Genomic DNA, 72089 nt, shown 5'->3' with positions numbered 1-72089 from the left:
TTTTTGCACCAGTTGATAGCCCAAACACCGATGGTATAGATATCTCAGAATCATCCAACATTGTCATTCAGAATTCTATGATTGAAACTGGTAAATTATATGACTCAGTATTATTATTTTCTGGATCGAGTTTTCATTGGTCTTTATTTGTAGGCCTTCCTATTCAAGAGGGGATTGTCCCTTCTAAATATCCATTTTGTTCTTTTAAATTATATGTATTGATCAATTAATTTTTATCTTTACAAGATGATACTTATTTTATTTATTTATTTTTATACAAAAATAACTTTGAAAGATGAAGTAAAAGAAGACTAAAGTAAGTTATTTAAAAAAAATTAAGATTAAAAATTTAAACTCAACTTTAATTTTTAATAAATATTTTTAATACAGCTCAATTATTTCTTTTCATTCTCTTCTTTAATCATTCAAATAATTGGAAGAATTTTTTTTATCATTTCCTTAAAATGGATTAAAAACATGTTGCATTGTTACTGCTTACGCACAAATCGTAATGTTACTATTCCCTTTATCCTATCCCATTATTTTTATCAGATTATCACATAGCTGACCATAAAATTAAAGGTGGAATTGGTTAATGTGATTTACTTTTTTAATTATTTTCTATTAGGTGATGATTGCATTGCCATTAATCACGGGTCCACCTTCATCAGCATAATTGGCATCTTTTGTGGACCTGGCCACGGCATCAGGTCAGTTTCAAGTAAATTTCTCTAGCTGTTTACACACAGAGTTATTTGTTAAATGTATTGAAACTCTTGGATATGTGATGGCAAATCTAGTGTTGGAAGCTTGGGAAAAAATGGAGCTTGTGAAACAGTTGAAGAGATATATGTACGAAATTGCACCTTTAGTGGAACAACAAATGGAGCCAGAATCAAGACATGGATGGTAAGGATTGCTGGAGGTTGTTTTGATTTTCTATAATCCTCTACAATAAAACAAGTTAACATTTACTAATAAACAAAAATCATCAAATATTAAAATAACTTTTATCAGTATAATTTTTTTTAACAAAAGTTAAACTGTTAATATTGAATTATTGATATCATAAGTTTTTATTAAGAGAAGTGCTAAATAGTTCAAAAAAGTTTTGCACGAATTCAAGGAATGCATCGTGTCTCAATATAACTGGTTTAAATAATAAAATAAAAGAAAATTTGATAAAAATCGAAGAGGTGGTGTATTTTATTGTTTCGTCCCTTTTCATGTTTTGTTTTCCGTGTAGCAGTTTTCCTTTATCAATGGTGTGATATATTATACTAACAAATAAAGACTATTAATATATTTGTATTATGTATTATCTGTTAATAAAGAAATTTGTGTTACTCAAAGATTATATTAACAAAGGTTATTCCAACACTTATAATTGTAATTTTTGTTTCTTAATAAATAATGTGTATTTTTTATATTGATCATTGAAGCAAGGGAAACACATTCATGTTTTGTGTTTTTTTAAATCAGGGAGGTGAAGGGTATGCAAGGAAGATCACTTTTGAGGATATTGTACTTGTAGAAGCTAAGAACCCTGTGATTATTGACCAGGAATATGACCCTAGTGATAGCGTACATGCAGTTAGAGTGAGTGATGTTACTTACCACAATGTGAGGGGAACCTCCAATTCTGCACATGCAGTCAAACTGCATTGTGACAAAACCATAGGATGCACCAACATTGTATTGAAGAGGATTAACATAACTTCTGCTTCTGGAGAGGAAACTTATGCTTCATGCAAAAATGCAAACGGGGTATGCTCTTCGTGTATTCCACATGTCCCATGTCTTTCTCGAGAGTGACCAAGTTGTGGTAGTTTGTGACTTTTATATCTCCATATGTGCTTTTTCTTTCTGTATTCAATTGTTGATTGAACTAATGATAACACCAAATGCTGCATATCTTATAATTGTTAGGATCTAGTACCTAAGTGGTCATTGTTTATCAGTTATCTTAGATATATACTTCCCAATATAGGGAGTTATCATTTAGAGTTGGTTTTAGTCCCTAATTTTTCTAAATTCAATATTTTTTATCCCAATGATGATGATGTGGGTAATTAAAAAGTTATTACTTGTCAAATTTTGTTGTTGTGTCACTCCTATGAAAGAGACTAAAAGTGTTGAATTTAGAAAAATATATTGGAGACTAAAACTAAAAAACAGATTTTGAGAAACTAAATCAAAATTTTAACAAAGTTATATAAACTAAAAGAACATTGCTATATATCTGGTATAAATAAAAAGAGTATGAATTTTAACCAAATAATAACTAAAAACCAATGACGAATGCGTGGTTAAATTTATTAGGAGAGAAATTTTGTAGACCAATCATCTTCTCTTGTAAAGTTTTCCTAAAATAATTTGTACTTAAAAAACATTTTTGAAACTAAAAGCATATTTAAGCCTTATATATAACTACATGAATTTTAGTTGAATCATTTTAGGCAATATATAATGGCCCTCCAAAAATTTTACTCAAGATCCGCCCCTGTGTGCGCATGTTGTTGTTTTATAAATAATTAATTATAGAAAGAAGTTTCCCCACGATAATTTTGTTTTAATTCTACAACTCTAGTCTTGTGCATAAACAAGTATTAGAGTAGTATGGGAAAGAGTTAATTTTAGTAGCCAGCAATTTTAAAATTGTTGGGCATTATGATCGCAATGCTCATGAAGAACTTCTTCTGTCAAACTATATATTGGTGTTTGGTGGATAATGGGATGCCAATGGCATAAGACGGAGTTGTTCTAACATAATTAGCACAGGGAAAGAACATTGAAGAGTATAAGCTGAAGGACTTGCAAGCAAAAGAAATATTTATTTCAAGCCTTTGATTGTTCGATTCTTAGAGACAATTCTCAACAAGGACATGACAAAGGACATATGAGACTCTTTGAAACATAAATATCAGGTACAATATATGTCAATGCTAATCTTCAATCTCTCCGAAAATAGTGTGAAAGAAAGTATCATTTTGGAGGTTAATCTAGAGGAAGAGGCCAAGGCTGTGGAGTGCTAATGTCGTCAAAAGCTCAGTAATTTTCAATTGGAATTTCCAAAGTAAGGAGAAAGAGGCCAACTATGCCATAACACTAGAAAAAGAAAATTGTTAATGGCTTATGTTTAAATGAACAAGGTTGATAAAGAAGATAAACAGTTTCTCGATTTGGGTAGTAGCTATCCCAGTTCCGGAAAAAAGGGAATATTTTTAAAGACTAATGAAAACCTCAGAGATTAAATAATGTTGGGCAATAACGCATCATGATTGTAATAGGGAACAGTATAAGGTTTCAAGTAAATGGAATGGTATAAACATCTTTGGAGTATTTTATATACCAAAGATGATGAATAACTTGTTGAATATTGAGCAATTGAAAGAAAAGGGGCTTAGAATTCTATCTTAATTTCGCAAGTGCATACACTCTAATATTTATACTCTTTCCCCTCTTGTTTTTCTAGAACAAATTAAAGTACATTATTTAATTATTTTACTTATTTAAAAACATAAGTTTTTGGATATAAAAACTGGAGAATATATAATAAATGTGTCATTTAAATTCTGTGGTAGCATCATTTATACACTGTTATTAGAAGAAAATTAAGTTAAATAATCACCTATCTGATAAACTCCTTAAGAAATATTTACTTGTGCCATTGTTTTCTATAACAAATATCATGACAGACTTTAAGTGAATTGAGTGACCATCATTTGATATATTTATACATATTATTTTTTCTACACAGATTATTTCTATTGTGGTTTTACATATTAGAATAACGTTTGTGATCCACTGGGACCCAATTATGTTCACCCTTTGAGGAGAGAAAAGTTTCTTTATAATCATGTTCATTAGCTCCCATTCAGCTAAACTTTAGCAAAGGCAAGACTTCTGTGCAATAAGCAATGACTAATGTATCATTATTATATAAATGCTCCCCAATAGTAGTGTCCGAGTCTTCCTTCTACTTGGGACAAAGTACATCATTTACTCGTTTTGCTTATTTAAAAAGAAAAAAGATCAAATCCTTGCTGCAGAATTTCAACATTACTTTACATTGGGCTCAAGGTTCCTTTCCTCTCTTTGACCAAGGAATGGTCCATTATGAAAAATGGCCACAATTCAAAATGAGCAGAGCACAAATTTGTTTAAAACTTAGTGGGGAATCCAATTTATCTTAGGTGACTCTGGTCCCTCATGATAGTCCCTTTGATTGAGTAGCTAGTTGATGATTTGGTTGGAGGATTCTCTTTTTCTTCACTCAGTTTCTATTATATGATTGGTTGTATTAGCTAATAAAGTTCTTTTATTCACTCCTTACAAGAAGCTTGTATTGCAACGGTTTGTGAGAATGCATTCCAATGTGGTATCAGTAAACATCCTTCTTTGTCCCGTGTCATGAAGGTTGAAATGAAAATAATTTCCATTACATGACAACGAAGAGGAAAGAAACACTGAAACCAAATTTTCTTTTCATTGATTTAAGGAGAAAACGAATCCTCGACATGATTAGCCTTTATATGAAGAAGTCACGGTAGATCATCAAGTGATCAAGCATGTTGTAGTAAAAATGCAGATGAGTAGAGATTCATTGTAAGGCATTAAACATTCTCCACTAGATGTTACCAATCCGGCTAGATTTTGAAATAAAGTCATCATCAGAACTTAGAATTCTTTGACACCGAAATTTGGATCCTTCAGTAGAATGCACAACTTGAAGCAAAGTTGGGAACTTATTGTACAAATTACTATGGCATACAGTTAGCAGCAGTTATCAAACTTCAGCAATTCACTTGTTTGCAAACTGAGACACAGTAAAACGATTTTCATGAAAAGCTAAAATGCAACAATGCTTCACTCTACAAGAATGCTGAGATCTTACTACAATTTATCTACTATGTCCCGTATAAATTATTGTATGGCACGAGAATATTACATGTTTATGATCTTGGTTAATCAAAAAATAACATCTGATCATATATACTATCACGTATTTATGATGTCAATTAATCAAACAATGACGCCTAACTAATATTTTAAATTAAGAAAAAGAGTTCATAAATTTTATACAATAATTTTTCATGCACTACAATTTTTTCATAGTAAAAAAAAAGTACTTTCTTTTCTGTGACACATGGCTGTTGCAATGACAATAATGTCATTTCTGCATTTCATTCAACAAAAAATAAGAAGAAAAACAATCCATATTTCATATGTATATGTGCCTTCAAAATTCTGTCTCATTACTCTACAACTTGCCACACCTTGTACCTCATTTCGATGCCATTTTAGAAAAAAAAAAGAACCAAAAATCTACATAATTCGATCTGACATTGACGGTAACCTCCTGAAGAAGTTCAACGCCGGCGACGGCAACCGGTCCCGGAAAATAGGGTGGCGGAGATAGTAGAACCCCGAAGCCATAGCCACCATTTTCGAAGGCACCAGATACAATATCAAAGCCACCACCAAACACAAAAACACAAATATTCCCGTGGCACGTGGATCCCGCCACGTCACCAACGCCTGCACGCGCTCCCCTTGCGTAGCAAAATCACCTAGAACCGTCTGCACGCGCGCCCCGAGCGTGCGCAACTTATCATACCTCGCACGCACCACCTCACTCGCTCTCGCACTCGGCACTGCATCAAACTCTTCATCCAACTCCTCCCTGTCCACCACTTCAGCAAGCGAAATCTTCGGATCGAAATGCGGAAGCGGGTCACGCGCACGGAACCTATAGTTCCACGCGCCAATAACAAAAACATAAAAAAGAAAAGTGGGAATAATCAAATCAGGAAACCACACAAGCATAACCAACAGCGCGTGCACAAGAATCGTGGCCGTTGGATTCTTCCATCCACGTGTATCCTCTATCCACCGTAGGATGTCGATCACTCCCGCGACCACGTTGATGATCCTGTACCAGTTAGCACGCACTTTTCTTATACTAAAGTTGTGAGAATCAGCGTCCAGCATGTAAAACACCACCTCCTTCCTTAGCGGCGGTTCCGATCTCGACAAGTGTGCCGCCACCGTTCTCACAGCCGTGTTCCTCAGCACTTCTTGCTGCACAACGCCTAACGGTTTTATGTGGTGCATCAACGGTAGCATTGGCTGCGAGTACACGTGGAGGAAATCTAACCGTTGAGTGGTGCGAAGGAACCTTATTGCTATCTCTATTTCCCCCATTTTTTTTAATCCCGCGTGAGTTAGCACAAGCAGAGGATACGTATTTCTGTACACTTTACCCGTTTGGAGCGTAGAAATACGGACGCGTACTTTTCCTATACGGAAATCAGGTCTTGTGGATTCGTTAGGGTTATTTTCTCTGTCTAACTCGAACATTGCCCAACTATCAAACACTCCAATGCTTAATACGGTGCAAGGATCATACACCTTCCACGTGTACTGTTCGTTCCACTTGGGCTCCAAGTTATCCGATACGGTTCGCGTACGAACCCATTTGTTACCGTATTTGGCTACGCAGTACGCGTCGGTAGAGCTTTTACCGTTTACCGTCTTCATCGGGATTAAATTCTTGCAACCAATGATGCCGAGCTCGACCGTGCCAACCGGTGTCTTCCAAAGTTGCCTTGCCGTGGGCCGGTAATCGCTGCACACGTGCGCTGCCTCGTCCATCACGTGATACCCACCGTCAAAGCACAAGCGAAGGTGCACTCTGCCTTTGTAGTTGTTCTCCTCATTGGGGTTGTCGAGGGTGAACCAACGCGACGCGACGTTCCGGTCATCCACCCTTCTCTCAATTGCGACCAGAGGTATTCTGAGCATACCCATTGTCATCGGGGCTTTGTGTTGCCGGTTTTCCAGGGTGAACACGAGGTGGTCGCTGACAGGCTCTGCTACCACGAAGAGAAAATCTTCGTTCCACGAAACGGTGCCGTTTCGAGTGACGGCCGTTTTAGACTTCAGCACCTGGAATCCAACTTGGGCTTTAACTTGAAAACAAGCTTCCTTGGACGACAACGGAATAACGTCTTGAGCTTCGAGAACAGTGGCCCGGAGGTACCACAGTTTCGGTGACTGGTAAACTTTGGCTTTTGAGTTCACATGACCGTACGTGTCACTTTTCCACGCGTCAGCAAACGATTCGTCAGCTTGCGTTCCGATCCACGTGGCAATCATGAGGTCACCGTGGAGGGCCCCACCACCTTCCAATCTGTACCACTGTGGGGCCAGAGGACTATCCGGTGGGTCCCTCACGGGAATCTCGTTCACGTCAAAACACACTCCACCAAGCAAATTACGACCGTCTACGTCAGCCACGTGGTCCCGCGGGTCCCACACGGAAACCTCAAGAATGGAGGAGGAATCCGGTGCGTCGCGGGCGAAAGCGAAGGTCTGGTTCCACTCGAACAACGTGGTCTTGCGCGCCGGCCTCGACGTGACGTGGTGGCCCGAAACCGCTATCTTCGCAACAGGGTTACCGTTAGTTGGCAAGTACCGCGCTTTCACCACGTGAACGAAGAGGTAGTGCATCTTCTCCACCAGATCAAACGAGGACCGTTCGATCAACACGCTATCACTCGACGCCTCTGAAGTAAAACTGGCCGTCGATGCAGACCTTCTGATTGGTTGAGGACCGTTGATACCACTGAACCTTATCTCCGAATTTGACCTAGACACAGAAGCCGCCTTAACGTTTAAATTCACGTCAGGCTCAACCGGTGCACGCGGTAACTGTTCTACCTGATCCGCACTTTCTAACGGTTTAGCAGGTTCGGGCTCGGGCTCAGGCTCGGGTGGCTTATCAGCCTCGGTTAGTGCCGGAGGTTCCTCTATTTCTTTTTCCGGTGGCTCTTCTTTACCTTTATCACCTTCCGGTGGCTCTTCTTTAGGTTTGTCACCTTCCGGTGGTGGTTCAGACGGTGCCTCCACTGTTGGTTCTTCTACTTTTTCATTCTCGGCCGGAGGCGCCGGTTGTTGTTCCGGCGGTGGCGGTGCTTGTGGTTCCGGTGGAACTGGCGGCGGAACCTTTTCATCAACGTAGTAGATTTTCAAACCGATCTCACCTTGGATCATGCTGAGAATGTGCTTCTTCTCCAACACGTAATATATCAAAGCCTCTTCGCCTTTCTTCACGAAATGTGTGGAACTGAGTCGGATCCGTCCCAGCGAGTTGTTTCGCCGGGTCGACCCATGACTCTTGTCGTGGTAAACGTCAAGTTCGAGCATGTCGCCGAAAATGTCAGAGGAGGCGCCCACGTTAAACGACAGCGTCTCATTCCAGACAGGGTTCAGGTCGCGAACTGCGGTTCGAGTCTTCTTCCGTTGACCGTAGAAGTCAACGACGACGTAGGGGCTGGAGGTTCCGTGGCCGTCCTTGGGGACGAGGTTGTGAGCGTCGACGACCTCAACGATGAGTTTACGAACGGTGCCCATTCTTTCAACTAGCGATGAGGGTCTCGAAACGATGCGTTTTAGTTTTTGTATTATATTATCTCATGTCCTTTGTGATTCAAACGGTTTGTTACTCCTGGATTAGGCTTTGACAGGTTGAGGGAGAAAGAAGGATGCATTCATCTTAGGGAAGCCACTTATATAAGAATATAAGCCTAACGTACAAAAGGAGGTTCTTATTTGTTATCAAACTATTCATGCACTCACATTAAATTTTCCAAGCTATGTATTATTTTAATTCTTAATTTTACAAATAAAATCATTTTAAGTTTAAATTTTACAAAATGGTATTAATTTTAATTATTTTAAATATATAAATAACAACGTGTATATATATGATGCATTTGTCTATCAAGTTTACCGCGCTATTATTAACTGATAACCAAAACTATTTGGAAAAAAAAAATTATATATAATTGGAAAGCATAGTTCATCTTTAGTTTTTTTTTTAGTGTTGTTAAATTTCATTTTAATATAATGGGTGAAAATAAAATATAGTAAATGACATATTGGTTGTATTGTTGGAATATACACGAAAGGCTGGAGTGGAAGCCAGAGGATGGGTAGGGGTAAGAAACTGGCAATAAAGAGGGTGCTTATCTTGATCTGCAAGCACCTTTAGACGTTTGAAGCTTTTGGGGTCTTTTTGTCTGTCACTCAATTTTATTATTGTTTTCTTTGCATTTCAAGTTAGAGATATAATAATAGACATGGCTTTGCTTTCTCTTTTCTATGCGTTTTTTCTTAGTAGGGAAGATTCTTTGTCAAACATAGCCTTTGCTTTTTGGCCGTCCATTGAATTAAAGGGTTCTAATAAAATGACTATGGAATGTGGCCAACAATTTTCTTCACAGAGGAATGGCTTTTGTGTCACCGACCCTAATGTTCTCGTCACTGAATACAGCTTTTGTGTAATTATTGGTAATTTTGACGAGGACATGACACTTGCTCCACCCTTTCACACATTCCTAGGGAGTTCCGATCCTTAATTCTTGATCCCATTAGTAGCAGCATTTGTGGTTCTGTTGTGTTTTCTATTTGCCATGGGTTGTAAAGGACACGCTTTCTACGTTAAGTTATATATAATTTTCGTAGTTTATTAGCACAATTTTTCTCGTTCATCATTGCTTGCTCTCCAACAACCGTGTAATCAGTTTGCTGTCAATTTTATTTTTAGAAAATCAATCCCAAAGTTAGATGAAAAGTGAAAAGCTAAGAGAAACATATATAGGTTTTGTCAAACTTGAACTCAATTTAGCAATAGATTTATTTGATAGACTTGCTTGAAAAAGAATCACGGAGGAAGAAAAACAAGAACTGTTGTGGGTTGAATAGTTAAACATCTAACCTAATTAACACCAGAGGACTTCAATCATGCTAGTTACTGAGAAGATGTCTGGGTAAGGTACTAACTTCCCCTTTATATGCAAAAGGATCAAGTTAATAATTGAACAGATTATATAAAACGAAATATAAATTACTGAGAAGAGATTATATAACTTAGATCTCTAACATAAAAAATAATTTAAATATCTAAAATCATATATAGGCTCTTTGTTTAAGATGTGAAACAAAAAAAAAATATATATATATATAAAGAAAAAAATTATTTATAGAAAATTCTTATTCGTAATGAAGATAAAAATTAGTAATTTAGCTTACACTTTATTTTTAAAAGTTAAAAAGAAAGAAAAAAGTTTAAAAGGTAAAAGAAAAGAGAAAAAAAAAAGAATTAACAAAAATAAAAAAATTAATTTAAAAGAACTTGAAAATGTGAATTTATAATAGTTTTAAAGAATTTATAATACTACAAGAAAAGTGCTTAATACAGACGAATTTTACAGATGGATTGAAATCCATCTGTAATACAGATGAATTTACAGACGGATTTGTGGATTAAATTTTTTTTTTTTCTGAAAAATTCGTCTGTATTACAGATGGATTTTAATCCGTCTGTAAAATCTGTCTGTAATTTGTCCACCTTTTGGTGCGAAACATTATAGACAGGAATTATAGATGGATTTTTTCGTCTGTAATTTGACAATAGGAGGGAATGTTATAGCGGAAAATTACAGATGGATTTTTTCATCTATAAATATGGCCGTTTTAACCGACCTTTCAAGTGGCAAATTACAGACGGAAACAGACGGAATTTTTTTGTCTGTAAGTGGAACTGACGAATTTACAGACGGAAAAATCCATCTGTAAGGTACCACCTGAAACGCACTGCTTCATTAAACTCATTCCGTCTATAATGACTGAAACCCATAAAACCGCGTCTCCGCTTCTCCTTCCTCATTTCTCAGAATTCTTTCTCTCTCTCGCTCTCCCCTCTCTCTCTCTCTAGGAGCTCAGTGTTTTGACCTTTGCGAGTGATTGGAGCAACCATTTGAAAGTTTTTTTGCATCATTGTATTCCTAGTACGATACTCTAACTTTTAATCGGTTTAGTTTTTTAATTTTTTATGTTTTTTAGAGACTTAAAATTTCTAAGATATAGTTGTAGGATTGGAGATTGTATGACTGGGGGAAGGGCGTAGAGGTCCTTCTCCGAACCTGATTATTGTGTGTTGTGGGATTGTTTGTGTTTGTGAAGTTTGTAGAATATGCATGTTGTGGAGTTACAAGGGGATGTGCTCTAGAACGGTTTAGGATTGTGATGTGTTTGTATTTGATGTATCGATTAATATATTGTTATATAATTTATTAGTTGATTTTAGGTGAAATTTTGATTTTTGTAAAAAATGGTAAACAAATGTAAGGAAATTGACATGTATTAGGGGAGATTTTGCCAAAATTTATATTAAAAATTTCTGTAATGTATTTTAGAAGGTTGATACCACATTGTATATTTGTATTAGGTTTATATAGTTCTTGAGGAAGATGTTTCTCAGAAATCGTCAGTGGATGTATGATAGGTTGCACCCAAGTCGGGGGAAAATAAAACCTGAATTCTTTGAGGGTGTAGAGGAATTTATACGCGTCTGTTGTAATTCGCAGCAATTCATCACCAGGTCGTTAGGTGTCCATGTTCTAAGTGTAAGTGTAGAAAGTTTTTGGATATTGATTCAATTAGATATGATTTGTATAAGTTTGGATTTAAACATGATTATTGGATATGGACTGAGTATGGGGAAGTAGTTAATTTGAAAAATCAAGTAGGTAATTCAAATATATTGCAATCAGGTGAGGATGTAGGTAATGTAAGTTGGGAAGAAAGCAATAGTCGTTATCAAGAAATGGTTTATGATGTTGTTGGTCATGAATTTGGAATTTTTCATGATTTTGAAGCTGAACAAGAACCTAATAGAGAGGCTGCAAAGTTTTATAATATTTTAGAAGTAGCAAACAAGCCTTTATGGGATGGGTGTGTGCATTCAGAGTTATCTTTAGCAGTAAGAATGTTAAGCATTAGTTCATTTGATCAATGGGCTACATTAATTAGTGAGCTTAGTTCCCAACCTGACTCCATCCCAAAGGACTTTTAACAAGCAAAAAAATTAGTTTCCAAACTTGGATTAAAAGAAGTCAAAATTGATTGTTGTTTGAAAGGCTGCATGCTGTATTACAAAGATGATGTTGTTTTGACTAATTGCAAATTTTGTGTAGAGCCTAGGTTTAAACCAAGAAGAGGTGGTAGAAGTGGTAAACAAAAAGATGTACTGCAAACTAGAATGCATTATTTTTCTTTGATTCCTAGGCTAAAAAGGTTGTATGCGTCTATGAGTTCAGCTCCTTACATGACGTGGAATGCTGAAAATAAAAGGAGTGATGGGATAATGACTCATCCATCTCATAGTCAGGCTTGGCAACATTTTGATGAAGTGTATCCTGAGTTTGCATCTGATCCTAGAAATGTAAGGTTAGGGTTATGTGCTGATGGGTTTGCTCCAAACAATCAATTTAATAAACCATATTCTTGTTGGCCTATTGTGGTTACACCTTTTAATCTTCCTCCTGAAATGAGCATGAAAAATCCATATTTATTCTTGACTGAAATAATTCTGGGTCCAGAAAAGCCAAAGGCTAAAATTGATGTATACCTTCAACCTTTGATTGATGAGTTGAAAGAGTTATGGTGTGAGGGTGTAGTAACTTATGACGTATCAAGGAAGCAAAATTTTATCATGAATGTAGCACTGATGTGGACGATAAATGATTTTTCTGCTTATGGAATGTTGTCTGGATGGATGACTCAAGGGAAATTAGCATGCCCAATTTGTATGGAGGATACAAAGGCATTTACTTTAAAACATGGAGGAAAAAATTCATGGTTTGATTGCCATAGGAGATTTTTAGATATGGAACATCCTTATAGGCGTCAAGCCTACAAATTTAGGAAAGCAACTGTTGAGAATGAGGACCTTCCTGCCCGTTTAAATGGTCATCAAGTATGGGATAGAGTTACACACTTGCCAAAAATAACAGAAGTAGGAAAATTCATTAGGTTTCCTGGTTATGGGATGACACATAATTGAACCAAACAAAGTATATTCTGGGAGCTCCCATATTGGAAGGATAACTTAGTTTGTCATTGTTTAGATGTGATGCATGTGGAAAAAAATGTATTTGACAATATCATGAATATTGTAATGGACACTGATCAAACTAAAGATAATGTAAAGGTAAGGCAAGATTTAGAAGAATATTATAGGCATCCTGAATTGAGGTTAGAACAACTTGCAGATTGTCGATGGTCAAAGCCAAAGGCAAGTTACACTTTGACTTTACCACAAAGACAAGATGTGTGTAAGTGGGTGAAGGACTTAAAAATGCCTAACAGTTACGCTTCAAACCTCGGTCGTTGTGTAAATGTTGAACAAGAAAGATTTTTTGGGATGAAAAGTCATGATTTCCATATATTCATGGAGTGTCTTCTACCTGCTGCATTTAGGGAACTACCAGACCATGTTTGGAAGCCATTGACTGAGTTAAGTGAGTACTTTAGGGACCTGTGTTCACCTACGCTAAGGGTTGAAGATCTATTAGTTATGGAGAAAAATATTCCTGTGATTTTGTGCAAATTAGAGAGAATACTTCCCCCTGGTTTCTTTGACTCCATGGAGCACTTGCCTATACACTTACCGTATAAAGTACGTGTTTGTGGACCAGTACAATACAGGTGGATGTATCCGTTTGAACGAGAAATTGGAAGGTTCAAAAGGACTGTGAAAAATAGAGCTCAAGTGGAAGGATCCATATGCCAGGCATATATATCAAAGGAGACATCAAATTTTTGTACATACTATTTTGAACTTCATGTTCAATCTAGGAGAACTCGAGTTGGTCGAAATGATGATGGGGAAGAAAGTAGTAATGAGCCAACTCTATCTATATTCAACCAAGCAGGTCGTGTATCTGGGAAATGCGAAGAACGATGGATCTTAGGTGATGAATCAAAGGCCGCCCACTTGCACATCTTATTAAATTGCGATGAAGTTCAACCATTCAGAACGTAGGTGACTTATGATTGCTTTAATGATTTTTTCTGATCATGGTGATTCAAATCTAATTAATGATGTTGCAATGTTTACAGATATTTTGAACAATTATGTGGTCACGAATCCCTTAATCAATTTCTATCATGGTTCAAAAGTTATGTACGTCATGACATTTCCTTAACATTTTAGTTATTCGACTTTTTAATATTATTCTGTATTCAATCAATTGACAACGATTAATGGTATGTGTAGGTGCGTGATCATAGTAATGGTATCACAGATCCTGACCTATATAACTTGTCCAAAGGTCCAAAAATAAAGCATATTGTTGGCCAATTTACTTTATTAATAGGTATAAATTCCAAACTATTGAATTATGTCAAGGGAGAAAAACAGATAATAGTGGAGTTAGTGTGAGAGGAAATTCAAGTGATGGTGACAGTGATTGGTATGGAAAACTTCATGAAATAGTTGAGCTTGAATATGCTGGTGAAACCATAAAAAGAATTGTCTTATTCAAGTGTGAATGGTTTGATCCAACACGCCCAACAGGTACACATAAACATAACCATTACAATATAATTGAGATTAACCATACCAAAAGATATAGAGGCTTTGACCCCTTCATCATTGCACAAAATGCAAGACAAGTATATTTCTTATCTTACCCTGGAAAATGTAATAAAAGTTGGAGGATTATAATTAAAACTAAACCAAGGGGTCGAATTGAAAGTGATGAAGTAGATGATGAAGATGCATATCAAATTGATGACTTAATCCCTTCACGTGTAGTAATAGACACTGTTGTCCCTCCAATTTTATCTTCTCCTTTGAATGAAATTGAAATAATTGACCCTCCTACCCAAGTTATGAGAAATAATGAAATGGATGACATCATAGAAGACGAGGAGGAAAGATTTATGAATGAACTTTCATCGAATGATGATGAAGGTAGTCTTGAACTATCAGAGTAAATAAGGTAAACTAAGTATGTTTGTCAATTTACTATGTTTCCATGATTATTGATAATTTGAGTTATCACCAATATTAATCATATTTTATAGCGATTATAGTATTTGTCTCTAAACATATATAAAGTTTGATTCAGATATGGCAGGTAAAGGTAAGAAGGGTGTAACTCAGCGTCCTGATCGTGACAACACTTCTTCACCCACTACTCCGACTTTGACCTCCACACCAACAATAGTGCAGACTTCCAGGTTAAGGGACAGGAGCAATTTATCATGGTGCCCAATCCTGGGTATATTGCTCCTCCCCCTTCAGTACAGCGAGTTTCACACTCTGCACTGCCTACTACATAGGCCACACAGTCACCTGCTACACAGGACATAGGAGAGGGATCCACTGTTGTCCCAACTGTAAGCGGGCAGCAGTCATCACAGACCCAGGCATCATCGAGATCGTTAGAAACTTTGAGATGGGATGGGTCCACTTGGTAATTAATTCAATCAAATATGCCTAACATTGCGTATTTTGTGTGAATGTTAGTAGTTATGTTTTATTTTATTGTGTTATCAGTTGGATACCACCACAGAAAGGTCTCCATCAGGTCACAGATACAATTAAGAAGATGTTTGATGCGCCTTACAGAAGTTTTGCAAAGGTGCCAAAGGATACAAAGATGGAATGGTTCAAAGATTGGAAGGTAATAATAGTGTATTAATTTTAACTAAGTGTAATTACATATGACTGTTTGTACCTCTTCTAATGAAATTGTGTTTATGTAGAGCAACTTCTCCATTCCCCCCAGGACGAAAAGATGATTTTCAAGGCCTGGAAGAGTCGCACTGCAAAGTGACTAAGACAGATATACACTGAGGCTCGCCAGGACCCTTCTACTGCTGATTGGATAGCACCCAACTTTCTTCATGCCTTGCAGGAGTATTGGAGTACGGATGAGTTTAACAATCTCTCTGTAAAGAACAAGACAAACAGGGTATCTAATAAGTGGGGGTCACTGCATATTGGTGAATCTACAACTTTGGCTGGCACTAAGGCGAACTTGGTATGTGATTTTAAAATTCAGTTTACTCTATCTATAATTTCATATTTGATATTGTGATTTATTTCCAATTGCAGGAGAAGTGGTTGAAAAGGCCACCTACGACTGGGGAGTTGTTTAAGGAGACACACTCGCAGGCAGGACAAAAACCTGTGGGTTGATACACGACCTCAGGCCACATATGTAAGTCATTCTTATTGATAATATATGTTATTATTAGCGACTTATTAAATAGTTCTCCAAACTAATATCTAATTATCTGAACTGAACTGTAGGATGACTGTGTTCAAAGGCTTGAGGAAGCATCTTCTCAGGATCCAAAGTCAATAGATAACGATGCTATGTGGTCACAGACAGTGGGTGGCCTTTATAAAGGTCGCATTTATGGCATGGGGGGCCGTTTTGCAGACTCCATGTCCCTTGCATTTGTCACTGGAGATGCCCCTTCTCTTGCACCTGAAGAAGTGGAGGACATGGTCTGCACTCAGGTCCATGCCCTCAATGAAGAACTCCAGAAGCAGAATGAGATGTGGAAGAGCAAAGAAAGTGCATGGAAAAAGAAATGGGCAAAGAAAATGGAGAAGAAGATAGAGAAGAAGGTGGCATCGAGAATGTAAAGGGAGGTCCAGCAACAGATGAAGCAACAACATATACAGATGCATGCTTATTTTGAGCTCATAAGAGAAAGCAGCTCTACACTTCTTCCTCCTCCTCCACCAACTCCAGCACCACCGATTTTCACCTTCATGCATCATTCCTCTACTGACTCCTCATCTACTGATGATGATGCTCCTTCGGATGATGATCATACAGATTATTCCTGATGAAGACTTGTATTTTATTTTTAAATGTATTTATTTAGATGCTATTTTATCTTCCTTTGTAATAACATTTAAACTTTATATTTTATAAATCATTTTGGAATGTTTAGATGCTGAATCTATAGTTTTTATTTTGTTTATAAATTGTGATAATCAAGAACAACAGGAAATAACTATCTATATAAACAAAAAATACCAATAATAGTAAAATATATCACCGACGGATTACAGACGAATTTTACCGTCTGTAAGTTATAGACGGATTTTTTCATCTGTAATTTACAGACGGATTTGAAAATCTGTCTATAATTCTTTACTAACGAGGATATTACAGACGGTTTATGTCCGTTTGTAAATCCGTCTGTAATGGCAAAAGCCGTCTGTAATGCTCTAAAATTTCGTCTATAAATCTGTCTGTATAAACGGACTTTTTAGTAGTGTAAATTAATTTTTTTATATTTAAAAATTTATAAACAAAATTATTTCCATCACATAAGTCTTTATTGATTTTATAGTTTGAGAGTCTTATAACTCTTCTTCCAAATTCTTAACTAAACATTTATTTATTGTGAGTTCTAAAAATTAATTTAATGATAACTTTGTTTCTTAATTTTACTTATCAATTTATGATGTATTTTAATTTTATTATTCATACTTGAAATTCACATGCGTAATTATTCTACAAAACTGTGAAGCAAATCATACAAGTTCATTATATAATTTGTGGTGGACTAAGAAGAAGTGAAATTAATTTTATAGCTCTTAAAGAGTGTTAAAGTTCTTTTATGTTATCTATAATAAAAAGGTATTTTAAAAGATATAACTACACATTATCTCCTGTGAAATAGGGATGTCAACAAGGTTTTACCTTAACATCTTGTTAAGGCTATAGCTTACACTAATTTTAGATAAGTAAGTAAGCTCTAGAAAGATTGTCCTTATTACTCAAGGGCTTGCTCTAAGGTTTAGAAAAGATAGAGGCTTACTATTTTCCCTCTTTAGGTAAAAAATAACGGTTTTGTTAGCTACTTAACTATTCATCTTAACAAGCTTTTAGTTCAATGCTACTCGTGCATTCAAGATTTATAACTCTAGCTCTTACTTCAAAGCCATAAATTGTTCTTGCTACTTACTTGAAGATATGTCATTAGACCATTTATAAATTCAAATACATTTGTAGTAGCCTCAAAAACTCTTATACAAGTTACATTGAACACTTATGCAACAATCAATTCTACATCTTTTTACTTACTCATCATCAGCCATGCTTTGGATTGGTCCAAGCAAACCAATGCATCATTCACGCATCTTAAATTAAATTAAATTATGGCTAATTTTGGATTACTGGCATAAACTCAATCATTTCTTCTCAATAGTTATTCTCTTTCTACAAATTATTTCTACTTTGTACTTTCATTTCTGTAGTTAAGCTTAGGAATGTTCATGAATTGATTTGGTTTGGATTTAGAATGAAATAAAATTCTAATCAATCATGTTAAATTGAGTTTATTTAGTTTGATTTTCTATATTCTGTCACCAATCCAAATCAAACTAATTATTTTAAGATTGTATTGATCTTCTTTTAATCATCTAGTTAAATTAAAACAATTTATATTAAAGGGTTTAGTTATAATATTATATTTTTACATAATATTTTTAATTTTATATTAATATAAACTAAAAATGTTTTTTATTGTTCCATAAATTTAGACAAAAATCAAATCAATTCCATTTATTACTATTTTAAATTAAAAATCATATAAGTTTGTTAAGACAAAAGACAAATCTCTCCGAAGACTAAAGGTCTTAGTGGGTTTTGATAATTGAAATTCTTAAGTCTTACATGAATTTTATATTACATTTAACGTTCAAATGTTTTAGTATAAGAGATTGTTTGTAAAATGATGTATAAGAATAAATAGTCTTAAAGAATTGATAGTATGCTACAAGAGCAATAATTGTATTTAAAGATTGACAATCTAAGTTAGATAAAGTACAAGTAACAAAGTAGAATTATTCCTAACAAGAGTAAGGTCCTGCTTATTTAGAACAGAGAAAAACATCTTATACTCATTTTTTACGTCTTGCACTAAAATGGAAAAATAACAAAAGAAAGAAGACAGAAAGCACTTTTAATGCAACAAATAACTTACACTTATTAGAGAGATTTTCATTAAATGTAAACTTTTCAACTATAAGCTATTTAACAAGATATATATCCATGCAGAAGATAAAAGACAAGCATAAATGAACTTCATATCATCAAACATTAATGTCTTTTACGTAGAAACTCTATGTATTGTTGAATGTGTAAAAAATTGAAGAAACATATGTAATATTTGGGATAATTGTTTTTCTAAAAAAAGTATTTTTACAGGAATAATTAGAGCAATTTGATCTTGGAGAGACTTGTGAAATAATACTAAGATATATTAATGCACAATTTTTGTTTTTTGTCAAATAGTAAAAATCTTGGGATTTTTTACTTAAATAAAATAAAAATGATTGGATATTACGTATATGCATCGAAATAAAAAACTTTACACAAATATCTTGATTTAAATTACATGGAAGTCGATTAAAATCGATTTCAGACATGAGTACAAAAGTCGATTATAACCGTTTTTAGGAGTGTAATAACACTTTTGTGTTATAAGAAAGTCAATTATAATTGACTTTAGTTAAAAACATACCCGGCCTTAGGTGCATTTTTGGAGTTTGAATTATGATTCATGTATATACTTAAGTTATATAATTTCTTTTAATCTCTTACCAAAATTAAAGAAAAATAATAATTTTAATTAAATTTGTTAATATTTTGTATAATAATTTTTATAAACTATTAAATGATATCAATGTAAAAATAATATTTCAAAGGACATAAAATTTAAATTTTAAATTGCATAAAATTCAAATTTCAAAGTATATGAAATTAAAATTCTAAAGTACATAAAATTAAAATTTCAAAGTACGTAGTCCATAAAATATCTAGATCACCATGCAGCATATGTGACTATGGGTCACGCCTGTTGCATCTAGACCCAACAAGGTGACTCCCTGTTGCACAACAACAATATACAATCTGTCATACAGGTCTGTGGTGTGCATGTTCCTCCTCTTGTTGACTTTGGTCATGCATGTACTGGTCATCCGCTTCCTGTTGTTGGGAAAATTTGATGCTCCTCCTCGTCCTTCTCCAGTGAACCATTGAAGGAGGGAGTTCAGATATGTGTTGGTGATGGTCGATATAGATTATCTGGTGGTGGCATAGATCTGACTATATCGATCGAATTTAGCCAAGCTATCACCTCAGCATGTGACATAAAAAGTAGACTGAAAAATATATGCCGTGCAATATCACTCTAGGCTCTAGGCTAGACCTGTGACAAAATGTTGCATAGGACTAGGAGTAAGAAAATAATCTGACATGAACTGATGACTAGGGCCTACCATAAACTGCTGGCTAGGGGTCATACATGGTTGGCTAAGGCCCGACATGAACTGTTGCTGAGAAGGATCATGTAACACCCAATTTTATAGTGTATTAGAAATTGAAATGTGTTCTAAATTAAATTGTATGTTTCCTTTCCATACTTGTTAATAACTCAGATTTACTTAGGAAAGTTAGACCAAAATTTTTCCATGCGAGACCTTAGTTTAATTCTCCCCACATAAATAAATATATGCTTTTGTTGCCAAATGAGTTGCTATATTATTCCCTCTTTCTCTTAATGTTCCCAAAATCGAAATCACTTATAAGGCATATGACATGGAAATGGTTGCAGTGCTACTGAGACCTCACGTACACCTTTTCCACTACCAAATTTCAGACTTTTAGCATCCAAAAAATCAATGTACCTCACCACCTAATCAACTATATACCGAATTACAAGAAAGGAACTTGTGAAATCTTCAGCTCTAATTGCATGCAAAGGATGCTGTGGCATTTTCTTTGGCTGACACGAACCTCCCTCACTTACTAAGCTTCGTTTGCATGGATTAACATTACTAAAATGAATGCCACCTTATTCCATTAAGTGCCAGCTTATAAATGTAATTTAGAAACATCTTTTTAGCCATCATAAGTTGTCCATTAACCCTTTTAAATATGTGTGTGTGCGTTATTCGTTGTCTTTGCTTGATAGGGCTACTTGGAAAAACTAATATAAGATGTGGCAGTTACTTTTTGCTTCCTTTAGATAGTTGTATGCCTTTGTTCTCCTTAGCATGTGATAGATGTTTGAGACTTATTTCTATTATGAAAAACTTATGTGTTTGACTATGTGTGTGTGTATATATATATATATATATATATATATATATATATATATATATGAATTAATTCATTTTCGATGTTCCATGAAAGATTTGTTTAGTATTTTATTTACACCTAATCTTACTAAGTGAGAATTATTTCTTCACTATACCAATGACGCATATTTTAATTTTAAAGAAAAATATTGTACTATATTTAGTTATGCACGTTAACTACTATATATGTATATATGTGCGTGAGATATTATGATTAAATTCTATGTCCTTAGATATATGTTCAATGTACTTGAGTTTGTGACGTTAGGACGTCACAACAAAAGTGGTATCAGAGCAGTTCAATCTGTGTGGCCATGGGTATGGCCTACTTATCCAATTTTGTAACTAAGATAGTCTAAGAACTCTTTTAGCTTGTGTAATAGACTGTCCTTTGCTCCACTGTGTCTGACATGAGATATTCTTTTGATTTAATGTATTGACTTTAAATTTTCATAATCTCATGGCTAGACGACAAAGGGATGATGTGATTGATGCCCTATTTGAAAGAATAGTGGACATCTTAGAACGTCAAAATGCACCTTCCCTAAATTGCGGATTATCCAAGTTTAGCAAAAACAAGCCTTCCAAGTTTCATGGTGGATTTAATCCTGATGATGCCCAGCTCTGGATAGAAGAATTAGAAAAGATTTTTGAAGCAATGGCGTGCACTGATGAAGAGAAGGTCACGTATGTCATATATATGCTAGTCGGAGAGGCTGAACATTGGTGGAGGATTGCATGCCAACAATTAGAAGCAAAAGAAGCCCTTGTGGGATGGCTAGTATTTATTGCTGCTTTTTGGAAGAGTACTTTTCGGAGGACATAAGAAGGAGAAAAGAACAAGAATTCCTCAACCTACGACAAGGGGGAATGAGTGTTGGTGAGTACACCACAAAGTTTGATGAGTTATCGAGATATTGCCTATATTTTGCTCAGGCAGACGATAGATATCTGTAACGCCCCAAATTTTGGTAATATTAATTATTATTATTATTATTATTATTATTATATATTCATGTGTGTGTTGACTTACTTAATAATGATGTTTATGTGTATTAAGTATATGGACGTGTGTATTGTGTGTATTCATGACTGGATAGGGCTGAAATGGGCTAAGTGCTTAAGTGCAGGGAGTAATTCTGGGCTGTTCTTGCTGCAGCGAGAGAATTTTTGTTGTAGCGAGAGGGCCCTGAGAAAAAAGACCAGAACTGTCGCCTTCTCCTTGTAGCGATAGAGCGACAGTTTGGGGGTGCATTTTTAGGTGCAGTCTCGCTGTAGCTAGAGAGTCTCGCTATAGCAAGATTCTGCAGAAACTATGATGCAGTTTCATCTGATATTTTCGCTGCAGCGTGAGGGTTATTTCTCCCTCTCCCTTCAATTTCCCTTCGATCTTCTTATTCTCAAACCCTTTTCTACCGATTATATTGCCTCCAAAGCCATTTGGAAGCTTGATTAAAGGTTGAATCCGTGTGGGAAACACTTGGAGGTGAGTTTTAATTATTAGGGTTTTCGTTTTTCAACCCCATTCTCTATTTTTGTGGTTTCCTTAGGTTCTCATGGAATTCTTCCATGTGTTTAGGCCACAATCTATGTAAAGAGAACGTCTGTGGTTGAATCTGAGTGTGGGTCATCAGTCCAAGGTAAGGGAGGACTCTACCCTATCTCAATGTATTGTAATTCTTGTGTGTTTTGATGATTAATGCAATGTGGCTAAGATAGAAGATAGAAATTATGTGTTTGATGGAAATTGATATGCAATGTGATGTGTGATAGAATAATTGGATCCCGTGAGGGTGATTGTGTGTGATGGAATGTCATTGATTGGTGAATTAATGATATTATGAATAAATGTGGGCTATGTGCCATGTAATGTGAAATTAATGTGGGCCTAGTGCCGTGTATTTGAGTGTCATGTGGGCTGTGTGCCGTGTGTAAGCATGACTATTACATGCGTGAATGAAATATGTGTGAATGTACATGTTAGCACCGTTGTAATGTGCTGTGAATGGTTCAGCGATACACTAGGGATGTGGGAGATGAGGACTGTAGAAATATCTTGGGGAAGAGGGAATGGTAGTGACACCGACTGCGAAACAGGTGCACCACGAGCCATACACTCTCTTCCTGACTAGACCTTTGACTATTATCTTTACTGAGCGACCCGTGACTGCCCACATGGTATCCGTGAGGCAGGGGTAGTCAGCGACCATTCATGGTGTAAATCTGTGATCACAGTGCCACAGTAAGTGTGGCTGGTGTGCATGAGCATGGGTTTATGACTTGTACTTATGGATGTGAAATGATGCCTATGATTGTATTTGTTAATGTATTAGAAATGTGCTGGAGGTGAGACTCTATGCTGACTGTGTGTTTTTGGATAGTGTAGAGTACTCACCCTTACATTCATTTTTTAGGTAACCAAGACGATTAGCACCAGACTCAATGAAAGGGGTGGATGGAACTGCTATAGAACTAAGATATAAATTTGAAAATAATGTATTTAAAAAAGGTCCTGTAGTAGTACTTGATGAAGATTGTAACTAATTTTTCTTATTTTGAAATATTTGATGAAACCATGGGTTGAGAACTTTATTTGAATGGAACATTTATTATCCCAAAATTGTGAAATTATTATTTATTGAATATTAAAAATAAGGTGTTACAATATCAGTGTTCAAAATTCGAAAGTGGACTTAGATTTGACATCAAACAAGCCATTAATTGTCAGCAGGTGACCCATTTCCTGACACTAGTAGATAGGTGTCGCATTTTTTAGGATGACACCAAGGCACGTCAAGCATCGTCACAGCGTCAAGCAAGTACTTCGAGCTTTAGAGGAAATGAGAGTCAAGAAAGGTGTAAACCTTACTTCAATCCTAGCCGTTTTAGAGGAAGCAATTTCTCAGGGAATCAAGAATTCAATGTGGGAAGTGTGAATCGTTCAAGTATTTGATGCCACAATTGTAATGGACCACACCTTAAAAAGATGTTTCTGTGATCCCGCGGTGTGCTTTAGGTGCTAACAACGAGGTCATCTCAGCCGCTATTATCCACTAAACAAAAGGATACGTGATAAGTGTTTCATGAACGAGACTCCCTTGAATGTGTTGTATGACTTTGATGCAACCCACTCTTTTATTTCCAATTCTTTTATGAGGCAATTAAATTTACCCTCCTCTTTGATGAAATGTGATAGTCTTGTTCTATTCCTACCAACAGTCCTGTGATTGCAAATCATATCTGCTTGAATTGTCCGTTCCATATTAACAGTCAAGTCTTCCTTGTTAATCTCATATGTTTGCCTCTTTTTGAAATAGATATTATTTTAGGGATGGATTGACTTTCAGTCAACCGTGTCTTAATAGACTGTTAGAAAAGGACCTTAATCTTCAACCCTCCTAGTGACAACAATTAGGGATAGAAATTTAGATAACTCGGAGATCTCAACTGTGGGTGTAACCAAGAAGGATGCAACTCAGATGTTCGTGATTCTCGCCTCTAAAGATAACAAGGACAACCCTTCTCTGGATAAATTGCCAATTGTTTGTGGTTTTCCTGATGTGTTCCCAGATGATATCCCAAGTTTGCCCTCTATAAGAGAAATTGAATTCTCTATAGAGTTGATGTCTGGCACTAGTCTTATTTCCATAGTGACTTACAAAATGTCTCCTATTGAACTTGCCAAATTGAAGAAACAATTAGAGGAGCTATTGTCCAAACAATTCATTAGGCCTAGTGATGAGGACATAACCAAGGGCAAGGACTAAGAGGCACTTCAAGGGCTTGGAGGACTAATGACAAGGGTAAGGACTAAAAAAGCAAAGGAGGCTCTACAACAAGTGTTGATAACAATTCTTGAAGGTGGGCCCAAGATAGAAGAAGGAAAGCCCAAATTAGTGAATTGCATCATGGAGGACTAAATAGAAATGGCACCTTTAGCATCTTCTTGGAGTGGTTTATTTAGTATTTTCCAAAGCAAATAAAGGTCCAATTTCTTGTCAAAATGGCTGTCAACTCTTCTTTTGAGCTATACCACTTGTGGGCTTATTTTAAGTTGATGTTTTTAGTTGTAATAAGGCCCAATTTTGGAGGCTATTTTGCAGCCCTTTGACTGACCAAATATGTGGACATTTCATGTGCTTTAGAGATAAATTTTCAGTTTTAATAGCATCATCAATTAGGAATTATTGGTGATCATTTAAGCTTTCTCTAATTGTAAATGAAATATGAAGGCTAAAGCTTATATATGTTGCGCCCTTTATCAATTAAAGATGTGACTAGAATTTCAATTTCATTCTTCTTCTAAGTTGTGAGAAAGATTCTCCTATGTTCTTGAGTGATTCAAGAAGCTTGGCCTATCAAAAGATTCTCCACCTCCTTTGTGTGACGCCTTCACTAAAAGTGTGATACTTCTTCCATCCAACCTCTACCTTCTTCTGTTACCTTCTTCATATTCATCTTGTTCATCTCATAATTTTAAAAACCAAATTCCAAAATTTAACAATTTCTGAGCAGCTACCTTTTCTTTTCATTTCAGAACCTTTTCTTCACCATTTTATTAATTTTCCTACAAGGTTCTAACCCTAAAGATCCTAAGTCAACCCTTGTACAAATAGGGTTCATATCACCTAGTGTCTCGCCATGAGGAGCCCCTGTCTTACTTGTCAAAAAGAAAGATGGGAGCATACGACTGTGTATTGATTATTGACAGTTGAACAAAGTGATCATAAAAAACAAGTACTCCTTGCCACGGATAGACAACCTCATAGACCAACTAAGAGGAGCCACAATATTCTCCAAGATAGATCTAAGGTCTAAATACCACCAGATTGAGTCAAAGAAGAGGACATCCCGAAAACTGCTTTTCGAACTCACTATGGTCACTATGAATACCTAGTAATGCCCTTTGGAGTGACAAATGTCCCTGCAGTATTTATGAACTATATGAGTTGTGTCTACCACCATTACTTAGACAGATTTGTGGTAGTTTTCATAGATGACATTTTGATCTATTCTCACGATCACGAAGAACATGTCAAATATTTGAAGGTTATGTTAGAAATTCTATGCCAGAAACAACTCTATACCAAGTTTTTAAAGTGCGAGTTTTGGTTGGAAAGAGTGCAATTTCTAGGCCATGTGATTTCCAAAGAAGGCATCACTGTAAACCCTTCAAAATTGGAGGCAATGCTACGATGGGAGCCACCCAAGACAGTTATAAAAGTTCAAAGTTTTCTCAGACTTGCTGGTTATTATCGTCATTTTATAGAAGGATTTTCAAAAGTAGTTGTTCCTTTGACCCGTTTGACTTACAAGAACCAACCTTTCGAATAGGACCAAAAGTGTACGGCCAATTTCTGTGAATTGAAAAATAGGTTGACTTCTGCACCAATCTTGATCTTACCCAACATTTGCAAGAAGTTTGAAGTATACTGTGATACTTCTCAACAAGGTTTAGGATGTGTGTTGATGCAGGAAAGGAAAGTGATGGCATACGCATCGTGACAATTACGACCGCATGAAAAGAATTACCTCATTCATGACTTAGAATTGGCTGCAGTCGTTTTTGCACTTAAAATCTGGAGGCATCATCTTTATGGAGCTCAATTTGAAGTTTTCAGCAACCATAAAAGTTTGAAATACCTTTTTGATAAAAAAAGAACTAATTATGCGCCAACGTAGGTGCATAAAATTTCTGAAAGATTACAATTTTAAATTGCATTACCATCCAAGGAAAGCTAACGTGGTAGCAGACACTTTGAGCAAGAAGTCATTAAATGTGTCCTCCTTGATGATCAAGGAGTTAGAATTAATAAAGTCCTTCAGAAATCTCAATTTAGCCATTCAAGTCCAACCAAATAGTCTAATATTGGGGATGCTAAAGGTTTTTAGTGAATTTTTAGAACAGATTCTAATTGCCCAGGAACGTGACAAATTCCTAAGAGAATGACTCACGAAGGATTCTAGAAAAGAACTTAATCTTCATAGAGATGAAGGAGGCCTGGTTAAGTATAAGAATTGAATCTATGTTCCTGTTGTGGATGACTTAAGAAGTCTAGTATTGGAAGAGGCTCACAAGAGTAAATTTAGCATTCATCCAGGCACCAACAAGATGTACCAAGACTTGAAGAAAACTTTTTGATGGCCAGGGATGAAGAAAGCAGTTGCTAAATTTGTGACTTCATATTTGATATGTCAAAAGGCCAAAGTGGAACATCAAAGACCAATCGGCCAATTACAACCCTTAAATATTCCTAAATGGAAGTGGGATGACATAGCCATGGATTTTGTGTCTGAATTTTCAAGAATGACCTTTGGTCATGATGCTATTTGGGTTGTTGTTGATTGCCTCACCAAGTCTACTCATTTTATTCCAGTAAATATGAGATACCCTTTAGAAAAGTTGGCTCGGATTTATGTTAAGAAGATTGTGCGGCTACATGGTGTACCTAAAAGTATTATATCCAATAGGGATCCTTGCTTCACGTTGAGATTTTGGGGAAGTTTACACCAGACTTTAGGGACGAAATTATGACTCAGTTTGACGTATCATCCTCAAATAGATGGATAATTAGAAAGAACCATCCAGACCTTAGAAGACTTGTTAAGGGCTTGCATACTAGAGCAAGGACGCCAATGGGATCAACATCTACCCTTGATCGAATTTACTTACAACAACGGTCACTATTTAAGTATTGGAATGGCACCCTAGGAAGCTCTTTATGGGAGAAGGTGTTGAACGCCATTGTGTTAGTTTGAAACTGGTGAAAACTTTCTCATTGGCCCAGAAGTGGTTCAAGAGACCACCAATAAATTTAGAATGATACATGAGAAGATGAAATCCTCTCAAGACAGACAAAAATGCTATTACGACAAGCGAAGGAAGCCTCTAGAGTTTGAAATAAGAGATCACATATTTTTACGTGTCACACCCATGACTGGGATAGGGAGAATTTGAAACCTTGAAAACTTAACCCAAAGTTTATTGGCCCCTATTAAATACTTAGAAAGGTCAGAAATTCGGCTTACCAAATAGCCCTACCCCCAAATTTATCCAACTTTCACAATGTTTTTCATATTTCTCAACTTCAAAATGTTTTTCATATCTTTCAACTTCAAAAATATATTTCTGACTCATTACATGTGATTGAATTAGATCAAGTTACCGTGAAAGAAAACTTAACCTTTGAAACCATACCTTTTTGAATTTTTTATTTCAGGGTTAAAAGACTCTGAAACAAAGAAATTCCTTTAGCTAAGGTGAATTAGAGTGCTACCGATGAAAGTGACGCCACGTGGGGGCCAGAAAAGGACATGAGGCATATGTATCCTCGGTTATTTAATTCAAGTTAGTCAAAAATTTTGAGGACAAAATTTCTTAAAGGAAGAGAGTGTTGTAACATCCCTAAAACCTTCAATTTTATAGTGTATTAGAAATTGAATGTGTTCTAAATTAAATTGTTTCCTTTCCATACTTGTTAATAACTCAGATTTACTTAGAAAAATTAGACCAAAATTTTTCCATGCGAGACCTTCATTTAATTCTCCCCATATAAATAAATATATGCTTTTGTCACCAAATGAGTTGCTGTATTATTCCCTCTTTCTCTTAATCTTCCTAAAATCGAGATTACTTATAAGGCATATGACATGGAAATGGTTGCATTGCTGTTGAGACCTCACGTACACCCTTTCCACTACCAAATTTTAGACTTTTAGCATCCAAAAAACCAATGTACCTCACCACCTAATCAACTATATACAAGAAAAAAACTTGTTAAATCTCCAACTCTAATTACACGCAAAGGATGCTGTGGCATTTTCTTTGGCTGACACAAACCTCCCCCACTTCCTAAGCTTTGGTTGCATGGATCAACATTACTAAAATGAATGCCACCTTATCCCATTAAGTGCCAGCTTATAAATGTAATTTAGAAGCATCTTTTTAGCCATCATAAGTTGTCCATTAACCTTTTTATTTTAGCTGCACGAAGATCTTGAAATCTCACATCACAAATTATAGCAAGAGTAACTCTCAGTCTTGTTCATTCCCTCTTATTAAAATCGAACTTGAACACTTTCTAAACCTCCCTATTTCCCTCTTTGTTCTTCTTATATTTTCTGTGCACTCTCGACAAGAAAAGGGGAAGAAGACCTCACCAACGTGTTCGCTGTCCTTGTGTAGCAGAGTGATACCAACAACAACTCTTATTCCTTTCCTTATCACCGATTCTCTAATAATAAAGTAAAGAGGGTCTATATTGCATGATATGATTGCATGTGAATGAAAATTATTTTTGTTGTAGATGATAAATGGTAGAATTTATAACGTGAATCGACATTATAAATTATTGAATGACTCCCTCTCTACTCTTGCATGAATAGGTTTAATGAAAAATGTCCGTCCAAGGTATGTGCATGTTAAAGATTTAAACAAAAGGTGTTAGATTAAGGTACTAGATGACCATAGTTCACGTTGCAGGCACTGGAATTTTTTCTTTACAGTGAGCATGGCAGTTTTAACATTATGTACTTAAATGGAGTTTGTACTTGCTGAGAGGAGGCTGGACTAAATTTTAAACATAGGATAATCTAGTAATTTGCCTTGCATGATGTGTGATTCGATGAGGAATAATTCAATTTGTTGCATGTGAAATTCAAAAAGTATAAGGTTGAGAACCAAATTAGATTATATATACTTTGAGTAGTCCTAATCCATTTAATTTTGATATTAGCATGTATGATAAATTTTAAATATATGAAACCGATAGTGAAGGGAGCAGGTATTGAATGTACCGTAAAATTTTTTGTACGAATGAAAGGTCCCTTGATTTAAATTGGTAGCATAGTATGGTGAGGTGAAGTAATGGAATTGTGTAGAAATCATGATTTACGGATACCTTTTCTCCCACCTACTCCACATTTGTTGTGTAATATTAGAAATTAGTAGGATAATAGTTATTTATAAGTTAGACGTGATATAACATAGAGTCGTGATACTTGGGAAATCGTAATACGAGTATATTCCAAATGCCTTATCAATAATATTTTAAATTGTACTTAGGAGGACATATTAATAGCTAGCTTATTTCCTTATAATTAAAAAGATGAATTAAGGCTTGAATTGTGAAAAGAGTAGTACCAAATATATTCAAAATATTTTATTTATGTAAAAAACCTAAAATCTTAGCTAAGGTTAATGATTGGACATAACCCTATCATTCTTGGGGGAATCCATATAAATGATAATGATTGTTTTTTTTTTTTAATCTTTTTAAAACTCTCAATTTTGTTATCAAGTCAACTTCTTTTCTTTTAACTAATTACACTTCCATTTTATTTTATTTTTGAAATCTCAATTATCTCTTCACTTATTTTTCAAACCCCATAAGTCAAAGTTTTTTTACAATTATAATCTTTCATTTTTATTGATATCTTTACTTAAAATATAATAAAAAATTGGATAACCAAAATAACTAAAGACAATTAAAATAACATGATAAAAGGTCAAAATGCATGCAAATTTTGAAAAAAAAACAGAAGTATAAATATTAAAGTCTAAAATTGATAAATTTATAAGTTTTTTCAAAAAAATTACAAATAGTTGAATTGTTTGCATTTAAAATAGATAAATCAAAATTATAAATTGATTGTAATTAATTTAGTTTAAATTTAAATAAATAAATTGATCCACTTACTTCAAATCAATCTATTTTAATTTAAATTATTAAATTTATGGTCAATTAATGTTATGAAAATTTATTGCCTGACGTATTGTCTCTTCCCACCTTTTACTACCCATTCCTTCGTTGAGATCTTTATTAAGGTATTAAAATGATAAAAATGCTGACAATTGATTGTATAAAGCTTTGTTGTTAGATGTTGAGTATTTCTTGAACTAATTATGTAAGTAGGACTTTCTAAAAAAAAATTGCATATATAAAGTAAAAATGTGTTTTAAGTGAGTTTTATATAAGATTTACTAAATAATTTTTTTATTCAATTATCCAATAAATCAAGATTGATAACAATTTATTTGAATTGGGTCATTTTGTTTAACTAATATTTTAGATATGTAGATTTAAATAATAAATAAAAGAAACATATATATATATATATATAATAGAAAAGTATTATTCTCTTGACATAGGTTTATTCTAAACTTGATTAGTTATGACCTAATATAACTTTATAGGTATCATAATATTGGGGTCATTAAAATTCGACTAGAGTATTAATCAAAATAATAGTTTGATCAAAACATGTTTAGAGTATACTAACCCTTGAAACCACAAAAAATGAGTACATATATTTAATGCCTTAAGGATAAGAGCATGACCGATATGAGTTCTACTCCATCAAGTTATACCTTGGAACTAAATAAATGACTATCACAAGTTTTATTATGTTGAAGTCACACATCAAGGCAAATTATCAATGTCACCAATAAAGACCTTCATAGTTCTATACTATTATGTTTTGATATTTTTAATGTGAGGAACATCTATCAAAGTCACATTCAAAGTGTATAATCAACCAAATCTTTGATGTCACCAACAAATACATTTATAGTTTTACATTATTAGGTCTCGATCTTTCTAACGTTAATAATTAATTGAAGTCACGTTTCTGGATGTATGGTTAACCAAATCCTTGATATCAACAAGAAAGACTTTTACAGTTCTTCATTGTTAAGTCTTGATCTTTCTGACGCTAAGGGCATCTATCAAAATCATAACTTAGAATATATGATCAACTAAATCTTCAATGTCATCGGCAAAAATCTTTTTAGTTCTCACCACATTGACGGTCCTAGACTTCTTAAGTTTTTAACGTCACCAACAAAGACCTTTACAATTCCAACTAACACCTTAGGCCATGAACTCCTCAAATGCAAAACAAGGCTACACATGTACAAGATGGTTGATGTCAACAAGCAATTCCATTGTGAAAATAACTTTATATTTATTGTTGAATTAGCTAAGTCTATTTGTCTTCAAGTGATTCCATTGTAAAGATAGGTTTATATTCACTTGTCTTCATAAATTGTCAACGTCAACAAGTGACTCCACTATGAAGATAGATACATGTTCATCATTGAATCAACTAAGTATATTGGTCTTAATGTGTTTCGATTCAAGGATAGCCAAATCTCAAATATAAGGAAGATGATCTCAATGAAAATCATTCAACCAAAAAAGCTTATCAAGGTGGTTGAACATTCCTGCACTTCCACTTCTAAAAGCAAGTTAGTAGCAATTATTTCTTGTTAACAACAATTACTACTACACATATATTTGAATGTGACCTTAATGAATAGTAGTAGTTAGTTCATATTCATCATTTTATTAGTAGTTATTTGATAGCTACTTGGTATGTAATTTATAAATAAGACTTCAGATTCTTTTAAGTGAGAGGAAGACTTTTTGGATTTCTCCAATTTTTACATGTGACAAATATTATGCTAGGATCCTTAACACAAAATTTGGGAAGAACAATCTTAAAAAATATGAGATGTGAAATAAAGATACAATATTATAGTAAAGAACTATATTACTCACTTAAAGAAAAAACAATGTAAGCTGTAGGCAACCCACATAGATTTAGGCCTAAACAGACCAAATAAAAAGGCTCAAATTTATTGTAATGTTGAAAGTCTTTTTCTTTTTATTTGTTAAACCATTGCTAGAATTGTGGTTATTACCTACAAAAAAAATTTCCAAGAAATTCCCATAAAATTTCATGCAAATTTAGAGAAGTTTTGATTCTTTTATAAAAAAAAATATTATAAAAATTTGCAACAATTTATTAAGTTTTCTACAACAAGTTTTAGGGGAAAAAAAGTAAGAAAAACTCATAATTTCTTACAAAATCTTTTTGCAAACATTTTCACAAGAAAAAATTAAAAAATAATTTGCAGAAATCCTTAAAACTTCCTACGTTTTCCTAGAAATAAAAAGAGTAGAAAAAACTTAATATTTCTTGCAAATTTTTGTGCAAAAATTTTCATAAACAAAAGTTGTATGTAAAATCCATCAAAAATATTTTTTTTTAAACTTAAAATAAACAGTATCATTTATTCACAAAAAATTAATTAACTAATTTTCTCATTAGAAGAAAATGAAATTAACTTTTTAAAATATAAAATAATTTGAAAATACTTATAAACAATTTAAGAAAATTTTATATTAATTTAAATAAAAAATATTTTCTATTGACAAAAGATATTAATTGATTTTAAGTTAAATAATAATTTTAATTTTTTACATGATTTACATATTATTTTAGTATTTATGTGAAAAAATTTATATGTTAACTCTTGATAATTTTGTTAAAATTAATTTTAATCATTATTGAAGTTATAAAAGAATATTAATATATTTTTTATTAGATATTAAAATAAAAAGTAATATATTTTATGTAATATTAAATTATAAATTTTTTATAAAAGATTAAAAAATTATTTTTAATTAAAGAGTTTTGTTAATCTCAGCCCTTAAGACTGAGTTTAAGCATCCACAAATAGAAAATTTTTATAAAAAAAGTACACAATTGTTGTATTGAAGCTATAAAAATACAATAAATATTTTTTTTTCTAATAAAATTTTATTATTATTAGCTACTTATCATTAGTCCTAAGGGCTGTCATTAACAAAACTCTTAATTAAAAGCTGATTGTAAGCAACTTTTTCTTACCTTCACCCTTTTCACTTTTGTTTACCCTCCTATTCACCCTCTTAATGTTCTCACAAATTCTCATAATTCCTCAAATTCTTATAGCTCCACACAAGGATTGTAACTCAGGTCTCTTCCCCTTTCTCATCACCTTGTTTTTTCTTGCAATGTTTTTAAATTTCAGAAAACTTTGAACTCTATTCTATAGCTTCCAAAATCCTACTCTATAGTTTCAGCTCAGCTTTTGTCTTTGTATGTTGAATGCATTATTATTATTATTATTATTATTATTATTATTTGTATGTTGAATGCTGCTGAAAATCTCTAGATGTGGAAGAATTTCTAAGGTGTTCATGTCACCATATGTTACTAAAAATCTCTGAATGCTATATTTCTTATTGTTTTCTGGGTGCATGTTTGATTATGGTAAATTTCATCATATTTAAGTTGTGTATTTGGAGACCAATAAAAAAATGCTGCTAAAATTTTATTAAGTATAAGTATGATATTTAAGGACTAATTGTTTGGGTGGAGCATTGCTAGAAAATTAGCTTGTCAAATATGTATAAGAAAAACAAAAGTTTTTAGATTAATAAAAAAAAAATGTTTTGGTTTGATTTTTATCTGTCAAATTTTATCCCATAATCATGCTTTTAGAAGAAATAAGGATTTAGTTATAAAAATAGATTTAAGAAATCCATGCCTCTACCTTCATTAAATGGAGAACAAGTGTGGGAAATTGTTTGTGAAATTCCTAAGATAATTGTAATGCTTCCACATAATTTTGATGGTGATCCACCCAATTTTACAAAGTATATATGGACATTCTCATAATTAGACTAAAAGAAGCATAATTTGAAATTTATCATATTAGAAATATCATTTATCAATATACAATCTTAATGTTATGCATATAGAAAAGAATATATTTGAGAATATATTTCACACTAATATGGATAACAGAGAAAGGACTAAGGACAATTAAAATGCACTTGGACTTAGCAAAGTTTTGTCATAGAAAGGAGTTGTTATTAAAAACAAATTATAATGGAAAGCTTACAAAACACAAAGCCAATTTTTTTTTAATGAATGATTAGAAGAATAATGTTTGTGAATGGGTGAAAGATGCCAGATGATTATACTTCAAACATTGCTAGATGTGTAGATAGAAAACATAAAATATTGTTTGGGATGAAAAGTCACAATTGTCATATTTTTGTAGAATGTCTACTTCCAATAATTTTAATGCACTTCCTGAACCAATATGGAAGCCCTTGACTGAACTTAGTCAATTTTTAGAGACTTATGTTCAACGGTATTACAAGAAGACCATTTATTAGAAATGGAAGAAAACATTCCTATAATATTATGTAAATTGGAGCGTATGTGAAATTTACTTATGTTCAACGCTATTACAAGAAAACCATTTATTAGAAATGGAAGAAAACATTCCTATAATATTGTGTAAATTGGAGCGTATGTGAAATTTACTTATGTTAGCATATGCTTGACTATGATGTTTGCACTCATTGATTATGTGTTTATTAACCATTAAAGCTAGTTATTACTTTAAACTTATTTATTTTAATTATAATTCTAATTTGATCCAGGAAAAATTTGAACAAAGGAAACTTGAAGTATTTTCTCAACATTCATCTTTGAGAAGGGATAATAAAGGTGGTAGTGAAAAATTAATGGACATGTCACCTGATATTGATATATGGGTAGACTCAGTTGGTGAAAAAAAGAAAGGAAAAATCTTTGGTCTTAGATCTATAAACAAGACTTTAGTTTCATCTTCAAGTCAGTTAACAAATTTAGAGGATGTTGATGTAATTAGAAGTCAAGTTCAAGCTCTAAAGAGTTACTACAGAGGCAAGAGCAAGAGAAATTAGAGATGAGAAAGGAATTAAGCAAACCTAGAGAAATGAGAAAAAAGTTAAATGATACTAAAAAGTAATTAGCGGCTTTAATACAATATTTAGGATTTTGCTGCATCTAACTCTCTTCCACTGCCACCACTCCAATACAATAGTAAAGATAATAGTGATGATTATGATAATATTTAATTGTAACGATCATGATAATTGTAAAGATTTTATTTGATATAACATGTGATTATGTTTTTTTTATTTATGTTTTTTAATACTATATATGGATGTTGTTTGTTTTAAATGTTAGTAGTTTAATGATTTATAAGATTTCTATACAAATTATTAAGAATTTGTTTTAAATATTTTATCTATTTTTTGTGAATTAATTTAGATTTATATTAATTTGATGACAACAAAATAAAGTTACAAAATTTTTCTATAAATTTATTTATAAAATTAGTTCTATAAAGTTTTTTTTAATTTTTCTACAATTTTTTTATTTTCTTAGAGAATTTTTTGCTGATAAATTTGTTAAAAATTTTATTTATGGATTTTCTTGTAAATTTCTTAAAAAAAATAAAAATACTTACAAATTTATTTGCAAAATACTTAGAAATTTATTTGCAAAATTTCTTGAGGTTGTTTTTACAATTTTTCTTATAAAAAATTTACATGCAGATTTTTCTACAAAATTTTTCTTAGGATTTATTTGCATATTTATTTCTATCTTTTTTTTTTGAGAATTTTATTGCAATTTATTTTTGCACGAAATTATCTAGAAATTTATTTCTATTAGAATTTGTAAAAAAAATTATCTACATATATTATTTTTTTTACAAAAATAATTACTCATAAAAGTTTTTTCCTTTAACAATAAATTTGCAGAAAAATTTACATAAAATATGTTTTTCTGCAAATTTTTAGTAAATTTTTGCAGAAACTTTGACAAAAAAAATCCTAAAATTTAGTAGCGAACAAGTGTGATGCTTTTTCTTTTTTAATCAACCCAACAATTATAATGCTCAAACTCTTTTTCTTTTTATAATTTTTTTTCAACCAACCCTTCAAATAAACTTATTTTACTTGACTCCGCATAAAAATTATATGACATTTTAAAAAAAAAAAGCACGTAACTTACTTTTTAAATAATTATACAACCAAAATTACTATTTTCATTTTCACATGAAAATGATACTTCACAACCACAACCACAACCACAGACACACGTAACTTACACGATCAATTTAATTAATCGAACTTTCTAACGGTTTAGCAGGTTCAGGTTCGCGCAAAGCTTCCATTGGTTCAAGAGGTTTCTCTTTTTCTTTCTCCGGCGGCTCTTCTATAGGTTTGTCACCTTCCGGTGGCGGTTCAGACGGTGCCGCCGGCGGCGGTAGTTCTTCTACTTTCTCATTATCAGCCGGAGGCGGCGGTGTTTGTTCCGGGGGAATTGGCGGCGGAATCTGTTCATCGACGCAGTAGATTTTCGAAGCAATCAAAGCCGTCATAAAACAAAGTCTCTTCACCTTTCTTCACGAAGTGTGTGGAACTGAGTTGTGAGCAATGATGACCTCCCATTCTATCAACTAGCGATGAGGTGATTTCGAAACGATGCGTTTTGGTTGTTGTATTATATATCTGATGTTCTGGGTGGTTACGTAACTACTGGATTACGCTATGACAGGTTCAGGGAAGAAATTCAGTAAGCTTAGGGAAACCACTTCTATAAGAATATAACAACTTACAAAAAGGAGGTTCACATTTATTATGAAACTATTAGTCCACTCACACTAAAGTTTTATGAGAAAAAACATCTTTATTATATTACAGTTGAAAGAGTATATAATAAATGTTTTTTCATTTAATAAATAAAGAAAAAAAACTAAAATTACTATTTTTCATTTAAAACATTAAAAATTATTTTTTTTTTATAAAATTAAGGACTAAAGTAATCATTGCTTAAAATTTAAGGAACTAAAAAAATTGTATTCAATGTATTATATTATCTGATTTTAATATTTCTAAATAATTTCTGGTATTTGCGGATTTTAAAATTTTGAAAATCTTCCTTGTCATTTTTTATTAACAACGCGCGCGCATTTAATTATATATTATGGGATGATTAAATGAATCATACGTGGTTATTAGTGACAACTAACATTACTTAAAAATAATTTATAAAATATTAAATTAATAATTTTTTTAAAAGAATATTGCAAACATAATCTATCTATAACGTTTGGTTTGTTATTAAATTTATTTTATATAATTGGTGAAAATAAAATATAGTAGAGGAATTCTTAGTTGTATGCTTAGAATATGCATGAAACCTTGGAGTGGAAGCTAGAGAATAGCTAGGGGTAAGAAAATGCCATTTAAGAGGGTTCTTATCTTCATCTAGAAGCACCTTTAGCCGATTGAAGCTTTTGGGCCCCTTTTCTGTCTTATTATTTTCTTTTGCATTTCATGTTTAGAGATATAATAATAGAGATGGCTTTGCTTTCTCTTTTTTATGCGTTTTTTCTTAGTAGGGAAGATTCTTTGTCGAACCTAGCCTTTGCTTTTGGCCGTCCCTTAAATTAAAGGGTTCTAATAAAATGACTATGGAATGTGGCCAACAATTTTCTTCAGAGAGGAATGGGCTTTTGTGTCACCGACCCTAATGTTCTCGTCACTGAATGCAGCTTTTGTGTAATTATTGGTAATTTTGACGAAGACGTGACACTTGCTCACCCTTTCACACATTCCTAGGGAGTTCCGATCCTTAATTCTTGATCCAATTAGTAGCAGCAATTGTGGTTCTGTTGTGTTTTCTACTTGCCATGGGTTGTAAAGGACAAGCTTTCTTCATTAAGTTAAATATAATTTCCATTGTTTATTAGCACAATTTGTTCTCGTTCATCATTGCTTGCTCTCCAACAACCGTGTAATTAGTTTCCAGTCAATTTTATTTTTATAAAATCAATCCCAAAGTAAGATGAAAAGTGAAAAGCTAAAAGAAATATATAGGTTTTGTCGAACTACAACTAGATTTAGCAATAAACTTATTATCTGTTAGAAATATATTAAAAAATACTAAACTCTCGTACTGTTTAAAATAATAAGTGTCGTATATTTTAATTTTTAGAATTTTAAAAATATTATGTTAGTATTTAATTTTAGCTCTTAAACACACATATATTATTAATAAACAGTAATGAAATATCGATATATCACGAAGTGATATATATGATTGTTTATGTAGTAAAAATAATGTTATATATGCTATAATATATATTTTCTTTTCATTTTAATTCTTAAAATTGTCATCCATTAGACATTTTAGTCTTGAGTTTTTAAAATCTTTTGTTTATCTATCATTCTTTTTATTTATTCTTCCTCACCGGAAGCTACCATCGACAACCACCATCTATGTTTTTCGTTGACGATAAAATTACTACTATCTGGCGCTAATTAACTTGACTAAGTCGAATCAAATATCAAGTTAATCTATATAAACTCATCAATCTTGATAAGAACATCCTTCTATGTAACTTGTTCAAACAAGAACCTTCAGGCCACCATAACATCAGCCTTCACATACCCATCAATCATAGTGGCAAAAGAAACAACATTCTTCTTAGGCATAACATTAAATGTGCTTCTAGCACAACTCAATCTTTCACCTTTACAAACCCTTGCATCATTGCATTCTAAGATGGGCCACATTCTCTGAAGCAAGATAAAATCATTGATGCACTTGGAAAACCATTGTTGTATTTGTTGTCCATGCATGTTTCTGGCTAACAAAAACGTAAGAAAAGTCTTTGTTCGTCTCCAATTTATGTTATTTCACTTGCACGTATTTGAAAATTTTAAATTTGAATTAATTTTACATTGGTTCCTAAAAATAACCGATGTAGAAAATACTTTTTACATCAATTATTTTCAGAACCAATGTAAAAAGTACCTTTTATATCAATTGTTTATTTAACCAATGTAAAAAGTTTTGAAATTTTAAGAAATTAAAAAAACACTAAAAAATAGAAAAATGGAGAGAAACATTGAAATTTTGAAAAAAATAGTTCGTACAAACCCCTTTCAAGTACTTGGGTTGGATAGATCTTGAAAAGTTATATGAAATAGACATATAACTTGCATAAATTGGAGTTCTATACTAAAAGTTATGCTTATTCAAAATTTACAACTATGAATGCGAAAAATTACAGAATTGCAAGACTTTCTACATTGGTTCTTTTGACAATCGATGTAAAAAAATTTGCATAAATTTCAAAAATATCACTGCACTTTTTTCTACAACGGTTGTTATTAGATAATGGTCAATTGTTTGGATTCTGTAGAGAAAGTATGCAATGTTATTCTAGACAAAGTGTTGAAATTTTGAAGGTTTATCAGAAACAGGTACTAATCAAGTTGTCCATGATGTCAAAATGAAACAAGTCAAAAATAGTAAATATGGTATACCAAGTGGAATTGAACCTACCACCATCAACAAGGTTATATCAAACCTAAACAATCCCCATTTAGAATTTAAGGTAAAACAATATACAATATTCAAAGACATATCATCAATCATCCTTGCTATATCCTCTAATGATGATGATGGCAACAATATCTTGCCTTATGAAAAAATGGACAAAAGTCATCCAACCCCTAAAGTAGAAGTTGACAGAACCCCTGTCATTCTTTTTCAAGGAGTGTACATGTCAACCGTGAGACAAAAATTATTAAAAAAATATAATTATTGCAGGGATTATTCATCAAAGATATGACAATTCTAACACAAAAATTATGTAGTATAGTTTAGTTTATATAGTGTTGCCAAATGTATTATTTATATGGTAATTATATACTAGGAGGGATATCACCTGTATATAAATCATCACAAGTGACATGAAAGTTATCACTATCTTCTTTGTCCATGAGTAGTCTCATAAAAATTGCAAAAACATAATCTGTTTCACAATTTAAATATGTGCACTTCAAAAAGGAAGGAACTAAAGTGCTGTCATCTATAGATCATGTGGTTATGAGAAATTTTGAATCAGAGGAGCAATAACAAACACATGTTTCCCAACCTCTAAAACAAATATTCCAAAAGGTATTCAGAAATTGAAATAAAATAAATACATAACTCTTCATTTCAAATTGATTGAATTAATCTAATATTATCAGTATTTGTTCAAGATAAACTTTATACCTGCACCTGTAATGGGTCTTACCAGTGAACAAGTTCAACTTTGCCAGTATATCTTTCATTTAGAAAGTGATCCAAGATATAAATGATAGTGTTATATCTATGTTTTTATTGTTTTTCTAATTTTACTAATGAAATTTCTTTATATGATAATGTTATATAACATTGAAATTATATTTAAGATAAGGGATATGGTTGGTTATCGCAAATATTTCCAATCTTTGCTGCTCAGAAGGATAGTGGAGCATGAGATTATTTTGTTTTAACTTTTCAAAACTTCAATGCATTGACATTTACTTCTTACTTAAATGTAACAATAATTTTTATTTTAAATGAAAAAAGATTATTGAAATGATGGCAACAAAAATTATGTGATTACAAATACATACGTCGAGACCAAACTATATGAACCCTTCCACCATCTTTTGAGGTAAACTGTCATGTATTAGTTATAGTTTAATATATACAGAAATACCAAATAACAAATAAGAGTTGAAATGTATGAGAAGTGAAACTATTAAAGATCTTGTAATTAATTTTTGTAACCTTCTCAAATTCTTATTAAAGAGAAATAAATATTTATAGCACAAGGGAAAAATAAAAGAATTATATTGTGTTTTATAAATTTAAAAGTTAAATAAAAACTAAACTTACATTTTGTTTAAGAAATTTTATAGGATTTAAGAGTGCTTAAAACTTTCAAAGGAATAGTTTCAAGATTTTAAAGTGATGAATAAAATTTTGATTTACATCTAACAAATTATTTGATTCATATCGCATACATATAAGTTTAAAATATCATTAAAAATATTTCCAAATTATTCATTATAACAAAATTTTTCAAAGTATTATAAATTATAAAATCTGACATGTAAGATATTTACAGAACTTAGTCAGTATAAAATGTAATTAGAATAAAATATTACAAAATTTCAAATTATTTTAGTCACTACAAAGCAATCTTCCTTCTAATATCACTGGATTATGATCCTAGAACGGACCAATCTTCCTTTATTTCTCTTCAAATTCATCTCCTGAAATAATTAATAAGAGTGAGTATTTTCTATCCCATTAAATCTCCTATTTGATAGAATAATTTAAATGAAATCAAAAATATTATTGAACACAATTTATTATATACGCAATAATAGTAACACACACAGGTCATACCAACAATTTTTATAACAAAGCACATATACTAAATCCATCATATTTCTACAGTGATTTGTATATCATAATACTTGTATTATATCACATCAATCAATATGTCACAATACATGTATCTTAATCACACCTATCAATGTATTACAACACATATATCATAATAACATTAATTAATATGTTACGATGTATATATTATAATCACGCATTTTCTATATTACTTAATATTCATCACACTTTTATATTCATTGCTCATGGGATCTCTTGAGTACTTCATAGCATAGATAGCTGCTGATTTGCCGCAGCAACACAGATACATATGTGCTAACCCAACCTTTTTTAGCAAAGATGTAGTCAAGGGTTTAGGTTAAAAAAATGAGTGTGAGGCCTATGGTTTCTTTTCTCTCCATTTTCATTGATTTTGCGCAATCATGGAAAAGCATCCACTATCCTCATTTTTTTCCAAATTTTCACTATCGTCCCCGTCTTTCACACCCTAGTGTATCTCTGTCACTATCTATCCTTATTCTTAACATTTCTCATATCATTCTCTATCTTTTTCATAGATTAATGTGTCATAATACGTGAGTTTTGATCATATAACTAAATGTATTACAATACATGTATTATGAGTATACCTTTCATTCACTTTCATACATAAAACTCTTTCTTTATTTAAGAAGAGTCAAGCACTTTTCATCAATAACATAATTTCACCCATTTCAACATAGATCAGTCATCAAACAATTTCACACTACACAAATCAATATAATGTGCTGAAAGTCGGACACTTTCAGACTCAATCCAGGCATACAATTTAATATACACACTCTCTCGGCATTAATAAAATGGTCTATCATAAAGTTCAATATTACTTGCTTATACATAAATAATAGTAAAATCTTAAAAATTCCTCAGAAACTTAGTTACTCATCATTTTTACTATAAAATTTTATCTAGATACCCAAAAGGAATAAATTATTGGTTTCTCATACCCAAAATTTCATTTTCAGTACTAAAATCTAAAGAATCATTAGAGTTCTATTATCCAAAACGAAAATACCCAAAAGGGGATTTTCTCATAGAAAATTTGTTTTTTACACCATGATTTTACGGAAAAACTGTACAATTTTGTTACTTAGAATCAAGTAATTGAGTTCTCTAAATTAAATTACTTAAATAAGACTTAGGGTTTAAGATCAACTCCCTTACCTAGATATAGGTCTCTCCAACTGAATTTTTCCTAGGGGTCCAGAGGGAGAGGTACAACATTCCGAGAGAGGATATCAACTTGTGGTTAATGTTTCCTTAAATATTACAAAGTATAAAATTTTAGATAGGATAAAACTGAGAAATAACAATGAAGTTGAAGAACCAAACTCCAAGAAACTTACTTGGATCTAAATGGTTGAACTTTCAAGCCCAGATTTGAAAGAAGATTGAAGCTTAGAGGAAGGTCTTTAAGAAAAGATAGTGAGAGAACAGGGGAGAGGTTGAGACTTAGGATTGTAAGCTAAATTTTCTAGGTTGAAGACCCCTTAAATACCTTTTAACTCATGATATTCTGCTACAGCAAGCTATCTCTTGCTATAGCGAGTCTTTCTCTCACTGCAGCAAAAAAAATTAGACAAAAATTTTTCATTGTTATCTATCATTCTAGTTACAGCGAAAACCCCTGGCTACAATAAAAGCTCCTTACTGCAGCGAGAGAATTCTAGCTACGGCAAGAATGTTGTTAGGTCATCCTTATCCACTTCTCGCTACAGTAAGAAAGTGTCATAGAGCTTGATTCTGGACACTTTTTCTTACTATAGCGAAATACCCTACACCAAAAATTCTTATTTTTCTATACAAAGACAACAAAATTGAAGGTGTTATAAGTTTGGTAAACAGTGGATGCCAGCATTTGAAAGTCTGAAATATGTAAGCCTTTCCTTTTTTTTTAGTATTGATGGCTATACTCCATTCCAAAATTGACTATATATTTTCTTAATTAGATTTATACACCAATTGAAGAGTGCCGTAGACATTAGTACCTAAGTGTTATCTCAATTGAAGAACAAGTTGTTTATCACTTGGATTCTTATGTTGAATGACACAATGTGAATCCAAGGCAGTACACAATAAGGAAAGTGGTAAGTACCTTACAATAGTGAAATTTATATTTCAAATGGTTTAATTCATTGAAAATTTACAATGTGAAACCATTTTTCACACAACAAAATTAAGCTTTTATTTGTGTAACTATCTCAGTAACGTTCTACAAGATGTACTTGATTGGAATATAATTGAGGCATCTGGAGTTGTCAATAATATAACTATAGGTAAAATTATAATGTTTAGTCTCTTATACTCTTACTATAGTGTTATAATATTTTGTAAATTTCTTCTTTGGTTAGATACTATAATTTTGTATGGTGAGTATTGGATTGGATGGATATGGAAAATGTCTTCTCACTTAATCTCCATAGGCAAATGAGTTACAATAAATAAAATATATTTTAGTTATAGTTTTTCTTTAAAATTTTAGATAATGGTTAAAATAAATTACACTTTTAAGAAATTTATGAATGTTATGTTTCAGCTGGACAGGGATACTGTAAAAGTAAAAATCATAATCAAATTGTTAGAAAGATATCACAATGAAGCAAAGTCTAAGTTAGAGTCTAATGTGAACAACCTTAACCACACCTATGCATGTTCAAGAGCTACAAAGTGATTATTAAACATAGAAAAATTAATTTGTAATAGAATAAATTATGATTTCTCTTTGTACTTGTCTATCTTTTATGTTGCATTTCATTGTAATAGCCTTCACCAAAATTAATTATTTTAAAAAGAAAGTTGAAATAAAAATAAAAAGAAAGTCATTAATTTATTTATGGAAAATTTCTAATAGTATAAGAATTTTTGAAAGATCTATTGAGGAATTCCACCCAAATTGATGTGACATGGTGTATGTTGTTCCCCAGCGTGTGTGTGTAGGTGAGAGCAAATGTGTGCCCCTCGTTGAAAGAGAAAAAGTAAACCCCCGTCGTCCTCGCTAATAGGAAAACAAATCCAATTAGTGCTTTTTACCGACCGAGAAAGAAGCTTCTTCATCCCGTGGGTGAGGAGAAAAGGCCAAAGAAAAAAAGCAAGAAGATAAAACCAAAGAAAGACAATTTTTATAAATTTTTTTCTTATTTGATATATTTATTTTTTTACTATTGAATTATTTGAGAATTTTTATTTTTCTTTCTTAAATTTTTTATAAAAAGAAAGTTTATTTCTATCATTTTTATGTCTATTTTATTTTTACTTATTTATTTTATTTTAATTTTTTTCTTTTCTATTATTCTTAAATATTTAATATATTTTTATAGATCTTATTTATATTATCTCTTATTTTAGTTTATTTTTTAAAAATGATGTTATTGAGATAACTGAAATGCATAACAAATATATTTGTGTTAAATATTTACTTATATTTAAATTGACTAAATTATTTATTTAGTAAAAAATTAACCAGACAAAATTTAGTGTTTACAATGAACAAAAGCAATGTGTCCTAAAGAAATGGAACGTTTTCATATTGAACCATATCTTAGATTGAGGCCAATGATAAATTAAGCATGAGTCATGTCAACCTATTCTTGAAATATATCATTTATTACATAATGATCATCGAGCTTCTTTGTTTGAATTATATCCTTCTTTGGTTAGTGTATTCTTGTGAGAAAGATGCTATATTTTATTTGCCATTCTACTTATTTAGTAGACAAGCTTCTAATTGATCAGGTTCAATTTCTTTTATTAAAAAAGGCTTTAGTAATTGGAACAAAGTAAACAATGGAGAAAATTGTTAACTTTTAAATCATGTTGAAAAAAAAGCCAAATCCCCAACATTATAAAGTTGTTCAGTCCTATGAGGCTTTATTGACAAAATCACAGCATGTTGATAGGTTTGTTTATTAGAAAGCAAGCATCAGAAGAGATTGTAGAAATCGACTTAGACTCAAAGCTTCCATTGATTGTCTTAGATGGTTAACTTTCAAGCTTGTGCCTATAGAGGTCATTATTTGGCCTCCTCAAGAAAACCGGTCTTGCTTCGTCCCTCTACAAGAGCATGAAAGAACTTGATAACATGACAGTACAAGAGGGTCATAGCTATACACTATCGGAGAAATTAGATATTGGAATTAGATGCAATTGCCTTGGTGTGGGAACATACAAAACCCATACAAGGCTAAACTGTCCCCTTATTCTTACATGTTTTTACCCTTATGATAACTGGAAAACTATGAACAGTTTGTATTTTGTAATCCACTCTGGCATTTGCCATCATGAAGAGGATCATTATTGACCAGTTTCCAACTAAAAGGAAAGTTGAAAAAAATGAATGTACATATAGCATTTAGCATTTTTTATATTAAAAGAGAAATCAATGTACACTGCAACTAACTGTACAGTCTAATTTATGGTCATTTGGACTAACACTGCTGAGTTGAGAAGAAAGAAGAGTGAGCGCTACCTTAGCAAATACATTGTCTGACCTTAAGGCTGCCTTCTGACAATCTTAACGCTGCTGTAGAAGCGCTTTAGATCCTTCATAGCCTTTTCCTCAATTTGAATAGAACGAATTGAGGATGGTGTATCCACTTCTGGCTTGAACCAGCGGTTCATCCCAGTGGTTTCAGATGGTGAGCCTTGACTGGAAGCAATAGTAAATCCAGCTGTTCTACTCTTTGGACTATGAGAAAAACTATTTTGTTTCTTTCCCTGTTCACAATAGAACACTTTGATAAACAACAAAAATACCAAATCAAAGTGCATGTTTGGACTAGCCTTTTTTTCAGGGAAATAATCTCTTATTTGTAAAAGTTGTCTCACAATGTTCCTAACAATAAGTGATTGTTTCCTCAAAATAAGATGAACCAAACATGCATCAGCATTGAATAAAACAGTACAAGAATTCTCAACTGTTGGTTCGCAGCAAAGTCTTTTGAGACAAACACATGAAAGGAAGCGTTGTTCACAAACCTGTTGCATTTGGATGTCCCTAAAAGATGGCTGAGAGAGATGAGGAGGGGTTCCTGAAGCAGCCCAAGGAGGAGTACTTCTTTCTCCATCATATGCTTGGGAGCTGCGAGTTGAGGAAACCGGTATTGGACTGGAAGGAAGAAATGAACTCAACTTTATTCTCCCTGTGCTGCCGGAATCAGAAAGATCGTCCACCTGCTCTTTTCTCCTAGCTGGCAGATTTGCTTTGATTTTGCTTTGTTCATCCTGAATTTCACGAATAGAAGCAGAACCCTTGATGAACTTGGCTCCACCCCATGCAGGACTCTCGTTTCTTGGTGTTGGTGGAGGGGGAACAACCTCTTTTGAGACATCATCTAGACCACCACTCAGAAACAAAGAAAGCCCACCCTTCTTGCTCTTCTTAGAAACCTTAGGAGATTGCCTCTTGCTTTTTATAATCTCTAAAGAATCTTTCTTATGTACCATACAAGCTGAATCTCCTGCAACTTGATCAGTGGTGGTGGACCTGGTGGTTTGTTCAAGCATAGTATGATCTTCCACCTATCAAATAAAAATTACAATTTTAAGCAATAAAGGAACCACACAACTAAGTCTTCTCAATAAGATACCAAAAAAGGAAAGGAGAGGGACTCCTTGAAGAATTGTTATTCACAAATATAATAATATCAAAATTTCATTCAACGTGTTTGAGGCATTCCTCCATTTTCATCAAGTGTCCTTGGTAGGTTTCACTACTATCTTGGCTACACAAAAGGACAAAATGACTTCTAAATAAACTTAGAAAATAAACAAAAATATGAAAGTCCATACAAATGACAGCTTTCATGTCTTTATGCCTAAAAAAGGTTCACACTTGATTTACTATTCATCATGTTTCTTGGATACAGTTCATTTATTATATCTGACCTGACACTTGATACAACTTTACAATTCATAATCACCCCTACTGTAACAATCAAATTAGCAAATATTGAAATTTGCCGTTTCCTCATCCTCAAAATTTCCCCTTCTCTTCCTTTGTCACAGACCCGAAAATCATAGAAGAAGATATGAGGTAGAAACAGCAATATTGAGAGAGAATAAGGGAAGTTTGTATTATTTGCAACAGAAAAAAAGAAACAATGCAGAAGAAGAAAGGTTCTTCTAATGCCCCAGAGCAATGCTCCTTACAGAGAGCCAAACAACACTCTATCCCACAATTTTCCAGAAAAACAAAACCGCCCTCCACTCATGATTTAACTTTGCCAACTCAGCACATCTCAAACTTCCTAATTTCTTTCTTTCCTCACATACACTATCCAATACTTGGGCTTGGCTAAAGCTTCATAGATTACTTTCTTCTCAAGCCCATTTTCTTCTCCTCGGTCCCCATCATCCTCATTCAGGTTGCTTGAAAAATATGCTTAGTGCTTCTCTCCTCTATCATCTTCTACTCCTCCACAAGCCTCCCCATGCCCCATGACTCCCTCAACCAAAGTTCAAAAATCATACTATGACAGAGAAGCTCACCTGAGGAATCCAGACATTTTTGCCTGTCTTCCATATGAATAAATATGTGTACCTGCTAAAAATATTGCTGCTTCCAAATCACAATTGTAATCATATCTAATAGATACATTGCCAACTTTGGAGCACCCATTTATCATAACACAAATGGACATGAGCAATCTGTCAATTAATAGTTCCTTCAGGCAGCATTTCTTTAGCCTAGATGCTTATCCGTGGCAACTACCGCCAAGGGTACAATGTAATATTACATCATGGTCAATTTGATCAGTCTATAGCTGTCTTTTAGTCCACAATTGCTTGTTTCAGGAAGCCTCTTAATACATAAGAAAATATCACCAAGAAAAAAATATAATGAAAATATAATTTTAAACAATCTCATTGAATGGCCACTGTGGCTTTGTGCTAGATAACTAGAGCAAAAATGGATGAAAAAATATCAAAAAACTTTAGATGGGCAAAAGACAAATCACAAAACGTCCAAACCATGTCATCCCATCCCCTAAAAGAAAACACCAAACAAAAAACACAGTTAAAATTAAAGAATCAACAATTATTCAAATGAGAAATGCAATCAGAAATGAACCTTTGAGCCAGAAACCTGCAAGATGTTATTGTCCAACAAGTCCTTCGCAGGTTCTGAAGTGACTTCACTTCTATAATAAACAGATTCCAGTTCTGTCTGCTCTACACTTGGTTTGCCACTGTTTTTCCTCTGTTTTCTTGATAGTTTGCCCTTCTTACCATTTTTCCTTTCGAGTGGTACAGAGGACAATTCTTTTGATGTCTCAACAGGAACACCCAATTCTGAGAGTGAGCTCTCAAGTGATGATTTGGATTGAAGCTTAGCAATCTGCTGGTCATCAAGAAGATATCCCTTACACTGCTTAGCTTCGAGAACCTCAATCTGCTGCAACTTCTTCCTTAAGGCTCGAACTACTTTCAAGATTCCTTGATTGGGATCATCCTTGGGCTGCAGAAACAAATCAACTCTTTGATCTTTCTCCAACTTCAATGCAGACATTTTTATGGGAGTCTTTTGAAACTCTATATCACCATAGTCCTCTTCACTATTAGTGATCACTGGGAAAGTAGCAGTTGGACTAGGGAACCGACGGTAACTCCAAGACTCAGATGATCTCTGGTTTAATGTCCTCTCAAGATTTGCCAGAACATCTGGTGAAGCACTTGACATAGCATGTGATGAAATGGTAAATATATAATCCAGGTTACGCAAAACAATCTCCTGAAATAAACAAGAAAAAAAGAAAAAAACTGCTTTAGTATGTTATACCACCATACCAGCTTAAGAGATATAACAACAAAGTCCACTTAAAAATCTGGAAGGCTCAATGATATGAAACAGAAAAACAGTAAAACAGGTTGCCTTAATATTCAAGTTGAGGGAAGGATATTGGCACCACAATCATAAAAAGAGATGAAAAGGTGAGTGATAAGCCATAAGTGAAAACTAAATATTTTCTGTTTCGTAATTAATAACAAGTTAATGATGTCCAAAGAGCGATGAATGAGTGACCAGTTAATAATTTAATTTTATTTAACTACTCAACTAGTTAATTTACCTAAGCTGAAAAGTTTTCCAAGACTTCTTTTCTGCAATTTTACTAATATGATATACTAAACCATTCATGAGCTTTTCAGATTTAACTCCTCTAAAGTGAGATGTGTGAAGTGAGCATATATCCATCATTGATTTGAATTTAAGCATTCATTATATATAATAAACTTTTAAATTAAACGTAAATAAATAGAGTCACTTTCTCACTTTACACATCTCTTCACTTTAGAGGAGCCAAATCCTATCCCTTGCTAATAGCTCAAGTTTTTGGGGCAATTAGCTCATGACACTTAATACCATATGTGAGTGAACAACAAGCAAGAACACGAGCTCTATTAGAAAATACTAATATTACTAAGAGAAGGGGAATTCCTCTACTTTGAGTCGCCTTACTTTCTCTGACGCCCAAAATTTTGCTTTAAATAAAATGGAGAGAAAAACTGCTATTAGAAATTAAACATTTAAGGAATGTTTTTAAATTATTTCTTTTACACCTCATGGTTTTAAATTGGTTTATAACTTTTATGAAATTTAAAAAAATATCTATCATGTGAAATTTTCTCTCTACATTTTAAACAAGTATTATAGGTGCCTCTTCCTGTTTAGTGTTTCACTTATGTACGTGGTCAAGATCAATACCTCACAGTACTTTTTCAAATCATCTGCTCCAAGAGAATCAGCAATCTCAAGCAGTTGTATGGCATTTCTTGGCTCTACCATACACACTGCTGCTACTTTTTCACAAAGACTTTTTAAGCTGGGTATGGATCTCTGCCCAAAAGTATCAGTCTGTATTGCAGATATACCTCTACTGGATTCCAATTCCTCAAATAAAATATCTTCATCTAACTCTTCCATATCATCCCTTTTATTCAACTTATGCTTCTGAGAATTCTCAATAGTGTTGAGAGGATAAACAGGATGATAGAGGGAAGCCACAATTAGTATATGTGTTTCACCAACTGAAACCGAAGTAGCTCTCTTTACACCATACAACCGAGGTGCAACAAGTGGCTTATCCTTACATTTCTCATCCCACATATAAACATCACCGGTATCTGTTGCAGCTGCAGTCCAGTACTTTCCAGAAGATATGCTCACCATATTTCTTCCACACATTGTATATAACTGTATGCAACAGAAAAAGAAAGGAGAGAAATGTCTCTAATCAACATGTTTGTTTCAGGATGACTGGATATCAGTAAAGGAAGAAATTCAGTAAATAGAAACCTGTTGGCATTTAAGTTCTGGATCCGAGGAGACCCAATAAAATAATGCACCATCATCAGTAAGAGCCATGCTGTGTACCATTCCTGCAGCTATAGAAACCACATGAAGTCGTTTCATGCGATGAAACTTTAAAGGAGTGCTTCCATTTTTCTTCAAGTTCCTAGTAACGACTACACGTGTTGGATTAACAAGACGATGACCCCAAGTGTAAACCTACAAAGCAAGGTAAAATAGAACTTAAAAGGTGATCAAAAGCCTTTTATGCTTCAAGAAAAAGAAAAAAAATCATGAATCACAACTATTTGTAACCATTCACTAAATATAACTAAATCATGATGAAAGTTTCATGTGTATGTGCCTAAGAATGATTGTTGTTAAACATAATTTTGTGAAACAATCATTCTGCCCAGTGACTTAGGTCTTTATGTTCCACATCTATATAAGAATAGTTTAAGTAGTAAAACAAAATAGTCACAAAGATAATGCATGCCCCCAACACATAACTTAGATCATAGGCATAGCCACTGTACTTCAGTATTTGTGACAACAAAATCTGTTTAATTAATGCTTTTCTAAATAAAACTTGTTACTTTGGGTTGGGTGTGAATGAGTTCATCCTAATGACAATTCAATAGACCAGAATCAGAAGAAAAAGAAGACTAAACACAAAGGGATAAGATGCAAATAAGTATGGAATAAGGCATGCTTGATGAGGAGAGACATTCAAGTAACAAACAAAAATATATACAACATTAATTTCATTAGTAACATCAGACAGTTACCAAGTTATTAACTTCATGGGCAAGGCATCAATCACCATATTAAGTGTAACATGGACTTTATTTAAGGCTATAATGATTGTACCTATAATTTTCTGATGAATAGAAAAAATTGAGTGATTAACAATATGCAAAGATGTACCTCTCCATCAGATCCTAACACAACTGTATGATATTTTGCAGCAGAAACGCTGATTAATGTCTTTCCCTTCAAGGATTCAACCAAATGTGGAGTGTAATTAGAGGCAGAATTTGAGGTGCCATAACCAAGTTGACCCTCTCTATTGCAACCCCAAGTAAGAACTTCGCCTAAATCAGACACTACAGCTGTGTGCTTGTTCGCTGCAGCAACAGCAATGACTTTGGCCCTCATAGAGGTCACTCGACGAGGTGTGGGTTGTGTATCTACAGCAGTGTATCCAAGCTGTCCCTCTACACAACAAAGAAATCAAAAATATAGGTGGCAATTCATAAATGACTCAAAAAAATATAGTATTTCTTGTATATTTTAAACAATAGTACAAATTATAAAAGAAATACAACCTAATTTTTCCCCAACTATGCATATGATAATTTCTCCAAAATCATATGCATACTTAATAAAAGACTGCTAGGATATTGCAATATTTTGATTGCAAAAAGCGCCGTAGTTTACAATTATAGCTTCTATAGACATAAGTAATATGAAAATTACCTCTGTTGGATCCCCAGGTGAACACTTCCCCACCTTCAGTAGCAATAACCGTATGATGCTTAGCTGCAGCAATTGCCTTCACTCTACGGGAACCCAAACCAATCACCTGGCGAGGAGTAATGACTGCAGCTTGACCACTGAAATGATTAACAATATGAAAACTGATTGATATTGTCCAAAAGCATAAATATATTTTGGTTGTAATCCCTCTTATTAGAAATGGACCCAGCTTAACTGAACCACAAAAGCAAAGCTGAGAGAAAGAAATTGCTCAAAACTTATAAAGTGAATTTTGGCCGTATTACTAGTCAATGTGAAATATTGAAATTAACATCGACTATAGATATGGATAAATAAGAGATTATATAAGCTAAAGCACTTCTCACTTTACGAGCTAACTTTTGGGGTTGAGTTAAGCTTAAAGCTCAAATTCAACATGGTATCAAAGCCTATTATAGATTCAATATTGGGTCACCCTTGACTAAAAACATTCTAGCCCCACAAATTTTCCTAGTGCTATTAACCTGGCCACGTAGAATGTAACTTACCTCGTCCCGCAACTTTCCCAATGCTACCTAGCTAGTCCAATGGCTTATCCAGTGCTATATTAAAAGAAACAGTCCTACAAATCTCATTCTCTAGATGTCTAATCTTGCGCATGAGGGGGTGTGTTAAAATCCACATCAACTATAAATATAGTTAAATAAGAACTTATAAAGGTTAAAACAATCTTCACTTTACAAGCTAGCTTTTGGAGTTGAGTTAAGCTTAAAGCACAAATTCAACGTGAAACACTTTAATGATAAATCCACATTTTACTATATTTTTAACCTAGTTTTTGTTAGTAAATAAGAAGTTAAATAATAAATAAACTTGAAAATACTATAAAAATTGTATTAATATTCATAATTGTATAAATAGTTTAGAATTTTAGATTTTATTCCAATTCTAGACAATTTTGCTTAAAAAAACTTAACTTTATGCAGAAGCTTGAGCTGAAGATGTTTGAGTTGAAGATTAAACTAAAGGAAGTAGAGAAATTGAGCTTAAAAGATGAAAAATCAAGTGTTATATGTTGGGCGTAACCACTTTGTGTGCATAGAGTTAACACTTTGAAGAGGAAAATCTATGAAGATCAAAGAGAGTGTCTACTCTAAGTGCTGAGAGTAGCCACGCGCAGAGAGTGTCCACTCTAACTGCTAAGAGTAGTCACACGCAGAAGAGAGTGTCCACTCTAATTGCTGAAAGTAGCCACTCAAAGCTGCGCGTGGACACTCTGGTCACTTAAAGTAGCCACACAAGGCTTATTTGCACAGAACACATGCGCATGGTCACTCTAAGTGCTAAGAGTGTCCACACAAAATAACAGAATTTGGAAAACTACTTTTAAGTGTCAACTTTAGATGTTTAGAGTTTTCACTTCAGTCTTAGAAGCTTCTAGAAGACTTTCTACGTTATTACTCTCAGTGATTAAAGTATTAACGTGGAAGGTGACGAAAAAAATTATAAATAACTGTTAAGAGTTCGGATTTGGGAATCTTTTGCCATTTTTTGTTTTCTTTTCATTTCTACATCTTAGGAGAGTTAGATAGGGAGATTAGGGGTGACTTCCAAGCTCTGGACCTTGAGAAATCAGGCTGGGGATTGGATTTATGAAGAAATTTTGCAGCTTTTCTTCTCCTACTCTTTCTCTCTCTTTTTCTTTTTAGAAACATGTTCTGATTTCTTTTTGTTAGGAATCTATGGATCCAGATTTGATATTGTGATGTAATTTTGGATCTGGACCTTGAGGTTTTGATTGAATTGAGTATGTGATTCTATTCTTAATGCAGTTGTGAACTAATCCTTCATTCAATTGAACTTAGAGGAATCTTCATCAATGAAAATTGAATTTATTTCTCAGATCTGAATCATATGCCTAAGTTATTGAGATCTTAAGAATAAGTATCATAATCTAGTAATCCTATAATTTTCAGAACTTAATGCAATATTTGATTGAATTTCACCTAAGGAATTAGAGAAGTTTAATTAGGTATTATGATCAATGAGACAAGGAATTGTCTTTTGGTTAAAAAAGTGAAATTGATTATCAATCAATTAGAATTCTTAAGAGTCCAAAATATTATTACATTGCAATAGAAAATCCAATGAAGTGATTCCTAACTATTTTTCATATAGCATTTTAATACAAAATTCGTATTTTGTTTTGCTGTATTTTTTAGATTTCTGCACTTTATTGTTTTTGTTTATTAAATGATTCAAAATACTCTAAATTCGTTTGGCTCAACTAGTTATTGATTTGTGAAGTGGTAATTGATAGACCTAATCACCGAGGACGATACTTGGAACTCATATTGATTTTCAAATTTTATTACTTGCTACAATTACCTAGTACACTTGCTAGCTAATTCTCCAATTTTGTGACACTTAACATACATCCCAAGATTAGATATTTTAAGTTTCTAGTTTACAGGACTGTGGACATTTGCAGGTGACCCCAACATTAAGATTATATATGTTCTAACACCATGTAGCAAATTAATTAGACCTAACTCAAACCCAAAATCTAGCTCAAGAAGAGAGAATTGTTTAAGTTTTATAAGAGTATTTTAGTATCATTCCATTCTAATGTGAGACATCTTAACATCACTATCCCTCATCCCAAGTCTTATAAATACAGTAAAATATTAACACCAATTCAAATAATTTCACGTTGGCCTTGAAGTCAATCAAGTTTTTTATTTGCAAAGTTAATAAGAATTAGCAAAAAGAAAGCAATTTAGCTAATTCTTGCCATTAATTTCTATCATTTATCATCAATATTTAGAATAATAGACTATTCTGCCACATAAAATCAATTTTAGTAACCACTGAAATAATAGAAACGAACAAAAAAGTGAGTGTTTCAAAATGTAAACCAGTTGAAAGTAAGAGAGTATGCAAAATGTATGTTCCAATCACAACCTAACAATGCACCTACAAATGAAGTTTAGGTAAACAGAATATTGATGACCATCTTTTGAATACTGAACTTTCATTGGGAAACAAAAAGCATTTAGTGACATCATCAACATGATTTTCATCCAAGGTATTCTTGAAGTGGAAAACAGAAATCTTACCCAACATCATTACACAATTTACCCAAGGCTAAAGCCATCATTTTTCTACATATATTAAGTGTAAAAATCTTGATAATCACGCAAATGATATCATCAATACATGATAACACCAATGCTAACATAAAACATGTATCCAACTTCACAATGAAACTCAACATATACCTGTGTATGTCAAAATCAGGGTGCCCCAAACGGCCCCCCCTTCCAAACCCCCATGTATACACTTCCCCACGAGCAGTAACTGCCACACTGTGAAACTTTGCAGCAGAAATCATTTTTATCATCGACCCATTAAGAGAATCAACTTTGCATGGTAACTTTTGAATATGTGCATTTCCAGTTCCAAGCTGATAATTTGTGCCACTTCCCCAACTGAAAACCTCATTAGCCACTAAAGATGCACAAAAAATAAGGCTGTCATCCTAGGTGTGTACTTTCTATTGGCAACAACAAACCACACCATACCAAAGTAGTCAAAGCACAAAACTTATACCTGAATAATGTTCATTATCAAAAACCTGAGATACAGAGCCAGATAACAGATCTACAGGTATCCGATATTTAGAGTCCTCCAATGTAGTAGATGCAGCATGCTGAAGAAGGATGCTTGCCACAGCAAGATGACCAAAATGCAGAGCCCTGTGAAGGCTAGTCCATCCTGATTCTCCATCCTGAAAAAGAAGTAAGTTTCAACTTTAATGGATCCTAAGAGATAAAAGAACTAGAAGTAATCTAAAATAGCCCATAAGCAGACACTGGGAAATAGATAGATCCAATTTGGTGACACTACTAGTCTACAAATTTCAATAAATGATCAAAAGTTTTTTAGCTTTAATCATAGCCGCAGTCAAACAAGCTGAAACTATTGTAGAAACTAGACACATATCCCCACTTTATCAGCACCATTCTTTGATACTAGAAAGTATCATTTAGGTTATGTTTCGCAGTGTTGAACTACAGATGAAATGCATGTAACCTACAAGGAACCAACATTTTAAAAACCATATTTATTTGTTTACTGAAGGAAGAACATCAACAATTCAATTTCTAAGCCAAAGCAGCCAGTCAGTTAGGAACAAAAGATAACGGGAAAACAGAGATGATTTAGCCATTTATTACATCATAATTATTTAAAATGTACCAGTGCAGAATAATAAAACAATTGACATGGATACTTACCAGTTACAATGCACAAAAATGATAGGCCAAAATAATAAAATGAGGTCACCATGACATCATAAATGTAAAAGGGAGCATTAGTCTACATTTGTATCAATGGTGAAAATATAATTGTTAAATTTAGAATTAAATCTAATTAAACCTCAAAAGCTAGCTCGCAAGATGAGAATTGTTTGAACTTTTATAAAATCTTATTTGGTCATATTTGTAGTTGATGATGCCAAATAAGATCAATTTTAGAATTCATGAAGCTAACACTAGAAATTGATATTAGATGTTAGTCTAAGCATAATTTTATTTATTATTTACCACACCAAGGTTTTCAAATAAAAGTGGTGGAATTGCAAGCTCACATAATTTAGGTGAAAACAAATGTGAATATGTGAACATTTTTTAAAATATTGATAACAATTTATTCATCCTAAATAATAATAATAATAATATCATATCAGGACATTTCACATTCTTACAAATTTGTCTCAAACAATTAGTTTTATGACAACAATACTTTATCTTTCTCATCACTAAATTCTAAAGCTCAATCATTGTTGAAATAATATAAATGACTTAGGAATCTTAGTAAAATCTAAGACATTTTCACAAAATATGATGAATCAATGCAATAAAAGTTCAATGAAGGAAAACACTAAATATTTACCTGTTAAAATTTGATCTCAAGAAATTTTAAATTACTTAAGCACATTCAACCAAATCATTTTCTGAATTCAGCCATGGAAACATCCAGTAAAGTAGTTAAACAATTATCTAGCAAGATTTAATGCCAAAGAGAGAACTAGTATAAAACAGAGAATGTAGAATGGTCTTTAGAAAGTTATACCAGAAAAAAAAAATTGTTTTCTCTCAAGTATTGAGAAATGAGAACTAATTATGAAGTAAATAACAGAGATACAACTTCCTAAAGCAAGGAAAACTAACAAGTAACAACTCTTATAGAAAAGGCCACATGCATATCCGTAAGAATTCACAAAATAGACTGTGACATACCCGAGCATTAGGATCTGCACCAGCTGCGAGCAGCCTTCGCACTATGGGGACATGGTTTCTCCAAGTTGCTATTTGAAGGGGAGTAAGCCCAAAGGCATTCCTCAAATTGATATTGCCCCCACTCTTCTTCAATTGTGTCAAGGCCAACTCTACATCATTTAGTGATCCTTCACGCACAGCAAGCCACAGGTCTGGCCCAACAGATAAACTTTTGCAACTTGGTGTCTGCAATTTCTGCCTCCGTGGAGAAGCACCTAATTCCATGATTATAAAATGCTCACTCCAAGTATATAAGTTCTCTTTCACGTTATCCTATCATAGATTAGAAAGGTCACTCAACTACAATGGCATAGCAGTTATATTCCTCTAATCTACTGCCTGATAATGTCAAGAGTCAGATCCTCTAAAACTATTTCACTTCACTAAACTACTACTGAACTCAAAAGAATAACTGCTCTGGCCCTTGAGTCCTCCGGTGATCTAATCCATGCTAATGGGATATTGCAATCAAAATATCAATGAGGGATCCAGTAACAAAAAGGATTGATCCTCTGCTATTTTGTCTTCATCATCATCACCATATGTATCATGTACACAAACAAGTTGCAGAAGCCAATGATGAATCCCAGCACGGTTCATGGGGCACAAAGCAATCTGCTATAATAAAAGCAACCGTGATGTTGCAGCTCCATTGTTAGCAAGACAAATCTTGTGGGAAAATAATAATACTTAGGGAAGCTGGTCATACAAACATCCACAAGCAACAAAATGCTCTTGGCACATACATATTATTTAATAAAACTCTTATAATTGAAGTAATTAAATTATTCCTATGCAGAAAAAAGGATTCAAAGCAAAATGATGATAGTACTATAGTCTCTAACAAAAAAAATGTGGACTGAAATTAAGGAGAATACTAAACTCTGTTGTTCATTGACTACAGTTCACATCCCACAGATTATTACATCTGAAATATAAACTCTCCATTGATGCATTGTTATAAAAACATAAACATAAAAATCAAGATGCAAACTTTGAAAAGGAAAAGAAATCAAATACAGTGAATCTTGATCTCTGAGGAGTCTTCAACTGATCAATGCAGTTAGAAACTCATTCATCACATCCATTTCAACAAATACTATTTTTCAAAAGAAACAATGAAACGAACAATTGAATCAGGAAATGACAACAGCCACACCAGAACACAGCATTCAGAACAACAAACACTCCCAGCTCCACCAGGCCAAGTATAAACAATACTGATAAAAAAAATTCAATTTTTTTTATAAAAAAATACAAACCTGAGAAAATTAGAGCTCCCACAAATAAAAACCATTCACCCCACTGCACAGAACATAATCCAAAACCCAGTAATGTAACAAGAATCACTACCACATATAGGGCTTGAAAACATGAACAGAAATGTAACACCCAACCATCATGCTAAGATAACATCTTTTTTTCACAGAAAATGGAAAATGGGAGAAAATTGAAGATGCCCAGATAGCCAAAAACCGAATTAAAAATACTGGAACCAAAAAGTGCAAAAATTTAATGAGAAATTGAGGATTAAACTCACCACCACATAAACATATCACAAAGACATTAAATTAATGAGAAAGCATGTCTCTCTTAATTAGAGCGTTGAGTTGAGAAGTTAAGACGCTGTGATTTCTGTTAGGTACAGTATCGAAACTGAGAATATACCCTTGCAACAATGGCATAACATAAACAGAGGGGTATTTTCGTAATTTCGAAGTATTTTGTTTGGACCGAAACGCAGCTGACTCGGCAGAAACTAGCGAGAGCGTCAACAACGATGTCTGAGTTGTCGCTTCGGCAAAGGTCCGAGTGATGCCACGCAAAACAAGTGTGTCTTTCCGTATGACACGTGGCATGTTCCAATTTTGACGCGTGCTCGAAAATCTAAAGGCTTTTTAATTGCGATGCGCTTCTTTTAATTTAAAGAAAAAAATTGTTTTAAAGATACACTTTTCAGCGTTGGTGGCTGCCATTGGTCCATTGCCAACTCTCCTTCAACACCTTCAAAGGTAATGCTTTGACGTCACTGAAACATGGTTGAATAATTATGTTTCTTCTTAGCTTATAAAAATTTTAATTATTGAATAATTTCTATGTTTTTATAATAATAATAAATATTTGTATATTTTTATTTAATACATACTTTATAAGTAATAAAATATTATTAAAAATTATATAAGAATATAATAAATCTCAAATATATTTTTAACTTTTTTTTAGAATTTTCTATTGTTTATAACAGAAGTAAAAAATTATTTAATGTTTTTTTAATAATTTAAAATATTTTATAAAGTGTATTTACTATTTTTATTTATGTATTCATGGATTTATAATACATATATTTTTATACAAAAGTTATTTAAAAGAATAAATGTCACTCCCAACAAAGATTCTCACTTTAATTTACCAATTTTCAAAAAGTAACTCCTTCGTTGAACTCAATTTCAATTCATCACAAGTTTCTAATTCTTCATAAAAAAAAATTCATAGATTGTTATTTAAATTATGAAATTAATCCAAACATTCTAATTCAAAAAATATTATTCAAAAATAAATATTTACTATATTATAAATATGAAGTTATTTATACTTTGGGTGATTTCAAGATAGCCCACTACCAATAGCTAATATAAACATCTTGGATTGACAATGGCTCAATATCTAATTTAAGTGAGGCAATTAGTTGAAGAACCATTAAGATACAATTACTTTACTTGCACATTTCTATGATTAAGTCACTACAATACCTTGCTCATACATCACTTTACCCTTATAATATAGTCATTCAACATTGGTATAAATTTTTTATATCAACTTTTGAATAATTTGTTATGTTTTAGTATTTAATGAATATTTTTATATTAAAATAAAAATAAAATATATTTTTATGTACATGACAATAACTTAAGATTAAAAATAAAATATTGTATTATAAAAATAGTTTTTTTTTAAATTATGGTCACTTATTTAAATAAAACTCTTAAAATTTAAAATCAAATAACTAATACATACAGTGATAATAATAAAAAATTTAAATTTTAAATAAATAATACATAAAATTATATATATATATATATATATTCTGTAAATTTTACAAAATTTAAACTTACTTATTTAATTAAATAAATATATTTAGCCGGTAGCTTATCATATGTACATCCTTATTTCCCTCCACTCTGCATCTCGTATGCATTGTATTGTTGCAACTTTACTTCTAAACTACATTGTTCTCATCTTAGGCCTAGGTGATACAAATCAATTTTAAACATATAAAAAAATTATTTAAGATTTAACTTTTGTGTCATCAAATAAATTTGTGATATACATTTAATACATATCAATTGTAAAATCTGTTGAAATACATCATTTAAATACTCAATTTTTAATTAATTTTATATAATATAATAAAATATTATTAAATTTTAAAAATAATAATATAGTATATTTAAAATTTTTTATGGAAGGGTGTTAAGGATGGATCTAAAATTTTCTGGGTGAAATGGAAAACGATATGTAGACCGCGGAAGAATAGTGGCTTGGACATTAAGAATGTGCAATGATTTAACTGAATACTTCTTGGTAAATGGATGTGGCGAGATGTTAATTGTTCTAGTTCATTGTGGGTGCTGGTGTTGGAATCTAGGTATGGTAGATTAGTCTCTTCTATTCAGAATTCATTAGTTCACAACAGATGTTCTTTGTGGTGGCGTGATTTGCTAGAGGTTATTCATCAAGGGAATTCATGGCTGAATGAGAAGATTGATAGGAATGTGGGTGCAGGTTTACACACTCTTTTTTAGAGAGATAAGTGGGTAGGCGGAATGCGATTGTGTGAAGCATTTCCGCGATTATTTGCGGTGGCAAAGAATGCTGAATCATGCGTATTGGAGAATGGTTTTCATGATGGCAATAGGTGGGTTTGGGATGTTAGTTGGCTAAGAGGGCTCTTTCAACATGAGATCTCAAGTTTTAATCTTTTGTTTGAGCTTGTGGATGAAGTTTCTATTAAGTTACTACAAGAAGATAAATGGGTATGGAGGGCAGATTTTTCAGGTTGTTATTCAGTGCAATCTGTGTATTCATGGCTATTTAAACTTTTTGGGGGTCCTAATAGTGTAGATCAGTATACGACAGATGCCTTGCAAAGACTATAGAGAGGAAAGGTTCATCTTAAGTGTCTGGTATTTTCTTGGCAATTGTTGTTGAATGCACTTCCTTGTAAAGGTTTGTTGATTGATCGTGGTGTTCAAATTAATGATATAACTTACTGCTTCTGTCATGGTTTTGAGAAACTTCCAACTCATTTATTTTTAACGTGCTCAGTTTCATCTCAAATCTGGTACTTGACTGCGCTTTGGCTTGGATTCTTACTAGTTTTTCCTTCAGATTTATCGACTCACTTACTTTCTTAGGTTGGTGTTGGCTGTAATAAAAGAGAAGGAATGTGTTTATTAATTATTTAGGTAAGTACAATGTAATCTTTGTGGTTACATAGAAATAGAATTGTGTTTTCTAATAGTATTTTGGATGAGAGAGAAGTCCTAGATTCTATTATTCTGAGGTCCTGGAAATGGCTATCACTTGTTAGTAAGGGAGAAGCTATTTTGTTAGTTGATTGGTATTTGCAACCATGAATTTGCATCCGTCTTAACTTTGTATAAGTATATTTTTGTTTTCTATTTCTCTAAGTAAGTAATTTTTTTCTCTATGTATATGGGTTTTGAGTTCTCTTTGAACTCTCTTTAATAATATTTATTTTGCCTATAAAAAAAAGTATATTTAAAATTTTTATTTAATAAATTATTTTGATATATAATATTTATACAACACATATTATTATAAAAATTATTTTGTTCTTTTGTTAAAACCTTATTTATGTTTTGAGTGACAATGACATCGATATCAGCATATATAGATTCAAAATATTTGTTTATAAGATGATTCTTATGATGCTTCAAAAATTAAGAGAAAGTTTATTTTATACTCTTCAAATGTGAAATAATTATAACAGAGTTCCACCCCACAAAGTTTTAAGTGTTTCAACTGCAGAAAACAACCAGGTTCTTGCTCCCAACTAATATAAAAAGATGTTTTTAAATTATTAAACTATCTTAAGGATCATATATATTTATTTTATTTTGCAATGAAACTGAAATTATATTTATTATTAAATCTACATTAATTAATTCACTAATTAATGGGGTTAAAATTAATTTATTACTATATATATAATAAATACAAACATAAAAAATAATAATAAATATCCATGCTTATTTAATTAATTTTTAGAAAAATATTGAAAAATAAAGAAGCTTATAATATCTCTTATTTTAAAACCTAAGACACCTTAAGAATATTTGTGATCTATAGTCATTAAGCCATTTATAAACCTTTCTATTTTTATTAATTTTTCAAAAAAAAAATTCTATAATTTAAAAAAATTTCACCAAATTCTTATATTTTTATGAACTTTTAAATCCCTGCTTGACTACTCGTTAAATATCAACCAATCTCTATGTTACTCTTTCGCTCACTATTTATCTATTACTGCCCCTTGACCACTTTTTAGTTGTCTCAAATTATTTAGTACTTCAAAATATTAAAAAATGTACGTATAACCTTTTTCTAATAATACCATTATTTATTAAGAATAAATTTTACAACTAACAACTAAAATAACTTTAAAATTTGTCAACACCTAACTACTTTAATAAATTCAACACTTTTAATAGGAGTATTTTCTTAAAATGTGTGCATTAATATTAAGTAACAACTAATATGAAACAAAAGCAATATCTATCTATTTCTCTTTCTATTCAAATTTTGTATGAAAATTTGAGATATTCATATGATTCATAAAATGTTACTTTGTCTTGTACTGTCGTTGGCTTTTTGCTGCCTCCTCTGTCTCACAATTTTCCTCCCTTTTATTTACAAACTCTTAGAAAGCATTAGATATATAAATATAATGGCCATTCTCTTTCTGCTCGTTTCAAAGCTATTCAAATGGTACGAATGGAGCAATTATTGGGTGGCATAACACAATTAAGCATGTGTTTAAATTGACGTTGAAAAATTCATAAACATGAATCCAACACATTATTGAACTCATTATTTTAAACTTTACAATAAATATATATGAACTCATTAGTAAATGGTTAAACCAAACACATTTTCATTGTTCAGCTACTCAAAATGGAAAATTTAAATTTGAAAATGAAAACACAATGGAAATAAAAAAAATATTTTTACAAAACCAAAGTTTGTTATTTATGTTTGTTTGCTTAAGTTTATAATTTTTAAAAATTATATTTTAAAACAATTTTAAAAAAAATTTTAAAAAATGAAAATAAAACTTATGTCAACAAACAAATTTTATTTTATTTTTACTTTGATAAAGAAAAAATTGCTTTTAAGTACAGAAAATAAACAAGCTCTTAAGACTTGTTTGTTTCAGTTTTGATATTTAATTTTTAAAAATTATATTTTAAAAAATTATTTTTAAGAAGAAAATGAAAATAAAATTTATGTTAACAAACAAATTTTATTTTATTTTTTACTTTTAAAATAAAAATTATTTTTAAAAACTGAAAACAAACAACCTCTTGGTTTCATGTTTTCATTTTCTATTTTTACCTTTAATAACAACTTCCACCTTGTTTTTATTTTATTTTTTCAAATATTTGTATAGAAAATATTATAATTTTTTTGGCAGTTTCCTGTGTAAATATTCAAACATAAAAAATAGAATAAAAATAAAGTGATAGTTTTGATATCAAAAGTAAAAACATTAAAAATAAATAAATCTAAAACCAAACAGTCTCTTACATTCACAGCTAATTTCTTCAACAGAGAAAAATAAAGTAAAATGAAAGGGAAGAACACTTATCACACTTATATATAATTTCATTTTCACAAAAAAAAGAAGAAGCTAAAGAATAAGAATAACACAATTACCACTGCAAAATTATAAAGCAGCAAACCAGAATGGGAAAAAAAATAATATATATAATAGGATTAAATGGACCACGACACTTGCCACATGCAACTGTTGAACAGAGAAAGCAGTACATGCCCATCTGGTCTTATATCTCAATCAAGAGTCTCCATAACTCGAATTTAATCCAAACATGCTCGGAGAGAGATCTTCATCAAAGGTTTGATGAAGTAACCACAAATAACAAAATTCTGGTTCATGCAGCCACTGGTGGTTCCTGCAAGAGCGGATCAAGACATCAAAGATTGTAACCAAGAAGAATCGACAATTCAGTTCAAGATTAACAATTGGAGCACAAACCCAATTCCTCTTTCTACATAATACACTTTTTACACTCCACCATGCACTTTATAGAAAAATGAAACAAAATCACAAAACAAATTATTATTATTTTTATTATCATCATCATCATCATCATCATGCTGAATTGTATTTGTTGTCTCTGTAGTTTAGATTATGTGCAATTGACCTCGCAAGTTTTTTTCGACCTACTTAAAGCTCTATTTTTATTATTATGTAAATTTGATTTCTCGTCAATTTTCTTGTATCCCTTAAATTGTTTTTTTCTATCCAAATATTTGGGAGTCTATATTTTGAGATATGAAACAGTTTTTAAAAATTAGAGGTATGAAATTTAATGAAACTAGATAGTCCAAAATGCAGTTAACCCTTACGACCATCATCATATTCTTTAAAGTGACATTGCAAGAGCAAAACCCACCTTTGTTGTCAAGTTTGATACAGCCAAATGAAACTTTTCTCTAGTTTTAGTACCAGCCACTTGTCCAACTTTAGCCACCTTAGTGAAAGCACCATTTAACCATGCTGTTCCAGCAGTCACATATCTGCAGAGAACCAAAGAACCATATAAATTTCTTTTGACGTTGTGATTTCTTATTGCAGAAACCAACTACAAAATCATAGCAATTACATGCCGAAATTCAAATGCAGAGGCAGAAATAGAGATCATGTATTCGATACATCAACATCAATCATTCGAAAAATGAACTAACCAGAGGCGACTCAGTTTAGTTTCTCAAGTTCCAGCTTTTTTTAAAATGTTCTTGGTATTAGTTAGGCCATGGGTCAAAAAGGGTCCAAAGAAATACATTGCTGTCGGGAGAAACATTCATATCAAGGAAAGTCCTATACCCTTCAATCATCAACACTTTCAAGGATACAATGTATATCACAATAAATATGAAGAAAAATATTGAAATACTTACAAATTTTAGTGTAGGGATCATCATAAAATTTCTTGTCTATAAAAGGCTATAACAGTGAACCTCAAAGCTTATTTTTGTAGATAACTCTGCTCGTATCTCACAACAAATAATGTAGCCACCATGGTTCAGTGCTACCTTAAGTGATTTTTTTTTTTTTTTTATGTAATTCTGTTCTGCTGCTCACATAAGTTGAGGAATCAGATGGATTTCTCCTAGGAAAATTCCATCATGCAGGACAATAGACTTCTAATTTTACTAATCCACCCATTGAACATGCAATATTATTCTCATGAAGATCATGCACGTCAAATTTACAATATACCAGACATTCATCAATTTCTAATCTTATAGTTGATATTAAGCCAGTTTGGATAAAATTCTCTATAAGCATTCACAAGAGAAAAGTATTTTCACTTTTAGTACAAATTTGTTTTACTTTACATCGTTAATTTCTTTTTATTTTTTTCTTCTTCTATAACAGCTTATTGAGAAGTTAAGCCAAATTGAACCATTTACTAACAGACAAAATGCATATCATAGGTAAAAGTAGTAGTTTGATAAGTAGTCAACTGATTTTTAAATTTTATGAGCTGGATCTATGGATCTACTCCATGAAAACTTTCGATCCAATAGAATCGATTCCAACTTTCAGAAGAAAAATATTTTAATGGAGTATGTCAAGACTTTCTATTAAGTATATATCCACCCTACTATATATATAAAGAGATACTACATACTGTTTATAAGAAGACCTGACTAACCTGCTTGTTTTGACAGCTGATCCAGTATCATTCAGTTTCCTCTCAGCTGCAAATATTGCTGCCATAGTCTTATTTGAGACATGAAGCCTCTGATCAACAGATTTCACTTTCTCATTCACCACGGAAATGCCAACTGTTAATTTCTCTGTCAATCCAACTCTCTTGTCAAATGAAATGACCTTTGCAGATGCATTTGCAGTCAATTGATGCTTTTCATCAAATGCTTTAGCTTTGTTCAAAGCATCTTGTCTTATTGCTGAACCTTTCACCAGCATACTTGAAACAACATCTTGTGCTCTATTAATGTACATTTTTCCATTGGTGGGGTTAGCTTTTTCCTCCTAAAAGACAGAGTACAGCAAACCATAAGCTCAAATTTAAAGTAATAATATGCAAACAGCACTGGTAATATTTGGCTCACTTTGCTGAATGGACCGTTGAAGATTATAAGCAAGCAATACAAAACTGACGCAAAACCCTAAAAATAGTTAGTGTTACTGACATAAATTACTTAAAAATTCAAACTTGGAAGTTGGAACCTTCGTGTAAAACATTTGTCTTGATTGCAATTTCAAAGTAACATGTACAATGCAGGCAGATGGATAGGGAAAGCCCTCAGAACAATATTAATATTTTCCATATCTTTTCACCCAACCTTAAGTTCCCATGGAGAACAGCTTATCAGGAAAAATAGAGCATGCAAAATCTTAAATCTGGATTTTGGTTTTTACCTCAATATTTGTTGAAACATTTTCAGAAGGAGCAATATTTATAGCATTTTCTACCATCCTTACTTCCTGCATAAATTGCAATCAATCATTTCCAAATTTATCATCAATATGAATATATTATATAGGAGTTCTTGACATACTTACCTGCAGCTCATGTTTTGGTACATAGTTCTCAGCTGCAGTTATACTCACAATCTGGTCTACTAATGTTGCTCCCTGACAGAAAGGCAACATAAGTTTTGCTTTTACATGCCACCAAGTGCAAAAGCTCATAAAAGTTGAGTAAGTTCCCAGGCCAATACGAAAAACAAAATGTGATCACATCAAAAGACAATAGACCAAGGAGGAAAGCATTTGAACCAAAATCTTAAAAGTTGAAAAACACAATCATTTATACATTATTAATGTCTTGAGAAAATACAGTCCTACTCCGCTAATTGAAGATTTATGGCATTGAGAATACAATTGCAAGAAATTTGTCACTGCAAATGATAATGCTGGCACAAAAGCTTAAACGGTGGTAAAAATATCATAATTTTTATTTTGCTTCATTTTTTACGTACAAAACCAGAACAGTTCTATACTTGCTCTGTCCATAACAGAAGCCATAAAATGACCTTGAAGATTCCAATTTCATCATCTGACAACACAACCCATTACACATCATTCAATAGGAGTCACTTTCCTTCATTTTGACAGGGGCACAGGTTCAGAATGTTCACCATTCAAAAACCATGATACTATCAACACTTTCTGTTGATGCTTCTAGGAATATGAGTTCCAAACAATCAAGCATACAAAATTCAGAAGTAAACAAGTTCACTAGGAAAAAACAAAGACCATACCATGCCATAAAACACACTTTAAGTATATGACAGGTAAGTATGAGGCACACTAATTTGAGCTTAGAGGCAAATATTGGACACCATACCAGGTCACATGTCATAGTGTCACACAGTTTAAGTATCTTAGATCAATAATACATGTGTTAAGATGTCACATATTTGTTAGAAATAAGGTTAAGATCCTCCTCTCTTGAACTAGCTTTTAGGAGTAAATTAAACCTAGTTTTCGAGTATAGTATCAGAGTTTATCCATCAAATAAACAGTTCTAGGTGTAAGGGGGGTATCTTAAAATGTTCCACATTGACTAGGAACATGATTAAAATAATTAAAAGACTTGGGCAATTCTCTTCTCTTGAACTAGCATTTAGGAGTGAGTTCAGCCAAATTTTTCAATACTATGAGATGTCAAGAAAATAGGAGACATAAACAATAAGATTCAAAACAAGGTGGATGAAATGGAGTTCTTTGGATGTTATTTGTGATAAAAAAAAGTACCACTCAAGCTGGAGGGAAAATTTTAATGCACAACTATAAGAACTATGATCTTGTATGGGGTTTGATCAGGTGGTAAACAGCTAATAAGAAAATAGGCTCAATGTTGCAAAGATGAAAACGTTATGATAAATGGGTGGACACACAAGACAAGATAGCATTAAAAATGAATACTTTGGAGGAAAAATTGGTTTACCAACTATTTAAAATTGATGGTAACATCATGCCTTGGGTGGTTTGAGGGAAAAGACCTAAGCCCGAATAAAATGAGTAGTTCAAATAAAGGGTAGTCTGATAGTTAGAGGTAAAAGGGGCAAAGAAAAACTATTGACCAAACCATTAAGAACAACAATATATACAATAGGATTCAATTTAACTAGTTTGTAATTATACATGAATAACAATAGGATATTATGGCATTATTTGATCCATGTAGCCGACCTATCTAGTAGGAAAAAAATTTGGTGTTGAATCTATAACTTTCCCCGTTTGATTCCACATTAAGTCTGCATTGAAACTCTGTTCTCTGGCAGTGAAAATTGTTAAGAAACTTGGGCCTAACTTACTCCCAAAAGCTAGCTGGAGGACTATCCTAACCCCTTATAAGGAGTATTCTACCTCTATTTCTAACCAATGTGGGACATTTTAACAAAAATAAATCACTCCCCCAAAACCAAGTTTGAAGTAACATTGGATATGTGATGTCTGCAAATGTAAACAAACAGATCCTAAATCCAAGCTTAGAAGTTCAAAGTTAAAGGTACTCGATAAGTGTCTAATCATCCTTCTCAAAACTGTAATGAATCACTTTCAAAATTTGATACACATATGAATTAAACACCAACTGAAACTGAAAACCAGTTTCCCTCTTTTGACTTAGTCAAGAAAAAAAATTACTACAAATCAAACTTGATACACCAACAAATATATAGAATAAATGATTAAAAGAGACATACCGATAACAATAATGCTATTTCAAGCGCTTTTGGGTCTTTAAATGTCACAAATGCTGTCTTTGATTTCCCAGTTACACTGCAACAGACAGAAGCACTCAACCATAAACTTGATTACTTAAAGTAAGCAAAAAGAAGTTGAGTTAAATAGGTGCAACATCTGAATCCAAAGTACAGTTTTTTCAGAGTAAATCCTCATTTAATCCCTAAAATTATAAGCATCAGTCACTTTAATCCCTAAATCTTCACTTTAGTTCTTGACTTTATAGAAGAGAATTCATTTTAGTCCTTTTTCACTTTATTTTATTATCCTTTTATATATATATATATATATATATATATATATATATAAAACTAAAATAAATGTCATTTTATAAGGATTAAAGGAGGATTTTGTAAAGTCAAAACTAAAATGATTGATTGACGCTTACTTTCTGAAGGACTAAAAGGAAAGTCTAATTTCAAACCTTCAACACAAAGGACTAAACAGTAACAACAAGCATTCAGTTCACTTTTAACTACACTTCCTATGTTAGCATCAGCAAGGATGCTAAGATATGTAATAACAGCTAATCCCAGCCCTGTTCTGTATTTAATGCATGTATGTGCCTGTATATACATATACACGCGCACATAAAAATCAGAAGTAAGAACACCCCATGATATTTTTGTTTTTCTTTTCCACTCCTTAACTTCCTTTCTCGGCATCAAGCCAGAAATTCCATTAAAACTAACAATTAGAAATTAACTGCAGAAAATTAGAAATTAAAAAAATTGGGCATGTAAAGAGAGGAAAAAAAAAAAAAAACCTTTGGATCTCAATGTGTTCGATTTCTCCAGAAAACGAGAAGAACTCGTGAATCTCTCTCTCACCAGCTAGATCTGAAACTGGCTTGACTTGAACCGTTCTTGTCTGGAATTAAAAAAGACCAAAATAACAAAGACCCAGAAAGGAAAAACCGAACAAGACTCAAATTGCGAATAGAAAAACAAAAAAAGATTAAAACTTGAAGGAGTTGAAGTTTGAGTTCAGTGAAAAGTAACCTGCATTGTAGTTTTGTGTAGCAGGTATGTGTATTTTGTATTCTGAAAACTTGGTGGCAGAGAAAGAGAGAGAAGAGGTTGTTGCAGGAGACAGGTTGGAGTGATAGTGTCACCAAGCAGTGTGGAGTTGCATATTCGACAAAGAGATGAGAGAGAGAGAGAGAGAGAGGAAAATATATGAATGACAGAACAAGCACGTAAAGTAAGGAATGAAATTATGATTATGATGTTGCATCTCAGGTCAAGAAAGAATAAAGGAAAAATTAAAAAATAATGCAAAGCTCTTGTACTTCCACAAATGTCCCCACTCTTCTTTTTAATTTAAGACACTTTTTTTTCATTTGTTACTTTTATGATTATTTTTTCTTATTTTTAATACAGAGTTCAAAGTTATTGTATAAATATATAAAAATTAAAGAAAAAAATGAAGAGAGATATTAGTAAAACTTGTTTAAAATTTATTATAAATTATTTAATTTATTTTTAGTTTAATAATTTTTTTAATTTTATTAAAAATTGCGTTAAATAATATATTTTTAACACTCCATATAAATAAAAAAAATTGACTTATATAATTAATTGAAGAAATTACTGAAATATTTATATATACAAAATTTTATATTCATGAATATATAATTTAATAATTATTATTTATAATATTTTAAATAATACATTACATTCAAATATTCAAGATTTATAAATTATTAATCATAGTAAATAATATAAAATTTTATAAATTTAATCTATTTATATAAACTTTAAATTAAATTATTTGATTGACAAATTTTTTAATAAAATTACAATTATTATTTTAGTTAATATTTAGTATCATTCAAATTGAAATTTTTTAAAAAACATTTATTTAATAAAATTGTTTATATTAAAATATTACATTTTAAAGAAAAATTAAAAAGATAATAACTCTAAAAAGTTCTTGTATGGT

The 72089-nt window shown here is 32.4% G+C and overlaps 4 protein-coding genes across 7 annotated transcripts in view; 1 reads left to right on the top strand and 3 right to left on the bottom strand.

Moving 5' to 3' along the window:
• Nucleotides 1-1815, top strand: part of LOC113868014 (probable polygalacturonase At3g15720) — a 6198-nt gene extending 4383 nt beyond the window's left edge. Inside the window, exons 4-7 of the mRNA XM_027503564.1 lie at nt 1-90; nt 629-710; nt 801-909; nt 1483-1815. The exon at nt 1-90 is cut by the window's left edge and continues 118 nt beyond it. Coding sequence (XP_027359365.1) covers nt 1-90; nt 629-710; nt 801-909; nt 1483-1815 — 614 coding nt within the window. The remainder of the gene's footprint in view (nt 91-628; nt 711-800; nt 910-1482) is intronic.
• A 3440-nt stretch (nt 1816-5255) lies between these two features.
• LOC113867574 (protein QUIRKY) lies at nt 5256-8526 on the bottom strand. The gene has a single exon (XM_027502968.1). The coding sequence runs from the start codon at nt 8416-8418 to the stop codon at nt 5329-5331; it is 3090 nt and encodes a 1029-aa protein (XP_027358769.1). The 5' UTR covers nt 8419-8526; the 3' UTR covers nt 5256-5328.
• A 37573-nt stretch (nt 8527-46099) lies between these two features.
• LOC113867015 lies at nt 46100-59742 on the bottom strand. Of its 3 annotated transcripts, none has more exons than XM_027501923.1 (11): nt 59634-59742; nt 58055-58708; nt 56364-56541; nt 56033-56261; nt 52752-52888; nt 52200-52489; nt 51279-51491; nt 50688-51176; nt 49056-49715; nt 46961-47503; nt 46100-46699 (listed from the first exon to the last, which is right to left on the bottom strand). In XM_027501923.1, the coding sequence occupies exons 2-11, from the start codon at nt 58316-58318 to the stop codon at nt 46475-46477; spliced, it is 3228 nt and encodes a 1075-aa protein (XP_027357724.1). In that variant the 5' UTR covers nt 58319-58708; nt 59634-59742; the 3' UTR covers nt 46100-46474. The 3 variants fall into 3 exon arrangements, with proteins under 3 accessions (XP_027357724.1, XP_027357726.1, XP_027357725.1); XM_027501925.1 differs by having other exon boundaries at nt 46102-46699; nt 49071-49715; nt 59634-59737; XM_027501924.1 differs by having other exon boundaries at nt 46241-46699; nt 49071-49715; nt 58055-58711; nt 59634-59730.
• A 5316-nt stretch (nt 59743-65058) lies between these two features.
• Nucleotides 65059-71322, bottom strand: LOC113867802 (binding partner of ACD11 1-like). 2 transcript variants are annotated; one of them, XM_027503285.1, is made up of 8 exons: nt 71147-71322; nt 70912-71015; nt 70106-70181; nt 67956-68027; nt 67812-67877; nt 67081-67421; nt 65815-65938; nt 65059-65310 (listed from the first exon to the last, which is right to left on the bottom strand). In XM_027503285.1, the coding sequence occupies exons 1-8, from the start codon at nt 71150-71152 to the stop codon at nt 65290-65292; spliced, it is 810 nt and encodes a 269-aa protein (XP_027359086.1). In that variant the 5' UTR covers nt 71153-71322; the 3' UTR covers nt 65059-65289. The 2 variants fall into 2 exon arrangements, with proteins under 2 accessions (XP_027359086.1, XP_027359087.1); XM_027503286.1 differs by having other exon boundaries at nt 67081-67418.
• Between the last annotated feature and the right edge of the window lie 767 nt (nt 71323-72089).

This window comes from Abrus precatorius, unplaced genomic scaffold, assembly GCF_003935025.1.
Source record: "Abrus precatorius isolate BTA unplaced genomic scaffold, Abrus_2018 Scaffold5, whole genome shotgun sequence".
Taxonomy (NCBI): domain Eukaryota; kingdom Viridiplantae; phylum Streptophyta; class Magnoliopsida; order Fabales; family Fabaceae; genus Abrus; species Abrus precatorius.
The sequence above is the reverse complement of the archived record's forward strand: the minus strand, read 5'-3'. Positions and strand labels throughout refer to the sequence as shown.

Coding starts and splice junctions, on each gene's coding strand:
- LOC113867574 (XM_027502968.1), bottom strand. CDS start 8,418: ATGGGCACCGTTCGTAAACTCATCGTTGAGGTCGTCGACGCTCACAAC.
- LOC113867015 (XM_027501923.1), bottom strand. CDS start 58,318: ATGGAATTAGGTGCTTCTCCACGGAGGCAGAAATTGCAGACACCAAGT. Junction 56,542..58,054: donor GTGCAGATCCTAATGCTCGG/GTATGTCACAGT, acceptor CTTCTTTTTCAG/GATGGAGAATCAGGATGGAC. Junction 52,889..56,032: donor CCTGATTTTGACATACACAG/GTATATGTTGAG, acceptor TAATCATTTCAG/TGGTCAAGCTGCAGTCATTA.
- LOC113867802 (XM_027503285.1), bottom strand. Junction 70,182..70,911: donor GAACACATTGAGATCCAAAG/GTTTTTTTTTTT, acceptor TGTCTGTTGCAG/TGTAACTGGGAAATCAAAGA. Junction 65,939..67,080: donor TCAGCTGTCAAAACAAGCAG/GTTAGTCAGGTC, acceptor GGTTCTCTGCAG/ATATGTGACTGCTGGAACAG.